The sequence below is a fragment of the Gossypium arboreum genome, chromosome 2 (assembly GCF_025698485.1).
Source record: "Gossypium arboreum isolate Shixiya-1 chromosome 2, ASM2569848v2, whole genome shotgun sequence".
NCBI classification, from domain to species: Eukaryota; Viridiplantae; Streptophyta; class Magnoliopsida; order Malvales; family Malvaceae; genus Gossypium; species Gossypium arboreum.
Window position 1 is genome coordinate 101,951,414 of NC_069071.1, and position 72,089 is coordinate 102,023,502.

The 72,089-nt window shown below is 34.3% G+C and overlaps 1 protein-coding gene and 1 pseudogene across 4 annotated transcripts; one reads left to right on the plus strand and one right to left on the minus strand.

The window, feature by feature from the left end:
- The first annotated feature begins 22,806 nt into the window (after positions 1–22,806).
- On the plus strand, positions 22,807–32,339 carry LOC108466926 (E3 ubiquitin-protein ligase UPL3-like). 4 transcript variants are annotated; one of them, XM_017767306.2, is made up of 19 exons: positions 22,807–24,053; positions 24,400–24,510; positions 24,612–24,728; positions 24,812–24,982; positions 25,067–25,228; positions 25,807–26,055; positions 26,184–26,305; positions 26,390–27,821; positions 28,028–28,123; positions 28,234–29,787; positions 29,936–30,160; positions 30,251–30,355; positions 30,499–30,579; positions 30,672–30,740; positions 30,825–30,953; positions 31,443–31,565; positions 31,657–31,722; positions 31,887–31,963; positions 32,037–32,339. In XM_017767306.2, exons 1-17 carry the CDS (start codon positions 23,142–23,144, stop codon positions 31,720–31,722), a joined length of 5,724 nt encoding a protein of 1,907 aa, XP_017622795.1. In that variant the 5' UTR covers positions 22,807–23,141; the 3' UTR covers positions 31,887–31,963; positions 32,037–32,339. The 4 variants fall into 4 exon arrangements, with proteins under 4 accessions (XP_017622795.1, XP_017622797.1, XP_017622794.1 ...); XM_017767308.2 differs by having other exon boundaries at positions 32,052–32,339; XM_017767305.2 differs by having other exon boundaries at positions 31,657–31,963.
- A 5,307-nt stretch (positions 32,340–37,646) lies between these two features.
- On the minus strand, positions 37,647–40,691 carry LOC108463968 (uncharacterized; annotated as a pseudogene).
- Positions 40,692–72,089: the final 31,398 nt, after the last annotated feature.

Sequence of the window (72,089 nt, forward strand, 5' to 3'; positions counted from 1 at the left end):
ATGGATGGGACTTTGGAGTAATGGATCGATTATCGCTAGCTGAATAAGTAGACCATCAAGACTAAGTATCTGCTACTGAGGGTTGATGATCAAGAAGTTGGATTTTTGGGACATATTGTTTCAGCTGAATGCATACGAGTTGATCCGAGTAAGATTTCAGCAGTTGTTGAATAGAAACCACCAAGAAACGTATCTGAGGTTAAAAGTTTTCTGGGATTAGCTGGCTACTATCGGCGTTTTGTAAAAGGGTTCTCGGATAATTGCTACACCGATAACTTGATTGCTACAAAAAGATATGAAGTTTGAATGGCCTGAGAAATGCCAACAGAGTTATGAAAAGTTGAAAACACTGTTAACTGAAGCATCAGTTTTAGTTCAACTTGAGTCGGGTAATGAGTTTGTCATTTTTTGTAATTACCCAAATTTTTAGGTCATTAGAAAAGTGAATTTTCGAGTCTTCGATTTTGAAAATTTGATTCGTAAATATTTATTAGAAATATTTACGAAGTTAAGTGAGAGATTAATTAGATTTTAGTTAAGTAAATCTAGTTTAATTAAGGTTAATTTAGTGAAAGGACTAAATTGAATAAAGTGTGAAGGTTTAATTATTAACTATAGAAAAGTCAAAGGACTAAATTAGCAAATAAACCTTATGTGACAAGTGTGTGGTAAGTATAAATACATTTGTATTATTATAATTGGTACAAATGTATGTAAATAAATGTACTTACTTATTATTTAAGAAATTAATAATTATAATTTAATAATATAATAATATAATAGTTAATAATATAATCAAAGAAATAATAAAAGAATAAAGAAATGAAATAGAAAAAGAAATAATGCACAAGGTGGAACGAAATAGAAAAGAAAGGAGAAAAGAAAAAGGGAAAAATTAGGGTTTTGGAGTTTCAAGCTTGATTGGTAAGTCAATTTGATCCCTTTCCTTGTAATTTTGATGTCTTTGGAATCCTAGAACAAAACTCTACTTGAATTATGTTGAAAATCAGAAAGTTAATGAATTTTTAGATATTGATTAAGTTTTATAAATTGATAAATTATGATATTAAGTGATAGAAATTCAAGTTAAAAGTGGGAGAATGATTGAATTATAAAGAGAGATATAAGTTTTGTTATAGTAGGGATTAAATTGTTTAAATTGTAGAATTGATGTTTTATATTGAATATTAAGAGTTGAAACTTGTTTAAAGTACGTATATAATGAAAATTTTAAGGTTTATTTGAAGAAAAGAATGACCTAATTGGAAATATAGTAAAAGTTATATGGAAATAAAAGAGTGTCTTATTAAATAACATATATTGATAATTTTAAATGTTAAATTTTATGTAGCCAACGTAGCACCGGAAACATCATCGAAAAAGGGAAAGGAGAAAGTGAACGAGGATATCGAATAAACCCAAGAATTTCAGTTTGTATTTCTATAAACTATGCTTAATGATTTAATATAACGTAATTGTTATTTTTAATAGTTAGAATGTATAATGAATGATATGATGGAAACTGTTACTACTTCTGTATTAAAATGAAATGATTTGAATACCCTATTAATAGTGTTGGGCTAGTCAGATACAATTGGCATGCCATAGGATTGGAAGTGTTCAGGGATATTCCGACTATGTGTCGTTGAGACACTATATGTGTCGACTACTGTGACTGTTCCGAATTCATTCCGAAGAGGTACTTTGTACCGATCGTGATTCTTATCGCTACGACTATGATCATTCTTATTCTTATACCCTACGGTGTATTTTGGTTTCGGCCGATGAAACACTGTATATTATCCCCAATGTGTGGGTTGGATTCGCATATCCGTTTAGGTCTGAGTTATATTAATAGGGGTAAATGAAAGTACTAAAGACTATCTGATGTCGATTAAGTGACTGTGACTGATTTACGAATGTTTAAGTTATCGAATGATATGAAATATAAATATATATGAATTGCTTAACGACAGGAAATAGATGTAAAATGAATGTAAAGGGTGAAGCTATTAAGATTATGAAAGTATAAAGTTTAAGTTATAATGTATATACATAGCTTATTATTGTTTGAAGTATTAGTTTATAGAAATACCACTGAGTGCATACTCAGCGTACGGTGTACGGTTTGTTTCCGTACGCAGGTTAGGTATAAAGTAAGTAATGACTCAGCATCCAAGTTAACTCCCGCACTAAAAAACTTAATGATGTATCTATCTTTGAAGAATGGCATGTACCTAGGTTATTTAAATGATATCATGTTGTAAGTGATGTTAGTGAAGAATGTTAATAGATAGTTAATGGATATAATGAGAATGTTATGATGTATAATCCTTCGAATTGAATATAATGGCATTTAGATGCAACTTTTGAAATAGTTTAGTTTAAGACGTTATTAAATATATGTATTAGATTATGATATGATGGTTTAATGAGTATTAAGTGTGTTTAATCATGTTTGGACTAGTTGAATGGAGAAATATTGAAATGCTTGTTGTCTACAATTTGCAGGGTTGGTAATTTTAAAAGATAAGGTTCATTTTGAGTCCACAAGGTCTGTCACACGGGTGTGTGACAAGACCGTGTGAGACATACGGCTTGCACATGAGCATGTTGCTAGGCTGTGTGTCCTTTGCACCTAAAATGCTACAAACAGGTTTACACACAGGCTAAGCATAGGACCTGTGCCTTGGCCGTGTGAAATTTGTGAATTTATAAGCTATAAGTCAAAATACTCCAAGGGGAGAAGACACGGATGTGTCCAAGCCGTATGAGCCATACGTTTGGCCTCCACGGGCGTGTAATAAAAATCACATGGGCGTGTCACATTAGCCACACGGGGGTGTGGTACTATTCAAAAGAAGAAGTTTTAAAGTTGCACGAAAAATTTTCTATGGTTTTGATTGAGCCCCGGTTTGATTTAATTATACTTAATAACTACTGTGGGCCCATTAAAGCTATATTTAGAAGTATAGCATTGCATTTGTTCTTGTTTTATGTGCAAATGTTCTGTAATGATCGGTGATGCTCTATAATCCTGTTCCGGCAATGGGACAGGGTTAGAGGGTGTTACATTTAGTTGTATTAGAGCTACTTAGGTTTAATCGATTCTAAGACTAAATAGAGTTTGGAATTGAGTCTAGAGGTACTTGCCATTTCTATATTAAACTTGAGTCGTGATTGGATGTTGATTTATATATACTGATAAATTGATTCTATTTTATAGTGTGTAAAAGATGTCTAACGATAGTATCGAAGGTACCGATCAAGAAATGTACAGTAGAGATGAATCAGATGATGTAAATGAATCTGAATCTACAACCCCAAGTGTAAATCTGATAGGTAACCAACCACTGAATACTGGAAGGGATAATATAGAAATATTTAGAATGATTGCTGAAGCTCTTCAAAGAGTAATAGGAAGTATGCCTGCTACTACTTCTACCCCCGCTACCCGAAGAGCCCCTATTAAGGAATTGTGAAAGTATGAAGCTACAGAATTTATGGGATCAAAGGGAACTGATTCAAAAACAGCTGAAAATTGGTTAGAGACTACCAAGAGAATTTTGAAGCAATTAGAATGCACGCCACAGGAAAGTTTAGTATGTTTTGTTTCTTTGCTACAAGAGGAGGCTTATATATGGTGGGAATCAGTGATTTAGAATATACCGAAAGAACAGGTAAACTGGGAATTCTTTCAACGAGAATTTCAAAAAAAATATTTGGGAGAGACATATATGGAAGACCAAAAGCAGGAGTTTTTAATGTTGAAGCAAAAGGATATGTCTGTAGTGGATTACGAGCGAGAATTTTTGAGACTGAGTAGATATGCAACTGAATTTGTGCTGACTGAAGCTGACAGTTCAAAAAGGACTGCGAGATGAATTTCAATTGCAATTGATGCCTCTACAGATTACAGAGTTTGCAGACTTAGTAGAAAGAGCTAAAATGATTGAGCAAGTACTGGGAAAGAGCAGAAAGTCTGAAACTACTCATTCAACTGGGAAACGTCTTAGAACTGCTAGTTCAAGTCCACAATTCAAACGATTAAGGGAATCTTAGGCAGTGGAAGACTCAGTACAAGATTAGAAAGAGGAGACAGAAGTCAAAAGAGACAAACCACTGTATCTACTGGTAGTATTAGAAGCCCAGCTCAAAACACTAAAATTCCAGAATGTGAGTATTGTGGAAATAGACATAAAGAAGAATGTAGAAAGTTAACTGGGGGTTGTTTCCGATGTGGATCCACTGATCATTTGGTTAAGGATTGTTTGAAGATTGGTAAGGCAACACCAATGGTATCACAAATATCTGAATCTGCTTCCAGAGGTCGAGGATCAGGCCGAAGTGGTTCAGTTGCTAGAGGAGGTACTAGAAGAACTAGTGAAAATGCTACCCAACAATCTGAAGTAAGAGCTCCGGCCCGTGCATATGTTGTAAGAACTCGAGAAGAGGGAGATGCCCATGATGTGGAAACAGGTATATTCTCATTATTTTCAAAAGCCGTATATACTTTAATAGATCCAGGATCATCACATTCCTATGTCAATACAAAACTCATTGAGACGAGAAACTTAAAACCTGAATTGTCTATAGTAACGATAGAAGTGTCTAGTCCATTAGGGCAAACTGTGTTAGTGAATCAAATATGTCGAAGATGTCCGTTAATGATTTAGGATATAATCTTTTCTGTTGATTTGTTGATTATGCCATTCGGTGATTTTGACATTATACTGGGTATGGACTGGTTGTCAGAACATGGAGTAATTTGGACTGTTATAAAAAGAAATTTACTGTCCAAAATGAAGATGGTAAACGGATTGAAGTAAATGGTATAAGGACTAGTGGTTCAGCTCGAATCATTTTTGCAGTTAAGCTAGTAAGCTTATTTACCAAGGATGTGTTACTTTCTTAGCATATGTTATTAACTCCGATTCAGCTGAGAGTCAGTGCAGTAAAATTCGAACTGTATGTGAGTTTCCTGATGTGTTTCCTAGAGAATTGCCTGGATTACCTCCTGATCAGGAAGTTAAATTTGCAATTGAAGTATTCCCTAGTACAGATCCAGTGTCAATACCCCCATATCGAATGTCACCCATTGAGTTGAAGGAGCTAAAAATACAACTGCAAGACTTATTGGATGAGGTTTATACGACCTAGGACGTTACCGTAGGGAGCTTCAATGTTATTCGTTAAAAAGAAAGATGGTTCAATGCGGTTGTGTATTGATTATTGACAATTGAATAAGGTGACTATCAAGAACAAATACCCGTTACCTTGTATTAATGATTTATTTGATCAACTAAAAGGAGCTTCCGTGTTTTCAAAAATTGATTTGAGGTCGGGATATTACCAGTTGAAGGTAAAGGAAAGTGATGTACCGAATACAGTATTCTGTACACGGTATGGGCACTATAAATTCTTAGTGATGCCATTTGGACTAACAAATGCTCTAGCTACTTTTATGGATCTTATGAATAGGATTTTCCAACCGTATTTGGATCAGTTTGTAGTGGTTTTTATTGATGACATCTTGGCATACTCGAAGTCTAAAACTGAGCATGAACAACATCTTTGAATGGTTTTGCAAATATTGCGATAGAAGCAATTGTATGGAAAATTGAACAAGCGTGAGTTTTGGTTATCGGAAGTTGTATTTTTTGGTCATGTAGTATCAGCAGAAGAGATTAGAGTAGATTCAAAGAAAATTGAAGCTATACTTTAGTGAAAAGTTCCTAAGAATGTGTCAGAGGTACGTAGTTTCCTTGGTTTAGCTGGATATTATCAAAGGTTCGTAAATGGATTTTTCAAATATAGCTTTACCGATGACAAAGTTACTGCAAAAGAATGTGCCATTTGTTTGGAATGAACAGTGTCAGAAAAGTTTTGAAATGTTAAAGCAAATGTTAACAAAAGCACTAGTACTGACTTTACCGGAATCGGGAAAAGATTTTGTTGTGTATAGTGATGGTTCCTTAAATGGTCTCGGATGTGTATTAATGCAAGGTGGAAAGGTAATTGATAATGCTTCACGGTAATTGAAGTCACATGAATGTAATTATCTGACACATGAATTGGAACTAGCGGCTGTAATATTTGCTTTGAAAATTTGGAGACACTACTTATATGGAGAAAAGTGTTATATTTACACTGGTCATAAAAGTCTCAAGTATCTTCTATCACAGAAAGAGTTGAATTTGAGACAACATCGGTGGATAGAACTTTTAAAGGACTATGATTGTGTTATTGATTATCATCCGGGTAAAGCTAATGTGGTAGCTGATGCATTAAGTAGAAAGGCTGCAATTGAATTGAGAGCAATGTTTGCACAGCTCAGTATTGTTGATGATGGAAGTCTCTTGGCTGAACTGAGAGTAAAACCGGTAATGTTTGACCAAATTAGATCAGAACAATTGAAAGATGACAAATTAGTGAAGAAAAGAGAGATGACACAGGATGGTACAGTAAGGAATTTTAGTATAGATGAAAATGATTGTCTGAGGTTTCAAAATCTACTTTGTATTCCGACTACTTCTGAAATAAAGGAGTTGATTCTTCAAAAAGCTCATAGTAGCCAATTTGTATTACATCCAAAAGGAACAAAAATGTATCGTGATTTACGGAAACTGTATTGGTGGCCGGGTATGAAGAAAGATATAGTGGAATATGTGGCTAAATGTTTAACATGTCAGTGAGTTACAGCTAAACATCAGGTTCCGACCGGATTACTTCAGCCTATTAGTATTCCTGAATGGAAATAGGACCGAATAACAATGGACTTTGTAACCGGGTTACTGTTATCAGCAAGCCAGAAAAATGCTATTTAGGTAATTATTGATCAGCTCACAAAGTCAGCTCATTTTATAACAGTCAGAACGGATTGATCACTTCAAAAGTTGGCAGAAATTTATATCTGGGAAATTGTGAGATTACATAGTATTCCTGTATCTGTAATTTCTGACCGAGATCCACGATTTACATCGAGGTTCTGGAAACAGTTACATGAGTCTCTCGGTACACGACTTCATTTTAGTACAACTTTTCATCCACAGACTGATGGACAGTCAGAACGAGTCATTCAGATTTTAGAAGATATGCTCCGAGCTTGTATCATTGATTTTGAATCAGGTTGGGAACGTTATCTACCATTGGCTGAGTTTGTGTATAACAATAGTTACCAATCCAGTATTCAAATGGCACCGTATGAAGCTTTATCTGGTCGGAGATGTCGATCACTAGTGTGTTGGATGGAGTTGAATGAAAGAAAAGTGGTTGGTCCAGAATTGATCCAAGAAACAGAAAGTACTGTTAAAAATATTCGAGAAAGATTAAGAACAGCTTTTGATAGGCAGAAATCATATGCAGATCTGAAACGACGGGATATTGAGTATTCAATTGGAGATAAAGTATTTCTTAAAGTTTCTCCTTGGAAGAAAATCTTGAGATTTGGTCGAAAAGATAAATTAATTCTGTGATATATTGGACCATATGAGGTTATAGAAAGAATTGGACTGGTGGCATATAGTTTAGCTTTACCTCCTGAATTACAAAAGATTCATGATGTTTTCCATGTTTCTATGTTAAGAAGATACCAATCAGATCCTTCTCATGTGATTCCAATTGAAGATATAGAGATTCGACCTGATTTGTCATATAAAGAAGAACCGGTTAAGATATTAGCACGTGAAGTAAAAGAATTACATAATAAATGAGTTCCCTTAGTAAAAGTGTTGTGAAGAAGTCAAAATATTGAAGAAGCAACATGGGAACCGGAAGAAACAATGAGATCACAGTACCCCTACCTCTTTTTAGGTAAATTTCGAGGACGAAATTTATTAAGAGGGGAGAAATGTAATGACCCAAATTTTTAGGTCATCAGAAAAGTGAATTTTCGGGTTTTCAATTTTGAAAATTTGATTTGTAAATATTTATTAGAAATATTTACGAAGTTAAGTGAGAGATTAATTAGATTTTAATTAAGTAAATCTAGTTTAAGTAAGGTTAATTTAAAATTGAATAAAGTGTGAAGGCTTAATTATTAACTATAGAAAAGTCAAAGGACTAAATTAGCAAATAAGCCTTATGTGACAAGTGTGTGGAAAGTATAAATACATTTGTATTATTATAATTGGTACAAATGTATGTAAATAAATGCATTTACTTATTATTTAAGAAATTAATAATTATAATATAATAATATAATAATATAATAGTTAATAATATTGCAAAAGAAATACTAAAAGAATAAAGAAATGAAAAGAAAAAGAAATAATGGACAAGTTGGAACGAAATAGAAAAGAAAAGAGAAGAGAAAAAGGGAAAAATTAGGGTTTTGGAGTTTCAAGCTTGATTGATAAGTCAATTTGATCACTTTTCTTATAATTTTGATGTCTTTGGAATCCTAGAACAAAACTCTACTTGAATTATGTTGAAAATTAGAAAGTTAATGAATTTTTGGATATTGATTAAGTTGTATAAATTGATAAATTATGATATTAAGTGATAGAAATTCAAGTTAAAAGTGGGAGAAGGATTGAATTATAAAGAGAGATATAAGTTTTGTTATAGTAGGGATTAAGTTGTTTAAATTGTAGAATTGATGTTTTATATTGAATATTAAGAGTTGAAACTTGTTTAAAGTACGTATATAATGAAAATTTTAAGGTTTATTTGAAGAAAAGAATGGCCTAATTGGAAATATAGTAAAAGTTATATGGAAATCAAAGACTGTCTTATTAAATAACATATATTGATAATTTTAAATGTTAAATTTTATGTAGCCAACGTAGCACTGGAAACGTCATCGAAAAAGGGAAAGGAGAAAGTGAACGAGGATATCGAATAAACCCGAGAATTTTAGTTTGTATTTCTATAAACTATGCTTAATGATTTAATATAATGTAATTGTTATTTTTAATAGTTAGAATGTATAATGAATGATATGATGGAAACTGTTACTACTTCTGTATTAAAATGAAATGATTTGAATACCCTATTAATAGTGTCGGGCTAGTCGAATACAATTGGCATGCCATAGGATTGGAAGTGTTCAGGGATATTCCTACTGTGTGTCGTTGAGACACTATATGTGTCGACTACTGTGACTGTTTTGAATTCATTCCGAAGAGGTACTTTGTACCTGACTATGACTGTTACTGTTACTGTTACCCTATGGTGTATTCCGGTTTCAGCCGATGAAACACTGTATATTATCCCTAGTGTGTGGGTTGGATCCGTATATCTGTTTAGGTCCGAGTTATGTTAATAGGGGTAAATGAAAGTACTAAAGACTGTCTGATGTCGATTAAGTGATTGTTACTGATTTACGAATGTTTAAGTTATCAAATGATATGAAATATAAATATATATGAATTGCTTAACTACAGGAAAGAGATGTAAAATAAATGTAAAGGGTGAAGCTATTAAGATTATGAAAGTAAAAAGTTTAAGTTACAATATATATACATAACTTATTATTGTTTTAAGCATTAGTTTATAGAAATACCACTGAGTGCATACTCAGCGTACGGTTTGTTTCCGTGCCCAGGTTAGGTATAAAGTAAGTAACGACTCAGCATCCAAGTCAACTCTCGCACTCAAAAACTTGGTGATGTATCTATCTTCGAAAAATGGCATGTACCTAGGTTATTTAAATGATATCATGTTGTAAGTGATGTTAGTGAATAATGTTAATAGATAGTTAATGATATAATGAGAATGTTATGATGTATAATCCTTTGAATTGAATATAATAGCATTTAGATGCATCTTTTGAAATGGTTTAGTTTAAGGCATTATTAAATATATGAATTAGATTATGATATAATGGTTTAATGAGTATTAAGTGTGTTTAATCATGTTTGGACTAGTTGAATAGAGAAATATTGAAATGATTATTGTCTACAATTTGCAGGGTTAGTAATTTTAAAATATAAGGTTCATTTTGAGTCCACAGGGTTTGTCACACGGGCGTGACACCAGACCGTGTGAGACACACGGCTTGCACACAAGCATGTTGCTAGGCCATGTGTCCCCTGCACCTAAAATGCTACAAACAGATTTGCACATAGACGTATGCCTTGGCCATGTGAAATTAGTGAATTTATAAGCTATAAGTCAAAATACTCCACGGGTAGAGGACAGGGCTTGTCCAAGCCGTGTGAGCCACACATTTGGCCTCTACAGGCGTGTCATAAAAATCACATGGGTGTGTCACATTAGCCACACGGGCGTGTGGTACTATTCAAAAAAAGAAATTTTAAAGTTGCATGAAAAATTTTCTATGGTTTTGATTGAACCCCGGTTTATTTAATTATACTTAATAACTACTATGGGCCCATTAAAGCTATGTTTAGAAGTATAGCATTGCATTTATTCTTGTTTTATGTGCAAATATTCTGTAATGATCGGTGATGCTTTATAATCCTGTTCCGGCAACGGGACGGGGTTAGAGGGTGTTACATTTTTAGTGATGCGTCATTGAACGGTTTAGGATGTGTTTTGATGCAAGAGGGCAAAGTGATAGCTTATGCTTCCAGATAGTTAAAACCACATGAAAAAAATTATCCGACGCATGATTTAGAGTTGGCTACTATTGTGTTCGCATTGAAAATTTGGCGACATCATTTATTCGGTGAGAAGTGTCATATCTTTACCGACCACAAGAGTTTAAAGTATATAATGACTAAAAAAGATTTGAATTTGCGAAAACAAAGATGGCTCAAGTTGTTGAATGACTATGAGTCAGTGATAGATTATCATCCGGGGAAAGCGAATGTAGTCACAAATGCTCTGAGCAGAAAATCTTTATTTGCTTTGCGAGTGATGAACACACGATTAACCTTGTCTGATGATGGTTCGATTTTAGCTATGTTAAAAGCTAAATCGTTATTTCTACAACAAATTTATGAGGCTAAAAAATGTGATAATGAATTGCAAGCTAAAAGAGTACAATGCAAATCGACTACTGATTTAGAGCATCAGATCGGATCCGATGATTGTTTAATGTTCTGAGGTAAAATTTGTGTATCGAGAAATTCTAAGCTTATTCAGAAAATTCTACATGAAGCATAAGATAGTTGTTTGTCTGTTCATCTGGGGAGTACTAAAATGTATAATGATCTGAAACAGTTGTATTGGTGGTTGAGCATGAAACGAGACATTTCAGGATTTGTATCGAAATGCTTGGTTTGTCAACAAGTCAAAGTCTAACATCAAGTGCCTTCGAGATTACTACAGCTAGTGATGATACTAGAGTGGAAATGGGATTGAATTACGATGGATTTCGTATCAGGGTTACCCCTATCTCCGAAAAATAAAGATACTATATGGGTTATAGTTGATCAATTAACTAAATCTACACATTTCATTACGGTACATACAGATTTTTCACTTGATAGATTAGCTGAATTGTACATATTTGAGATTTCAGATTGCACAAAGTGCCAGTTTCTATTATTTCGGATAGAAATCTAAGGTTTACGTCGCAATTTTGGAAGAAATTACAAGAAGCTTTGGGTACGCGGTTGAACTTTAGTACTACTTTTTATCCTCAGATATATGATCAATCCGAGAAAATTATACAAATTCTTGAGGATATGCTTCGTTGCTGTGTTTTTGAGTTTGAAGGCAAGTAAGAAAAATATTTATCATTGGTTGAATTCGCGTATAACAATAGTTTTCAATCAAGCATAAAGATGGCACCGTATGAAGCATTATATAGTCGTAAATGCCAAATTCCATTGTACTAAACCAAGCTTAGTGAGAAAAAGATTCACAGGGTTGATTTGATCAGAGAGACAGAAGAGAAAGTAAAAGTAATTCTTGACATTTTGAAAGCAGCTTCAGATTGACAAAAATCGTATACGGATTTGAAACGTAAAGACATTGAATTTCAAATCGGTGACAGGGTGTTTCTAAAAGTATCTCCGTGGAAAAATATTCTTTATTTTGGTCGTAAAGGAAAATTGAGTCCGCGGGTCGTATGAGATTATAGAGAGAATAGGGCTAATGGCATATCGGCTAGCTTTACAGTCAGAATTAGAAAAGATCCATAATCTGTTTCATCTGTCAATGTTAAGCCGATATAAATCAGATCCGCCACATGTAATTTCTCCGCTAGAGATTGAAATTCAGCTTGATATGACGTATAACGAAGAAGCGATCAGAATTCTGGCTCGAGAGATTAAAGAGTTGAGAAATAAAAGCATAGCTTTAGTGAAAGTACTTTGGCAACGTCATGGTGTTGAAGAAGCTATGTGGGAACTTAAAGAATCTATGAGAAAATAGTACCCCAACCTATTTTCTGGTAAGATTTTCGGGGACGAAAATTCCTAAGGGGGAGAGTTGTAACAGCCCGTTTTTAGTCAAATCGAAATAGTGGTTTTGGGACTATAAATCCGAGGTCAAAATATTTATTTTATTATTATTTTAATTTCTACATCATGATAGTATGATTGTGTAAAAATTTCATTAAGAAATTTTATCGTTTGAACGCTCAATTCGATAAAAAGGACTAAATCGCGTAAAGTATAAAAGTGGAGTTCTATTAGCTAAAAGTGTCTAATAGATATAGAACTTAAAAGAGGAGGTCCTTAAGTAGTAATTAGCCCATTTATAAAGTTATTGGACATTTTTGGACATGATTAAATGAATTTTAATGATTTATAACAAAGGTTAAATAAGTAAATGAATAAAGAAGTTTAGTAAATTAAAGTACCAAATTAGAAACACCATTAAAAGTGCTTCAAGGTTCGACCAACTATCCTTTATGCATGTAAGTGATTTTTGACTCACTTTTTAATGATTTCTATGTTTTTAGAGTTGTAGCTTAATCTAACTAGTCCAGGGACTAATTTGCAAAATTGTTAAAGGTGTAGGGTTTTATCATTGATGAATATGTGTGTATTTTGATGTTTGATGATAGAAAATAAATGGTTGTTATTAGATAAATAACATTTGTTAAGTGATTTTGGGTGAAATTGCAAATTAGGGATTTATTTGTGGAAAATGAAAATTATGTGGTAAATATGTGAAATAATGAAAAATATGGGCTTCTATGATAATAATGGAAATTTGGCTAGCATGGGTAAGGACTTAATTGCACAAATTTGTATTTTTATGAAGTAAGGACTAACTTGTAAAGATGTTAAACTATTAGGGGTAAAAGTTTAATTTTGCAATAATATGATTTTTGGGCTAAATTGAATAGAATGTTAATTAAATAAGTTAAATTTGATTACATATAGATCAAGAAAAGCTAAGTTCAGATCTAAATCGGGGAAAGAATAAAGTATTGGACTAGTTGATCCATTTTGTTGTTTTTGCGATCGAGGTAAGTTCGTATGTTAATAAGCATTAATTTAATTGTCTTTTAAATGTTTTGTTATTGAATTAGTTGTGAATATGACCTTACTGATATGTACGACAAAGATTTGGCAATATGAAATCCCAGTTGAACCTTAGGAATAGATTAGGATACAAATGACATGTCATTAGGGGTTATGTATTTTGGGTGCTGGTCCGTATGTTCTACCAGTGGTTGAGTTATCTGGCATGTGTTGCAGATTCTCGTCAGCTTGCGTGAGTAACATTGTGTAGTTACGTCTTGACCATCAGCTTGTGTGAGCAGACCCGTTGATAGTTCAAGAGTGAGCATTATATGAGATATGAGATTGAGATAGCTTCGGCTATGTATTTGGCACTTAGGGTGCGAGATTCCCGAGTATCCAATATTATTCCAAATGGTTCAACGGGTATATCAAATATATGAAATGGTGTGAGATAGTTACGTATCAGTACATGTATGTACGGAAATTTCATATGAGCATTGAATCCATGAAATCGTGAGTTCATGATCATTATGTGAATGAATATATATTAACCTTGTGATTAAATGGTTTTGTATATATTATGTTATATTACTTGAATGGTGAATGAATGGTGAGTTTTACTTATTAACTATACGAGCTTACTAAGCTTTATAGCTTACTTTGTTTATTTTTCCGTATTTTATAGTGAATATCGAAGCTTGCTCAAATTTGGGAGTCGTCGGAGATTTCATCACACTATCTGTTGTAATTTTGGTACTTTTGAACTATTGTATTTGATTATATGGCATGTATAGGAGTTTTGGTTGATATGGTATATATGTTGGTAATGGATTTAGCCATTTGATTTGGCATTGTAAATGATGAATGTTTGGTTATACGTATAGCCATGTGATTTGGCTTATTTTGGTTGGTATAATTAAATATGTATATATATATATATATATATATATATGTGCAAATGGCCTTTTGTTATGTGGTAGATAAATGCTATGTGATGCTTGTTGTGAAATGGCATTTTGAACACCAAATGTTTGAAATTTAGAGATGACATGCTTGTGATTTTAGACAAGATAATGTATATATAAAGTTAACCATTTAGGTGATTTGTGAATGTGAAATTGATATGTTTTGAATAGGTAAATTATGATGTTATGAACATTATAGTTCTTGGTATGGAATTAGTATGAATTAGGCTTGGTTGAGATTGGTTTGAATGCCTATTTATGCCATGTTATATGCCATTTGATTTGTGTATGTGAATGCAAATTTAGGTTTGGTACATAACCTATTTTTGTCCATACAGGCAGAGACACGGGTGTGTGTCTTAGCTGTGTGTGATACACGGTCAGGTGACACAACCGTGTGTCCCCTGGTACCTAATTAGAAATCAAGTCAGTATGCTCCATATAGCCCAGCACACGGGTGTGTGACTTGGCCATGTGGCATAAGTCAGTATACCCTACAGTTTTGGCACGGCCAAGCACATGGGCGTGTGGTTGACTTTGTGACCCAAGTCAGATAGTTACATGGGGTTGGACACGGGCTGGGACACGGCCATGATATCCCATTTCGAATGTCCACACGGCATGTAACACGGGCGTGCCTTTGGCCGTGTGAGACACACGGCCGGGCCACACGGGCGTATGCCCCCTGTATTTTGAAAAATTTTCTAAGTTTTCCAAAAAAAATTTCTTAAGTTATCAGTTTAGTCCCAAACCACTTTTAATGCATGATTTGAGCCTCGTAGGCTCATATTATGTACAATGTGATTGATTATGAATGATTTTTACTTGGAAATGAAAAATGTATGAGAAACATATGATTGTTTGATTGTTAAGTCCGGTAACGCTCTATAACCCTATTCCGGTGATGGATATGGGTTAGGGGTGTTACATACTTCGAGATTCTAGAAGGCGTTGTATGAGGCTTTGGGTTCGGAGCTTCATTTCAGTTCAGCTTATCATCCGCAGTCTGATGGTCAGTCGGAGAGGGTGATCCAGATTCATAAGGACATGCTTCGTAGTTGTGTTATCAACTTCAAAGGTAATTGGGATTGTCACTTGTCGTTAGCCGAGTTTACGTATAATAATAGCTATAAGAAGAGTATTCAGATGGCACCGTTCGATGCTTTGTATGGTCGGCGGTGTAGGACTCCTCTGTGTTGGTCTGATATGGAGGAGAAGAGGAACTTGGGTCCGGAGTTGGTTTAGGAGGTTAAGGATAAGGCTAGACTTGTTTACAAGCGGCTAAAAGTTGCTTCTGATTGACAGAAGTCTTACGTTGACCTGAGACATAGAGATATCTAGTATCAGGTTGGTGATAAGGTATTTTTGAAGGTTTAGCCGTGGAAGAAACTTCTGAGGTTCGAGCGAAAGGTTAAGCTCAGTCCAAGGTTCATTGGCCCTTATGAGGTTGTTGAGCTGATTTGACCAGTTGCTTATAGTTTATTGTTGCCGCCTAAGCTAGAGCGTGTTCATAACATCTTCCATGTCTCCATGTTACAGAAGTACAGATTTGATCCTTCTCACGTTGTTCTTGTTGAGGAGATCGAGGTTCGATCTAATCTTTTGTATGAGGAGGAATCGATTGTGATCCTAGATCGAGAGGTCAAGGTGCTACGCAATAAGATAATTCCATTGGTGAAAGTTTTGTAGCACAACCACAAGACCAAGGAAGCCACTTGGGAGTCGAAAGATGTGATGAAATGTCATAATCAGTATTTGTTTGATTCAGGTAAATTTCGAGGATGAAATTTCTTTTTAGAGAGGGAGAATTGTAATATCCCTAAATCGGGTCTAATAGTTTTAGGTATATTTTTAGGGTTCCATGTGTGAAACTAGGAATTTATAAGGTTTCTAGTAACTTTTAATTTAATTTAGGAGGTTAATTCATCTAAAATTGATTAAACAATAATTTTAGAATTTTAAAAATATTTTGAAAAATTAATTTTAAAGATTTTAAATAATTATTAGTGAAAATAATCAATTTGGGTTGAAAAAGAATTTTAAATAATTTTTATTGGGGGTAATTTGAGTAAAATTTAAATATTAATTAAATTAGATTTAATTGTAAAACAAGGGAAATTTTAGAGTATTTATATGGCAAATAAACCTTAAAATTTGGAATTTTGGAGGGAAAGGGTTAAACGGTAAAGTAAAGGAAATGTGGGAGTGACAATTAGGCAAATTTCTCAATTTTTAAATTTCTGGTGGGCGGTTTCAATTTTAAAACTAATGTATCTTGCCCACTTTTCACACATTTTACATCAAATTAGAGATTTTAAAATTCGTTTTCTTTGCATGATTTTAAATATCTATCATCAGAGAATAGATTCAACCAATTTCCTTCTCAAAATACTCTCTCAATTCACCCGAAATTATTCTCAAAAGTAGCAAAAAATATTCTGAAATTTCTCAAGTTTCTTGAATCAAGATTTTCAATCAACTAATTTAGAGCGAATTAAAGGTAATCTTCAATCCTAAACTTGTTTTTATGATTATTAGAAACATATTTACATGATTTGAGAGTCAATTAAAGGATTTTCACCAATGTTATCTTCTTCTAAGAACACATGGTTCTTTAATGGTGGATCTTGAATTTTGAGAGGAAATTCACAAGCCAATGGATGTTTCAACTCAAAATGGATCTATTAAAAGGTTTTTGAACTTATTTATCAAGATTAAACATGATTTGTGTGGTAATTTAAAGAAATCTGAATTTTATCATTTTCATGAACCTATTTTCTGAAATTTTGTGAAATTGATTTAAAGATGAAATTGATGCTTGGTATAAGTGTATTTGGTCTAGTATTGATTATTGAAAGTGTTTAGGAGGGTTGGAGATATCGATTTTGTGAGGAATCGAGTTTTTGACTTGATGTTACAAATTTGGCAAGGTATCTTTGTGAGAGGATTTCGATTAGTATAGTTAATTAAAATTTGTATTTATTAGCATTGGAAAGGTGGTAATGTCTACTTTATCTCTATTGAAGCTCTAAATCTTGAAGAGGACCGAGCTAACCGGAATTGAAGCTTGGATTTGCTTGGTTGATCACTTGTTTGTGGTAGAATAAATTGTGTGGTGAGTGTTTCTAAGGGTGATTTGGTAAATTGACCCTCATTTATGTTTAATTAGTAGCTTAATTGACGATTTCCATTGATTAATTATGGTTGAATGGCTGATTTTTGCAAGATTGATATTATATGTGCAAGAGTTAAATTTTTATTTAATAATGGTAAGTAAGCATTTAGGTGGTTTTGTGCAATTTAATTAGTTTAATTATATTGATGATTAAAGCATGTTTACAGGAGTTTTTGATCATGATATATTGGTGTTACAATTGGTAATTGAACATTGAAAAAAGGCAAATGAAATGCTTGATTTAATTGGATGTTAAATGCCTATGTTACATGTTACACATAAACAGTTTGTCACATTAAATTGAGCACAATAATGACTGATTTATTTGCTATGTTTGACTTATTATATTGGCAAACATGCATGGTGGATCCATTTGATATAGTTGGCATGCCATAGGATTTGTCAGTACTCACTTTTACTTGTAACATTGTGAGCACATGGCTATGTGTGAACTGATTTGTTTGGAGTAGATAAGGGAGTGTTGAGCATGAGTCTTCACTCATTGGGTTATTTGAGGTGTTATAAGGGAGCGTGTGCTTCGGCCCGCTCAACTCGATGGACTGTATTTGATATTTGTGGGAGTTCAAAGATCCGTTTATCTAATGTATAATCACCCGATTAAGCCATGAGAAGTGTATGCCAATATATATTTATGTGTGATTATTGTTATATCATTCGATGTTTGTAAGCCATGAATAATTGATTCTTGATATTGATAAAGCATATGAAAATTAAATTGACATGTTTCATTATTATAGTTGATAATTGGTGATTGATTGGATAAGATTTAAGCATGATTTGGATGTTGATTTACTAGTCGTTTTTATTAACATTCACTGGGCTTTTTAAAGCTCACACCCTTACAATTTGTGCAGATAATAGTCGGGATTGAGGAGACGAGCAAGAGAGTTCCAAGAGATTTAGGCTTGGTAGAGACTTTATTACATGTTTTAGAGGTTGTAATCGGACATTGTAGAACTCTCAAGAATTAGTTTAATTTTGGTTGTAATTGGACATTGGACATTTTTTTTTTGATGATTTTATAATAATTTTGAGGCATGTTTGAGTTTAATTATTGAATGATTTATGGTGTATTATTGCTTGATAACACGGTGTGTGAGGCATGAAATTTATACTAACGATTGTTTAAATGAAGCTTCCATGGAGTGGTTTACTAACGACTAAGGTACGCCACTTGATTGATTTATTCGGTGTTTGTTATGCATGAAATTGATTGTCTAATTCTATATAATTGAGGGTTAAGTGATGTCAATAAATTCAATTAAAGGTATATGCATATGTATGTTAATTAATCATAGTTAAATTAGGTTTAATTGACCATTAAAATATGCAAAATCAAGTTTTAAAATGAGTTTTTCGGAAAAGTAGGTGCAGTGGTTTTCACACGGGCATGTGCTTATCCATACTGGCATGTGAGGGGTTGCACACAAGCGTGTGGGTAAGTGACACGGGCGTGTGGAGATTGGAGCTATCACACACAAGCGTGTGCGATCAGCCTAAAATTTTTTCACAACTCGAGCGCTGTCTTTTAATGACACACAGTTTGGGGGACACGGCTGTATGGGTTTTGGGGGTTTGAATATTTGTCTTTTTAAATTAGAATTAGTATTCTAATTTGTTTAACTTACAATTTAGTCTTAAAATTTGATTAGTTTAATTAGAGCCTTAGATGACAAGGGAACTTGGTAAAATTTTAGAATTAGTCTCGTAATGGGTAAAGTTCAGTAGAAACGTACTTAATTTATAATTCGAAATAGGTCCTGATAGTTTGTATTTGTTACAATTTAGTCTCTAATAATAAAACTTGAATTTGACAAAATAAATGAACTCAAATTAAGTTGAAATTTTTAGGCTTGCATAATTTGACTAAAAGAAGATCGATTAACACTTAGATATAAAATCTGGTTAGTTTTACCATAGGTGGTAAAAAGATGAAAATACCTTTAGGTTAAATTACCTAGGAAAAGTTTAAAATTGGTTCATAATTTGCTTTCGCATTAATAAATAGCTAATAATTAGATAAGATTGAGGTGTTATAAGGTCGGGGTGTGTCTTGGGCGGTCGTTAGCCAGAAAGCCACTTAGGTGGTTAATGTAATGCTTCAAATTCGAGCTAGTCTGTTTCGGTCGGGTTTGGGGTGTCTCACATACGCAATTTAAGATCTTGATATCCTTGAGATCTAGAAGAGCCCAACTCAAATTAACAGCCTCAACCGCATAGGTCGTTTAAATTCGATCACTATCTCCCTTGACGAAATCCAACCGGCCTTTTCCCACCTAGACACACGAATTTTTTCATGGAACTCGAATGCAAAAGATGACCGTATTGTTTTCCAAACTATACGCCAAATACTCCAACCCAACATGCACTTGTTGTGTTGAAATAGAATTAACTTTAAGGAATGATTGTGGCTATCCCATATTCTGGAGAGATAATGAATACCGTGTTGTAAGGTTTTAGCGCATGTTCATATGTCACGATTCTCTATCAAAATAATGACTGACCTAAAGTTAAATGGAGATTAGTTGAACATGAAATTAATCATATTCAATGGGGTATAATAGTGGAAAGGCAATTGTACCAAAATATAAAAAGAAGGAAGAAATGGTAGAATGCCTGATGTAAAAATATGCAAATTGCTTTCTAAATTCAAGTGTTAATTCAAGTCACAATTACAAGCCTTTATATACACCACTCAAAGAGTTAATTTGTCATGATCTACTCATAAAATCATGCTCAACAACTAACCATAAAATCAAAATTTTTTCTAAATAGGATTTTGGTAAAGTAAAAAATATGAAATTTTTTTCAGCCCCAAAAAAAATCTTGCAATTCTTAATTCAACCCCTTGTCTTGTCTTTTGTTCCAATTTAGCCCGATTTTACTTGTTTTTGAACTTCGACATTCCAATTGCACCATTAATAAAATTTAAGTAAGAAATCACAAGCTTGTTAGCATTCTATTAAAAAATTGACCAAAAATAGGTACATTAAACACACAAAATTACTTTGCTATCATTAAACAACATGAAAAACACTATTAGTTGCTTTCCAACATTACAATAAATCATAAGTAGAAGACATTATATGATTCACATCTATACCTTGCAGCTTCCAGATATGTAAATTTCTACTAAATCACAAATACCACAAAATAATTAGGCCTTCCTTTATCAGCCTCATTGATATCTCTCTTGAAGAATAAACAATAAACTAATAATAAGAAGAGTAGCCGTGAAAAATACATCTTGCTTTCTAAACCTCTTGAGCTTTTGGACACAACAAAAGCACATTGTCTAAATCTTCAAAACCACTACATTAGTAGCACAAGGGAGACAACAAACCCCCTTATCAATCAATTAGGACTTAGTGGGAACAAAGTGGTGAAGGTAACACCAAATAAAATCTAATACTTTGGGAGGGTAGATCTTAAGATTCCAAATATGATAATATGGACCATCAGCAAAGAACTTTGTGTACAAGGTAAGCACGACTTATGATTTAACACTATACCGATCATTAATGCTATAATGCCATATAAGCAGATCCTTTTGAGAGTAAAAGTTTTTCGGTATCTATAGTATCTCTCAACACCACTTGGAGAAAGAATACCTTTTACAAAGTTCTTATCCCATGAATGCTCATCTGTGTGAAACAACTCAACAACTTTCATATTCTCTAGCCCCAACAAAAGGAACGAATTAACATAAAAATTATTATCATCAATAAGCCATGGGTCCTTAAAGACTTCAATATTTTGACCATCACTTACTTGCCATCGAGTCCCTCTACTAAATAGTTACTTTGTTGCATGAAGGCTTCGCCACACAAATGAAGGGCTATGCCCTCCATCGACACTAGAAAGTTATCATCTAGATAATATTTGGCCTTGAAGAAACAACTAATGAAATTATTTAGATGGGAAATAAGTCGGGCTTCTTGTTTACCCAAGATTTCCAAATTAAAGCAATAAAGGTTCCCAAACGCCATAACTCTAAACTTTTTAGGCACACATAATTTATCCCACGCTGCCATCAAATGCCTTTTAGATTGTTACCACTAGAACCCCATCAGAAAGAGTTCATCATCATCTATAGCTCATTACACATTCTCAAAGGTAACAAAAACACTCATACAATAAACATGAATCGACAGAGCTACAATTTTGAGAACTACCTCTTTATCTTGTTATGATCGTTACTTATTTTTCTACAGAGAGCTTTCTTGCTTAAGTGTTATATTATAAAAGAAAAGACTTGCCTTTTGTTGTGCCCAATCAGAGATGGAAGACTAAGATATGGCCCATGGTAAATTAGATTGCACACTCCTAAAGCTGACATAATAGAATTTTGAACTGAAAGCTTAGTGTTAGAGCTAAACATAATGCCCGACTTATAAAAATTAATGATCTGTCTCAACACCATTTCATAAGAATTCAAAATATTCTTTACAGTAAAACATTCAAAATCCGTAACGTGAAATAAAAGGAAATTATCATTTGAAAAGAGTAAAAGAGAAATATGAAATGTATTTTTAGTTTTAATAAAATATGATTTAATAGTTAAAATTCAATAATAAAATAAAAATATTTCTATAGATTTTTTCTATATATAATTGAGTATAGATATAAATTATATAAATAAATAAAAAGTGAAAAAAGGTTAAAAAGGGCATAATATACGCAATTCAAAATTAAAAAAAGGGATTTAAATGCTAATATAGAGTGAGCTTAAAAGAAAAAATAAAACAAATATCTAAAGTAACCCGATTGAGACGCTCCAAGCGGAGAAGAATTCACCTCGTGGAAGCTATTATATTCTTTATTTTTATCTAAAAAGAGTATACATCTCTTTTCTTTTTTTTTCAAAGATAAATTATAATTAATATCATTAAATTATTAATAAGTTTATATTTTAATTATTTAATTCTAAAAATTACAAAATATTCACTAAATTATTTAAAAATTTCATTTAAATTGCTAGATTTTTATTTTTAAAAAGTCTAACATTAAGCTTTCAATGATTATTTGATTATTGATATGGTAAATCAATACCCATTGATAAACGAACAATATATCTTAAATCTAAATCGATCTAACAATCAATATCGAGATTAAAAAAACTATTTAGATTCGAATGCAACAAAAAACTATATAATTGTAATTTTAATAATTTAACAATTTAAATAAAATTTTAAATAATTTAATAATTATTTTATTATTTTTAAAATTAAATAATTAAAATATAAATTTATTAATAATTTAATAATACGTTTACCCTAATTTTAATCCTAATGTTTCTTTACGAAAAGTCATTGCAAATGCATATTATAATATGTATAAATAAATAAAAATCTAAAAAGCCTCCTCTTTATTCCTTCTTCACTTGAGGGTTTCAGGTTTCTTTGCCTTTAACCTCCACCCCACTACCTCACAAATTCACCCCCAATTTATCATCCAAACTAAGATTAAGGCCTCATTTCCCTGATTGTTGATTATAGCTTTTCACTTTTATTTTAATTGTGAATTACTTCTAATTTTATTTCTAGGGTTTTCGATCAGGTGTTGAGATGCAACGAACAATTGGATCAGGAATCGTCTGATCTTTGTAGCGGTGGCTGTCTGATTACCAGGGGCGGTGGTCCCCTTTGTATGGAAACTCGGAGCCGGAAGCGGGCGGAGGCCTCCTCAGCTGCCCCTTCATCTTCCCCCTCTGGTCCTACCACTCGTTCTCACAAACGCGCTCGTCTCTCTTCTTCCCCATCCCCCACCGCTGTAACTACCACAACGCCTCGCTCTCGCACTTCCCGCGCTGCCGCTGCTTTAATGGACTCCACCACAACCGAATCTTCCTCTGGTTCCCGCCGCGATCGCCGTCCGAGCAAAGCTAATCAGACCACGACAAGTGACAGTCCAAATCTCGCCTCCGATAGGGGCAAAGAAAAGGAACGTGATCCAAGTGCTCGCGATAGAGATAGAGATAGGGATAGGGATAGGGATAGGGATAGGGCAAATAGAGACAACAATTCTAACAACCCTGAGAGGAATTTAGGGTTAATTATGGATACCTCTGGAGGCGATGACGATGATAATGATAGCGAAGGCGGTGTAGGGATTTTACACCAGAATCTGACGTCAGCAAGCAGCGCGTTACAAGGCTTGTTGAGGAAGCTTGGTGCCGGGCTTGATGATTTGCTGCCGTCATCGGCTATGGGTTCTGCATCTTCATCCCATCAGAGCGGGAGGTTGAAGAAGATTCTGTCTGGGTTGCGTGCTGATGGAGAGGAAGGGAAGCAAGTGGAGGCGTTGACGCAGCTCTGCGAGATGCTTTCAATTGGGACTGAGGAGTCCTTGAGCACGTTTTCTGTGGATTCATTTGTTCCCGTGCTCGTTGGATTGCTTAATCATGAGAGTAATCCTGATATTATGCTTCTTGCAGCAAGGGCGCTGACCCATTTGTGTGATGTTTTGCCTTCTTCATGTGCTGCTGTGGTGCATTATGGTGCTGTTTCGTGTTTTTGTGCCAGGTTGCTCACTATAGAGTATATGGACTTGGCTGAACAGGTTGGTTTTTATTTGGTTACTTTCAAAATAATTTATTATTAGAGTATCGCTCGCTATTTCTTGTATTTCATTATAAACTAGAGTGTGACAATCTCATTCTACTAGAAATTGGGTCCAGTTGACATAGATGGAGATAAATTTGAGATGTTTGAGCATTTCTCTGAAAGCTGTATCCTATAAAATTTGCTTGTTTCTAAGTAACCATTCAAAAAAAATTCAGATTTCTGGTCTAATAATGAAGAGTTTACTGCATTGTTCATAGCTGTAGACTTGAATTAGAAATTTGAATATTGTAGATTTGATCTAGTCGGCATTCTTATCTTTCTGTTTGAAATGCTGGAAACAGTCTCTCCAAGCTTTGAAGAAGATATCTCAGGAACACCCAACTGCCTGTTTGCGAGCTGGTGCTCTCATGGCAGTTCTTTCTTACTTGGATTTCTTCTCCACTGGGGTTCAGGTACTTAATATGGGAAAATTTTGACTGTTAATAATTTATAAGAAGATTTCTGGAAATTTAGAATCTTATGAAGGCGTTTCTTCTGTTTAATCCCTTGTTAGCGAGTGGCACTATCTACTGCTGCAAATATGTGCAAGAAACTCCCTTCAGATGCATCTGATTATGTCATGGAAGCTGTACCTCTATTAACAAATCTGTTGCAGTATCATGATTCAAAGGTAACTGTAACATACATTTTTGACTATTCTTTTGTTGTAAATTGTGTCTCTTCTTGATTTCCTATGCTTTGTTATGTTTATAGGTGCTGGAGCATGCTTCTGTTTGTTTGACTCTCATTGCCGATGCCTTTGCATCATCCCCGGATAAATTAGATGAGCTATGCAATCATGGACTGGTTACTCAAGCTGCATCTCTCATTTCTACAAGTAACTCTGGAGGTGGGCAGGCATCATTAAGCACACCGACATATACGGTGAACCCATGTTGCTCTTTTACTTATCTATATGCCAATGCATTTTTATGTGCAACATCATGACAATTGAGTTTTTGATTTCAGGGCTTAATTCGACTGCTTTCAACATGTGCAAGTGGGTCTCCTTTAGGAGCTAAAACTTTACTTCTGCTTGGGATAAATGGCATACTTAAAGATATACTATCAGGTTCTGGCATTTCTGCCAACTCATCGGTTTCACCGGCATTAAGCAGACCAGCAGAGCAGGTAATAGTTAATTAAAGCTGAAAACATTGTAGTTGTCATTGCAAGTTATTTACCAATACCTGTGAATATGTGATGTTTGTAACATGTGAATTGCCATATTAAAATAAGCAGTGGTAGAGGAATGGTATAATCCTTAGACACAAAATTCCAACTCTTAGTTTTTGAATCTGTTCATGTAAACCTTGCATGTAAGTGGTTTTTATATTGTGGTTTAAGGTTACTCGTTTGAACTGTTTTTAATTCAAGCTGAATTGCTGGTAGCTGTTATTTCCTGTTGTTTGTATATACCTTTGTACATATGATGTGTATAATTTTTCCTATGTTATATTAATACCAGCAATGCTGGGGAAATTGTTATAACCATTAAGACGCATGGTATCAAGTCACAGTTTTAGGTATGTTCATATAGATATCTGTGCTTTATTCTATTCATTTTGTTTGTATAAGTTACTTGTTTTGAATATATTGTTTATTTCGTGCACTTTATATTATTTACATGGACATAGTAAATTAGCAATAGCTTATGCATATTATGCCTATCTGTTTGGTGGTCCTGTAATTTTTATCTTCTTGTGTAGATTTTTGAAATTGTCAATCTGGCAAATGAACTTCTTCCTCCGTTGCCACAAGGAACAATTTCCCTCCCTGCCAGCTCTAATATGTTTGTCAAAGGATCTATTTTGATGAAGTCTCCTGCTAGCAGCTCTGACAAGCAAGAAAATTCTGATGAAAATGCTCCCAAAGTTTCAGCCCGAGAGAAATTATTGAATGATCAACCTGAACTTCTTCAGCAGTTTGGAGTTGATCTGCTTCCTGTTCTCATACAGGTAAGTTTTCATTGTCGAGGGCAGTTCCTTGGTTATCTGTTTATTTGTTGGTACATATATTCTCTTGTCTTTGCCGTGATTTTCTCTTGGTTTGTTGATATTTATGGTCCTATCATTTTATCGATCAGATCTATGGTTCCAGCGTCAATGGCCCAGTTCGCCATAAATGTCTCTCGGTTATTGGAAAACTAATGTACTTCAGCAGTGCAGAGATGATTCAGAATTTATTGAGTGTAACAAACATATCAAGGTGTCCACCTTAAGTAAAAGATAGCAATTTACATATTCTTGCAATGCTTGGTTATGGGAACTTACCGTTTGTTTGATTTTGTAGCTTCTTGGCTGGTGTTTTAGCATGGAAAGATCCACATGTCTTGGTTCCTTCCCTCCAAATTGCTGAGATCCTCATGGAAAAGCTTCCTGGAACCTTCTCCAAAATGTTTGTCAGAGAGGGTGTTGTTCATGCTGTAGATCAGCTTGTATTAATTGGTAACCAAAATGCCACTGCTGCCCAAGCATCTCCTCTTGAGAAGGATAATGATTCTGTATCTGGAACGTCATCACGTTCCAGGCGTTACAGACGACGCAGTGGTAACTCTAATCCTGAAGGAGGTTCTGTGGAGGAGTCCAAAAATCAGGCCTCTTTAAATATTGGCTCACCTCCTAATACTGTTGAAATTCCTACAGCCAATTCCAATATTCGTGCTGCAGTAAGTGCATGTGCTAAAGCATTTAAAGATAAGTATTTCCCCTCTGATCCTGGGGCTGTTGAAGTTGGAGTAACAGATGATCTTATACACTTAAAAAGTCTCTGCATGAAATTAAATGCTGGCATTGATGATCAAAAGACTAAGGCAAAAGGAAAATCTAAAGCTTCAGGGTCTCGGTTGGTTGATTTTTCTTCTAGCAAAGAAGAGTATTTGATTGGTGTGATTTCTGAGATGCTAGCAGAACTAAGCAAGGGGGATGGTGTATCCACGTTTGAGTTTATTGGTAGTGGTGTTGTGGCGGCCTTGTTAAGCTATTTTTCTTGTGGGTACTTCTCGCAGGAGAGAGTTTCTGATGTAAACCTGCCCAAGCTTCGCCACCAAGCCCTTAAACGATTAAAATTATTTATTAGTGTGGCACTTCCTTCAAGTGTTGATGAAGGAAGTATTGCTCCTATGACTGTCCTGGTTCAGAAGCTTCAAAATGCTTTATCATCTGTAGAGCGTTTCCCTGTAGTTCTTAGCCATTCATCTAGGTCTTCTGGTGGGAGTGCACGCCTCTCTTCTGGATTAAGTGCATTGTCTCAGCCTTTTAAGTTGCGGCTTTGTCGAGCCCAAGGAGAGAAGTCTCTTCGTGACTATTCTTCAAATATTGTGATGATTGATCCATTAGCAAGTCTAGCAGCTGTTGAAGAATTTCTTTGGCCACGAGTTCAACGTAGTGACAATGCTCAAAAACCCTCTGTCTCTGTAGGAAATTCTGACTCTGGGAACACGGCCAGTGGGGCTGTTGCTTCTTCTCCATCTACCTCAACTCCTGCTTCGACCACTCGTCGTCATTCTTCAAGGTCCAGATCATCTGTTAATATCGGAGATGTTGCCAGAAAGGAATCATCACAGGAGAAAAGCACAAGTTCGTCAAAGGGAAAAGGTAAGGCTGTTTTGAAACCTGCTCAAGAGGAGTCAAGAGGGCCTCAAACAAGAAATGCTGCTCGTAGAAGAGCTGTTCTGGATAAAGATACTCCAATGAGACCTGAAAATGGTGACTCTACGTCTGAGGTATGTGTTTTGATTATTAGATATGAAGTCTGGTGTGTTTTGAGTTTTTGTATCGTTTAGTCTTCCATGCTGAAGTTAGTTTAAATTCATAATCATTTGTTAACAACCCTATTTTTATTTTGTACTTGTCTCTTGTTTGCATGTAAATGAGCATTCTCTTTTTCCCCCTATTTCCTGTGTGATGATGATCTGCCCCTTATTGGTAGGATGAAGAATTGGATTTGTCTCCTGTGGAGATTGATGATGCTTTGGTGATTGAAGATGATGATATTTCTGATGATGAAGATGATGATCATGAAGACGTAAGTTATATTGTGCCTGTAGAAATGGGCAGCACTTTCATGTTTATCATAATTTATAAACTTCATTTGATCTTTACTATTGCTTGAAAGAACCATTGTTTTCTTTACAGGTGCTTAGAGATGATTCTCTTCCTGTTTGCATGCCAGATAAAGTACACGATGTTAAATTGGGCGATTCAGCTGAAGATGGCACAACCATGCCAGCAGCAAGTGATAACCAAACTAATGCTGCTTCTGGATCAAGCAGCAGAGCTGCTGCTGTTAGTGGTTCAGACTCTGCTGATTTTAGGAGTAGTTATGGCTCAAGGGGTGCAATGTCGTTTGCTGCTGCTGCCATGGCTGGGTTTGGATCTGCCAATGGTAGAGGTATTAGAGGAGGTAGAGATCGGCAAGGACGTCCTCAGTTTGGGAATTCTAATGAGCCTCCAAAGTTGGTTTTTACTGTTGGTAGTAAGCAGCTCAACCGGCAGTTGACCATCTATCAGGCCATTCAAAGACAGCTTGTGTTGGATGAGGACGATGATGAGAGATATGGCGGTAGTGATTTCACATCTACCGACGGAAGAGGAATGTGGAGTGGTATCTACACAATAACTTATCAGAGGGCAGACACCCAAGCTGACCGAACATCAGTAGGGGGTTCAGGTTCTGCCCCAGCATCTAAATCCACTAAATCGTGTTCTCCCAGTTCCAACTCTGATTCCCAAACTCATAGAATGTCACTATTAGATGGCATCTTGCAAGGGGAACTTCCTTGTGATCTAGAAAGATCTAATCCTACTTACACTATCTTGACACTTTTGTATGTGTTAGAGGGGTTGAATCAGCTGGCACCTCGTTTGAGAGCTCAGATAGTTTCTGACGATTTTGCTGAAGGAAAAAATTTAAATCTGGATGAGTTGAGTACCCCTGGTTCTAGAGTTCCTTATGAGGAATTTATTAATGGTAAACTCACTCCAAAACTGGCTCGGCAAATACAGGATGCCCTTGCTCTTTGCAGTGGAAGTCTCCCTTCCTGGTGTTACCAGTTGACAAAGGCATGCCCCTTTTTATTTCCTTTTGAGACACGAAGGCAGTACTTCTATTCAACTGCCTTTGGGTTGTCTCGTGCGTTATATCGTCTGCAGCAGCAGCAGGGTGCTGATGGCCATGGATCAACTAACGAGAGAGAGGTGAGGGTTGGGAGACTACAGCGTCAAAAAGTTCGTGTCTCCCGGAACCACATTTTGGATTCTGCTGCGAAGGTAATGGAAATGTATTCTAGCCAAAAAGCTGTGCTTGAAGTTGAATATTTTGGAGAAGTTGGCACTGGATTGGGTCCAACGTTGGAGTTCTATACACTACTAAGTCATGATTTGCAAAAGGTTGGACTTGGAATGTGGAGGTCTAATTCTACATGGGATAAGTCAATAATGGAAATTGATGGAGATGAAGAGAAAAATGAGAAAACTGCTGGTAGTGTTGGGGGAGATATAGTCCAAGCTCCTTTGGGGTTGTTCCCTCGACCTTGGCGACCAAATGCTGATGCTTCTGAAGGCAGCCAGTTTTTTAAAGTCATCGAATATTTCCGGCTACTTGGACGTGTGATGGCGAAAGCTCTTCAAGATGGACGACTTTTAGACCTGCCACTATCAACACCATTTTACAAACTTGTGCTTGGTCAAGTAAGCTGTTTGCAGTTTTTTGACTTGCAGAACTATTTGAATATTCTTTTAGCTTAGATTGCTTATTTGTATACCTATTACATTTCTACTATTGCGACAACTATCTCTTAACTTTTGGGCTGAAGATGCATTTTATAAAACATTGCAGGAGCTTGATTTGTATGATATTCTGTCTTTTGATGGTGAGTTTGGGAAAATTTTGCAAGAACTGCATTTCCTTGTTTGTCGAAAGCAATATTTGGAATCGACTGGTGGTGAAAGTAGTGCTGCTGTTGATGAATTGCGCTTCCGCGGTACCCCAATAGAAGATCTCTGTTTGGATTTTACGCTTCCAGGCTATCCAGAATACATACTGAAACCAGGGGATGGCACTGTATATATTCAACTTTTCATTCTATTCCCTCTATTTTATTTTGTTGTCAGTAGGCTATTCTAACTGCTAACATCCTATTAAATGCATCAGGTGGATATCAATAACTTAGAGGAATACATATCCTTTGTCGTTGATGCAACTGTCAAGGCTGGAATTATTCGGCAAATGGAGGCATTTCGAGCTGGATTTAATCAGGTCCAGTTGCTTTCTTTGGTCTGAGTTTTCTTGACTAGTCATAATTCATGTTCAACCTGGGTTTCCTTGCTAATTATTCGCATGTAAGGAGCCGTTTTTGAGATTCATCGTAATGTTAATATATCCATTATTATAACAAGCAGGTTTTTGATGTTGCATCATTACAAATATTTACTCCCCAAGAGTTGGACTATTTGCTATGTGGTCGCAGAGAGTTGTGGGAGGTAATTTGACACTTACTGAGATAATATTGCTAACTTCTTTGATTAGAACTATTTTTCACTTGGATCTTGATATATAACTTAAAATAATGCAGGCCGAGACACTTGCTGATCATATAAAATTCGATCATGGATATACTGCAAAGAGCCCTGCAGTTGTTAATGTATGTTTGTTTCATAACCCTATTATTCAAATAATTCGGATCTTTGTTCTTTCCATAATGATGTTTGGTTTTGTAATTTTGCAGTTACTTGAAATTATGGGAGAATTTACACCAGAGCAACAGCGGGCCTTCTGCCAATTTGTTACTGGTGCGCCTAGACTTCCACCTGGTGGTCTGGCAGTGCTGAATCCAAAGCTTACAATTGTTAGAAAGGTAATGAGAGCTGGATTGAGAAAGTTGATATCAATGTTTCTTTTCTTTTACGTTGTTAATTGTTCTATCTGCTCGTCATTGAATTTTTTTAAGATGAAAGTCTGATTGAAATAAGATTTACATATGTATTTATTAATGTCAGTTTTTAAGTAGTCTCTTTACGTGAAACTGGCTTCAATATTTTTAAGGTTGCACCTTAAGAGAGTTATGTACTATGAATACTATGTTATCTGGAATTTTCATTTTGGCTATAGTACCCATGGACACCTGTGCTTGACGCATCGGAATTTGGATAGTATTATATTATATATATAAAATAACTTCAAAAACTGAGTCACACCTTTTGACACACTGGTACCTCCGAGTTTGGGGTAATGTAGTCATCATCAGTATTATTATTAGCTTAACAGTAAATTTTTCATTCAGCTGTATATAAAGCTGAGTTCTTGTTTGGCATGTATTGACGGTTTGTCTGAAATCTGATTGCAGCATTCGTCGTCTGCAATTGCTGCTACTTCCAATGGAAGTGGACCCTCAGAATCAGCAGATGATGACTTGCCCAGTGTCATGACTTGTGCTAATTACTTGAAGCTTCCTCCATATTCTTCCAAGGTATTATTAATCAGTCTAGATTGATTTTTGTATGATTATCCCTGGTAACATTTTTATATGAACTTATTTCCAAGTGGTGGTGTGTGAACAGGAAATTATGTATAAGAAATTGCTATATGCAATCAACGAAGGGCAAGGATCTTTTGATTTATCATGAGTGAGTGTTCGCAACCAAAACATACAATTGTGTAGTATAGTTCTGAACAACACAATGTGGGGTCAACTTATCTCACCTGCTGCGATCATTTTTGATATTTCCAAGTGGCGTATTAATTTTGCTCAAATAATGGTTTCTCTTCACTGATGTTTACATACAATTAGTGGCATTGGCAAAGCTTCGTTTCTACTTTAATGGTGGATCATCCAAAATTTGCGTCCATAGGCCCTCCAAATTCTGGGTAATTGAATTACTTCAATTTTTATATATATATATATTTTCCAGATGTGTACGTAATGAATGTTTTTGATCAGATGACTTACAAGCAGAAGCAGAAAAGAAATTGGAAGGCGGATTTTGTGGAGAATTGATTCAGGCAGGCGGCTGCTTAAAACTTTTGTATATAAATAGGAAGTTTATGTGTATGTTATCTTTTTTCTTTTGGTTTGACAATTTATTGGCTGGCAAGATATAATATATTTACATATATATCGTTACATGGGCGTAAATTGTTGAAGGAAGTAAATAAATGATGAAATTTTATTTTTATTTTATATTGGCTTGGGAGGGAAGGAAATCGAAAGAAATAAATGTCTAGAAGGCACTTCTTTTTTAAAGGTTTAACACTTAACTTTTATATGGAGATTCAATTCCTATTAAATAGATGGGGTGTTAACCATTCACATTTTATTCGGGGGGAAGAAATCTAATATTCAAATAATTATTAAAAAATTTGAAAGATTATTTCAGATATTTTGAATATTATATAATTTGCTGATGTTAGTGTTTCAACAAGGAGGTGGTGGTGATGACGTTGTTCACTTGTGAAGGGTCGTAGGGATCATAAATTACAAGCGAGTGAAAGGTTTTAAGTTACAAGAGGAGAGAGATCATAAATTCTGTGTTGGGGGTATATATAAGGGATTTTTCTCTTATTTGACAGTGTCATGTCATCGACAATATAGATGGCGGTTTGTTCATGTGGTTGGCCAGATGACAAGTTTGTTATATATCAATTGTTGTCAATCAGAGCATTATGTGATCTTTCTTTGACATTCTTTTAATGAGATAATATGAGGTAGTTATGTTCAGAGGTCTTTATGGACAATTCATAGTTGGGGTTCAGGAGCTGGTGGTTGAAAGCGGATGGTCTGTTAGAGGGCAAAAGTAAGCGGATGGTTTGCTAGAGGGCAAAAATAAGTAGTGTGAGGTATTCAAGTAACTCGTCATGAATAACCAATCAGATGATTTAAGATGAAAGGTTGTTCACGAGTGCCTTTTAAGATATGCTTCTTGTGTTGCTACATGTCGAAGTTGGAGTAAAAGTCTTTAAGTCAATAAAAAAGCACAAGTGTCATACCTAAGGAATAGTAGTAGGCATTCGACGATTCACTTAGAATGTGAATCCTAAAAGGGGTTTTAGATATGGTGTCAGATTGATCATTCAGAATGGATGTTCTGGCACAACACTAAATGAGGCTTTGGACTGCCCTTCACTCGTCACTATGGAAACTTCAACAGCACTTGATGGAGGAGTAGTATGCTCCCAGATGTATAATTCCTGAGGCTTTGGTTGGCCTCGCCCTTTAGTACTGCAATATTTTTGGATGGTTTGTTGGACAGTTTCCTCAATCTTTTCCTGCTAGTGGTGTCTGTGGCACTAGCATAAACATAAACATCTAAGAGACTAGAATCAATTTGTCCCCTTGTAGGGGTTGAAGTAGTTGCGCAAAGGAATAACATAATCAAATTCAGCAAAAATCAAACAATGCTAACACTAACAAGATTTATAAAGGATAAGGAAGGATAAAACAAAGATTTAGGGGCACGATCATAGTGTCCCTCATCCAACTCTCTATATTTAACCACTCCTTCTATCATTGAAAGTAGGCGTGGATAGCCTCCATATCCATAACGACGCTTAGCAGGAGGACATTTATAGGGGGCTTCTTCCTCCCCACCCCTTTCATCTGAAGAAATATCAGTCGCGACTTGAGCCTAGGAAGATGTTTCCTCATCTGGAGCCAGGGCTCGGCTACGAGAAGCAGTAGATTGACTGGATCTTCCACTGGCAACAGTTGTGTTGCCCCCACAATGACATATGGTTCCCTATCATTCGCAGGGATGATGGGTAAGGAATGGTGTATAAACTCTGGGATCCTCAACTTATGTTTTGAACACCTTGCAAATGTTACAATATAATCTCACAGTTCCTCCATTAGTCCGCGGAGAATTAGAGCCATCATTTCCTCAGCGTTAAAGTCATGACTGGTCATGAGATTTTCATGACTCGTCGTTCATGAAGCCCCGTCCGAAATCGCATTCTAGTACCCATTCACGTCATTGTCGAACATACAATACTTAAAAGACCTTTTGGAGGGTGATGTTTTAGGGGACAACGAGGATATTCTTTTTATTTATCATTATGAATTGCTCCTCGAAAGTCAAAACCCTTTCGTAACCCTTCAATGGGGACTTGTAGTTGCACAAGTTCATAAAGAGGTAGGCTCCATTTGATGGGTAATTCGGACTCATTGTCGAACTCAAGTTCCATAAGAATGTATTTGTGACGGCTTAAACTCATATTATTGATCCTCCCATACAAAATTTCCTCTATCTGGGGTATGCCTTGGCGTCAGGAGAAATACATCAACCTCGGCTCGTTAGCAGCTGTTCACCCCACCAAATGGAACATGTTTTGGAATACCCTTAGCATGGACCACATTCCCCACTTGCGGCAAAGAATGATGAACCCAATGATGATCCACCAAGAAGCCCCAACTAACTGCCCAGAAGAAACTTTATAGCAAGAGAGAACTTCAATGATGAACGAGTGGGAGGCAAGTGAAACCCAACTTCTAGCACTGGCCTCCCTCCGCTATACTTAGGCCCATAGATTTCACTAAAGGAATAGGACCCCTTCAAGAGGTTAAAATCCTAACGATGATGCTTTTTCAACCACCTACAACGGAGCAACCTTCTGGCCTATATTTTAGTAGTGGAGCACTCGAAGGACCCCCACCACTAATTCCTTCACCTCCATTGGTGACTTTCTCTACATTTCCCTATTATCTCTGAAGTTTTGGCCTCCCTCCCGCGGTTGTTTTCGGTCATGATTAACAAGAAAATACGAAATAGAAGAGGGAAACAACCGTAGAAAAGGCGAAGTCTTATCTTGAAAATATTAAGCCCAAAGCAGAAAAACAAGCAAAAATAAGAATTAGGGACAAGAACAAGAAGAACAGAGAGGAAAAGGCTCAGAAAAAGGCTAAAATCATAACGATGGCGCTTCTGCAACAACAACCTACAGCGGAGCAACCTTTTGGCCTCTTTTTTGGTAGTGGAACACTGGAAGGACCCCCTACCACTAATTCATTCACCTTTCTTGGTGACTTTCTCTACCTTTTCCCTGTTGCTTTCAAAGTTTTGGCCTCCCTTCCACGATTGTTTTCAGTCATGATTAACAGGAAAATACGAAATAGAAGAGGGAAACAAACGTAGAAAAGGTGAAGTCTTATCTTGAAAATATGAAGTTTAACAAGAATTAGGGACAAGAATGAGAAGAAGAGAGAAGAAAGAGCCCGAAAGAAGGTTGGGCACTTGAAGAATTTGAAGAACAGTTGCTGAGAAGACACAAAAACACTAGGGAAATTTTGAAGCCGCCAAATTACTTGATTGTTGGAGACGAGGCCTATTTATAGAACCCTCCCCAAAATAATACGTTTTATGACCTAAACACTCCGACATCTCACAACCAATATCGTTCGAACACGTGTGCCATTGAACGACACAACCATCATTAGCCCTGTTCCCCAAAAACTGCTGTTCAACTTTGTGTTTAATATGGATGTTCTAAAACCTTTAGGTATCATTTGGTCGACCTCAATCCAATAGAATTGTAATAGAATAAAATTATAATAGATTAAAATTTTTATCAGTAATTTTATTATTTGATTAAATGAAATGAAATAGATCTATAATAATATTTTTGTATTTAGTTGAATGTAATAGATGTTATAATAGTATAAGAAAAAATGCTTAAATGATTAAAATACTCTTGATAAAAATTTTTAGGTGAATAGTTATTGTTATTGTTATTAAATTTTAATAAAATTATTTTTAAATAGATTTTAATAAAAATATAAATAAATTTAATCATATTTTAATATAATTTTATTAAATACAATTTAATAAAATAATATATAATTTAATAACATTCTAATATAATTATTATATGAATTAAAAATCATAATATATAATATTATAAAAATAATATATAACCTACTTTATTATTTTAAATTGCAATACATATTTAATTTACTAAAATATCATTAGTGAAACAAATAATTTAATTATTTTACAATAAAAATAAAATATTAGAAGTAATAAATAGCTTGTTAATGTGATTAAAAAATTTAGACACTGAAATAGAAATAATGACATAATTTAAATGTTAGTTTACGAGTTAAGTAATAATTTTGATCGATACTTTGTTACATATAACAAACATTATAATGTTACATTTCACATTCTCATTTCATTTAAATTGTGACAGAAAAAATGTTAAAAACCACATATGTATAAACTATTCTACTTTAATTCATCAAATCAATGGGAATATGTGTGATCATTTAGATTAATAAGACAAAACATAAATTTAGAATGGAAGTAATTGTTATTATTTTAATAAAATATTACATTTAAATTTAATTATATAAAAATTATAAATATCAATATAGAAAGAAGATAAATGAATGATTAACAACAATCTAATAAATGAATGATTAACAACAATCTAACTTTAGGAAAGCCCCTAGAGAACCCTTATCTATGTACTGGCCCCAAAAGAAAGAAATAGGAACTATCGTCAAATGTTCAGCTCACATGCCGTATTCTCAATACATAAGATTGTACCTGAGACCAATATAAATGAACAACCTTAATATTTAAAGTCAATGACAAAACATAATGAACAGCCATGTTTTGATACCCTTTTACATGTTAATAACACAAAATACCATCATCTTTCATTGTTACAAAGAGCTAAATAGTGGGAAAGAATCAACAAAGAAATGTTTTACTTGTCATATCATATCCATGTTAGTGATAGTCTCTAATGTAGGATTAAGCCTTGAATTCTACAACTCACGGTTGCTGCACATTTACTTCGAATCAAATTCCATGACTTTTATAGCTAATCTAAATAATTTCCTTTCAATTTCTTTTCTTGAAAGCTAGGCTGTTAAGCTATAAGCTTTTCATATCTAATCTATAAAGCAATTAACTTTTCACCAACATAACTAAGTTCGTTAGAGTTAGAATAAAAAACATGGAAGCTAGACTATTAGAATACTAGCTTTTCACACACAGCAATACCAACTAAATCTAGTAAAGACGTCTGATAACATTAGCATTTTTGCTTTCATTGACCATACCATATATAAGATGGTCTAAAAATTCATCCACCTTAGATATTCGAACATGTGACATTAATTAAATGATGAAACATGATCGTCCAATATAGCACCACATGAAATATGAAGCAGTGGGTCCTAATGAACACATTCTCCTTGAATATCATTCATTGATATCTCAAACACACAGTGCGTGTGAACCCTTCTAAAGCAATCTTGGTACCTTGAGTAACAATAAGCTCCAAAGAAACAAACTATCGAGCAGATAGAGAGCAATAGAAAATAATTCAAGAGCTACTCTGATCCAAGACAGTAGATTCCATAGCAGATTGAATCCATTTACCAAACTGAATTTACTCAAGAGAATCAATAATTAACAAATCAAGCTAATCCACGAGCAGCAAAGAAATAACTAACTATATTCACATCACCTCAAACTAAGATTAACAGAGTTAATGTATTGAAACTAGAAGTAGCAAAAATGAACAGACTGAAACTCATTCATCAGACTAGATCATCAAGCAGCTGGCAGCAGATATCTAAGTAAGTCTTCAGTTGCACTTAACAAAGACATAAAGCATTAAGGTTCTTTTACATTTCTCCAAGCTGAAGCACATTGAATACTAAACTACAACAAAAATTAATAAACATGAAATGACAAAAAGGAAAGAACATCACCATTGTCAATGGAGATTCCCATTATAATTGTAGTTTCTAAAGGTCACTTTCTCAACAGGAAAATTCTCAGGACATGTATCGTTCTTGTGATTTCATGCCAACCCAGCTCCACCAAATCTCTAAATTTGTATCTACAATAGGTATGCTGGAGAAGTACTCACATGCATCTCTGATTATGCACTTATTAGCTATCAAGTTGAATTTTTAGTAGTATTGCTTTCTTACTATGCTTTAGAAGAATATTCCTTTTTCTCCATGATCTGCTGGATACTTTCTTGATATAGAGCATCTCTATATGTAGAAGCCCTTGTCATGTATAACCTCTGTAAAGCAGGCCTCAAAGTCTCCATCCCTCACCTTGTAACAATCACTATTAAATCATTTCCATAGACAACATCAAAATACTGTAAAATTTAACAAGATAAACTATAATACAGGGAAAATAAGAGAGAGAAAAGGGTGAGATGAGAGAAATTTGGCCTAAAAAATTTTAGTTGAAAAAGAGAAGCTGTACCAACAAGGTAAATGATAACATAATAAGTAGAAAATTATTATGAGTTAAAAAATTTCTTTCTAAAATCAATTAAAGAAATATATTAAGATGTTCAGAAAATAGAATGCAGGTAGATGGCACATCATGCAATCATTCTTCAGAGTGATACTAAAAAGAAGAAAAAAAAGGTATCTAGGTAGCATAAGATAACAGTATGATCGTCATGGTAATGGCTCTAGATAATGAAACCCAGATAACTAAGACTGATAGGAGATAAACAGTTATTTAATATCTTCCTTAACAACTGAACCTTAGCCTGGTGAAGAAGGGATTCACCAAAAATATGCCAATGGAAGTGTAAAATATAAGACTTGAACACAGTGCCAACAACATAATAAAACAAAATGCAGTCATAGATGACTTTGAGCAGCAAGGGGAAAAAGAAATCAATGAATAAATTCCATGCTACCTCCAGACAAGTTCTACTAAAGAAGGAAATTGAAATGAAAACCTAACTGAACTCAAGCATTATGGGACCTTGTTCCTTGACCTCTAGAAGATGTCTCAAGCGAGAATCTAACAGTTTATTACACATATAATATGCCGTATAATTTGCAAGTCATGCTATATACGTCTTGATTCATTACAGACAACTTATACATCTGAACATTTCAAGATAAGAAACCACAAAGTAAAGTTCCTCACCAATATCTTCCAAGGTCGAAGGTTCTATCTCTGTATTCCTATTATTATCTCCATTGGATTTACCTTTAATCCCATCATCCTTCTTATAACCGTTTGGTCTAAGATCAGGACCAATATCCCTTACGCAAATTGCAGTATAAAGCCTAGAGGCTTCCTTCAAGGCCTAAAAAAGGATTACAGGTTTTTACTAATTATATACTAAAAATAAATGCCTCTTATATCCTAATGCATATGCAAATAATGGGCTTTTGAGCATTATTTGACATTTAAGTGGTTAAGTTAACCATCAAGTAAGTAGAACAGTACATAAAACTCATTTGATCATTTCAATATCCCAATGATCTAATTTCCACCCTGATCACCAGCTAGCATCTGTGAGATTTCAAATTTCCATTATGCTTTTTTAAAATTTGTTAAATGGAACAAAAGCAATATATATATATATATATATATATATATATATATATATATATATATAGAAAAGAAATGGAAAAATCATCATATTTGAGTAGAATTGCTAATAGTTTAAACGTAAAGTACTTCCAAACAAACATTCTTGATTTAAAGTAAAAAAAAAAAAACCATGTTTTTTTTCTTCCAAAAAAAGGCTTTAGAATTCTAAAATGTTTTGTTTAGAGTAATAGCAACGACGCAAAATAAAATAAAATACAAGCCAAGCTCACTATAATGTTTTACTATGATGGAGAAATGAAAGAGCCGTGCTCTTTAAACTGGAGGTAATATCTAAACTACAATCCAGTACTAATATCGTTTCTCCATCACATAAATCATCAAAAAATACAATTATATAAAGGAAGAGGGGAAACCTAAAATCTAACATCATTCATCATTAAAACCCAGAAATCAATAAGCAAACAAAACTCTTACTGCGGAAGAGAAATTGGAAAAGAAAAGTACCAAGAAGCACTCGTGCCAAGTCAATTTGCGGCACTTTTTTATGTAGGGAGGATCAGGCAATGAAGAAGGGAAAGCTATTTCTTTGAGATCATATCGAACGTAGTCATACAGCTTCCTGCATACAACTTTTACCTTCATTTTAGGTTGATATAAGAGATACCCAATTTGATTAAGCTAATGAATTGTCTTTGTTGTTCCACGGTCTAAATATTTAGGGGAAGCAGGCTACTAACAAGGTTCGGCGGTACTGAGGCCTGAGGGCTTTTAATTTATTTGATTTTCTTTTTTTAACCTTTTCAAGGTTTTTAGGCGCTAGCTCGGATTTGGGAAGGTAAGCTGTTTGGTCTTGCTTAGATTGAAGATAAAGAAACCAAAATTAAAGCATGGAAAATAAACAAAATTCAAACAAAGAAGAAAAAGAGGTAATGCTTTCTTCAATGTCAAAAGATGATCATAAAATAAATAGATGAGGATTTTGATTCATCACAGCCAGAAAAACTTGAGTTACTAAACTAAACTTTAAGAACAAAGAAAATGAAAAAACAAAGTAAAAGAACTGCAGACAGTTGGTAAGGGGAAATGGTGTTTAGGGCTTTGTAAATAGAGAAGGTAGTGAACATGGAGGCTGTAGTTGAAACTACAGAAAGGAGACGATGATGAAACAATAAGGGCAAAAATGAAAAAAATAATCTTTTCAGAAAAAAAAAAAAAATCTTTTCAGCATTCCTACCATGCTCTGAATGACAATTAAGAAACATCAATAATAGATATTTCATTGAACCAAACAAGGGTTTATGGCGGGCCCTATGCCATTACATTGAACCAAACTGAGCGTTAGTATAACCTCTCATTTTCAAGAAGTATCCTTAAAACACGAAAGGAAACTTTTAGCAGTCTGAACCACCCGTCACTTCATCCACAACTAGTGCCACCCACTAAGACTATATCTGGATAGCCTCGAGATAAGTCACTTTGTAACTTATCTCTTGACTAGGGACAATTGTTATACCCTTACCATAGCTTGGGTACGTGTTTCCCCTGTAGGTTTTAAAGGTTACAAGTCAGGTAGTTATACGTCTTAGCACACGGCCTGGTATATGGGCGTGTGAGACCATTTCAAGTGTTACACGGCTTGGTACACGGGCATGTGGCTTGGCCGTATGGTCCAACTCATAGAGTTACATGGGCACAGACATGGGCTAGGACACGACCGTGTGTTCCTCCTTCGATTGTTACATGGCCTGAGACATGGGCGTGTGTCTTAGCCGTGTGAGTTACACGGCCTGGCCACACGGCCGCGTGACCCTACATTTTTAACTTTTCTATCTTTTTCCTCAATGTTCCAAATGTTTTTGATTTAGTCCCGAATTGTTTCTAAAGTGTTCCTAAGGCCTTGAGGGCTCGATTAAGGGACGGTATGTATGTATATGAATGGAATTTGCTATGCTTAATGAAATGTTTAGAAATGAATGTTTTTATGTTAATGCTCCGTAACCTTATTCTGGCTACGGATACGGGTTAGGGGTGTTACATTTAATGGTATCAAAGCTACGGTTTAGTTGATTTTTGGGCTGAACGTAGCATGTATGAAGTCTAGAAATACATGCCATTATAACATGTGATAGTGTGATGCCTCCTGACTCTGATGAGATTTGTTTCACTTTTAGACAGAGATATTTTCCAACTGAGCTAATTGTGATAATACTGAAAGCGATACTCAAGTATCTGAATTAAAGGTTGCTTTTGATGAGTAGAAACTCATAAAGGTTAGAGTATAGATTTATAGTGTTTATGTTAATAATGAATGTTATGTTATGCGTATTCTTGAGAGTTAAATTTTGTGGCATTACGATTTCTACCCATTTGTTCTTAAAATTTTATACTTCGGCATAAGCGAGAAGCTGAAGAGTTCAATGATTGAATGAGTGATAATATGGTTAGAGTCGAGAACTGGTTAACAAGTAAAGAAGAAGTTATTCACTAGTAATCGACTTCATCAAGGATGGTATTAAAAAAAATGGGTTAATCGGGATTTCTTCTGAATTGATTTCTTTAGTGGAATGGAATAATGTGGGATCATCGATGACTTTAGTAGTTAGTGGGATAGTTTTCAAATTGAAAACATATTTGAATGCAGCTGTAATGGCGGAGTGTCTTACAACGATCTCATCTGGGTATTCTATATGTTCTTTTATCTGCAGAGACATATGTAATTGTTTATCTTCAGATGTGATTTTTATCATATGAAAATGCTGACTAACCATAACGTTAGGTAGAGGTATTGTTAGTCTATTGATTAATGATCGGCATTGCTCTATTTCTCTTTGGCATTCTATACCATTATGTTCGATAGAAGATTCAACGATAAGTGTAATAGGCCATTTCTCTGAAGTGTCGGAACAGTAGTTTCGGGGTCACAAATACGACGTGTGAGTCCATAAATATTATTATTTAATATTTACGAATATTATATGGTCTATCGATAAAATTTTGATTTAATGATTTGTGCTAAATGGAAGAACAATTAGGTTTAAGTGATAAGACCCTAAAGTCAAGTGGTTTTAAAAAATGAGGTATTGGGACCTTGTTTCTATAAACTGAGCCATAAATATTTTTATAAATATTTACAGAATGTTATTAAGGTTGTATTAAAGTTTCATTAAGAAATTTTAATGTTTAGATGGTTAATTAATTGAAAAGGATTGAATTGTAAAAGCTGCAAAAGTTGAATTTTATTTGCTAAATGAGTTAAATAGAATTATTGAAGGGATTTAAATGACAATATTTCCATATTCAATTATGATTGACGGTGAATAAGTGGTTTTAGTTGTTTAAATTAATGTAACATTAAATTAATAAATAAAACATAAAAATAAGAAAAGAAAAATTTCCATTCTTTTTCATTCTTCTCTCCCACCGAATGAGCCACCATGGAAGGAAATATTGGCAGCTTCAAATGCTTTAAACATTTCGCCTTATTGTATGGTAGGAAATCTAAACCCGTTTTTAGTAATTTTTATATTTTTGAGATCATTGCAATTAGGTTAAGCTAGCTCGTACCTTTATTTTTGAAATTGTTAAAGATTTTGAATGTTTCCATTGATGAATCTTTGTGATTTTAAATGTTAAATGATGAAATTGGAGTAGTTGTGATTTATAAGTATTTTGTTAAGTGATTTTAATGAATTTAACGATTAGAGATTAAATTGTTGAAATAGTAAAAATACAAGGACTTGGTGTGAAATTGTTGCAAAAATAGGCTGAAATAGAAGCTATCATCAATATTCAGCAGATATAAATTTGCAATAAAAATGGTTAAATTGCATGTTTTAGGCTCAGAGACTAAATTGAATAAAAGTAAAATGTTAGGGGCAATTTTATAAAAATGTCAAAATGACTAAATTGTATAAAATAAATTGTTTCACTATCTAAATTAATAAATTGAATGAAATTATTAATTTAGATCAAGATTGAGTGGAAAATTGAGGAGAATGGAAAATTACCAAAAAGCCTCTGTACTTTGACATTTCTGAAATTTAACTAGGTAAGTTCGTAACTTGATTAAATCAATTAATTGTGGTTTTGATTGTTTTATATCTAATTGTTTATATATGAATTGAGTTTATTAGCTTGAAGGAAAATGATTAAGACCATTGTTGAAAAACACTATGGCACTATACCAGAGAATAAATAAGACCATAGTTGAAAGATACTATGGCACCATACCAGCAACGAGTAAGACCATGACTGAAAAATGTTATGGTATCACGATTCTATTGAATAAGACCATACTAAAAGACATTATGGAATCATGATTATATCGAGTAAGACCATAGCTGAAAGATGCTATGGCATCACGAATCAAACGAATAAGACCATAGTTGAAAGACACTATGGCAACACGACGGAAAATGAATAAGACCATGGCTTAAAGGCACTATGGCATCAAGACGAGAATAAATAAGACCATTGTTGAAAGACACCATGGCACACTCTGATCAATTGATATTTAGGTAACACGTTTCAAGTGAGGTATGTATCGTAAGTATGAATACAAGTTGAATGTTTGACTAGTATAATATGATAATATATGTTAATGCCTTGGTGTAATTATATATTCCTATTATGTCTATAAATACATTAAATCGTGATGTTGTAGTATGTTTAGAGAATTAAATGGTTACTTGAGTATTTGCCTAATATTCGATGTTATTTCATTTGATTCAACGAGCATGAAAAGAAAAAGAGCGGTAGGTATTCAAATGACTTATATCATGAAAACTATGTAAATGAATGAAAAGGTTATATTAAATGAAAGTATCTCTATATTCATGAAATTGATGGTTTCAAGTAAGGTTATTCATGTTTAATGACTTATGTTAATTCAAGTGAATTATGAACTGATGCATTAACATGGTTTCAAGTGAGGTTATTCATATGTATGTTCAAATGCAAGCATGACTTCTGATTTTATCTAGGCTATTCGTATGTTATCTTGAGTGATGGAATGCTTGTATGACCTTTAGTCTTATGTAGTATTTGCCATGAAAATTTGATTTCTTTAGAAATAGACATGTATGAAGGTTTAAGCATTTAGAATTTACTTAGTAACTTTCTTGAGACAAAATTTTAGGAGGTATAAGAATCTAATATGATATAGGCAAACTTTCTTTGGATCATTTGAGCCTTTCAAGCTTGCCTTATTAATTTAACCCTGAAACTTAATTTTTAAGCTTAATGATCTGTTTATTGCAAAGTACCTATATTATAAGCCACATTACCATCCTTTTAATTTTATCCTATGTTTTTGTACTTATATTAATTGAATTTGTCTTAGTGATCAAAGTTTGAGGAAAAATACAAAAGATGTACATGCTCTTTACATAGTTAAAAAAAAAGTATGAAAGAACAAAGGTAAGTTAGTTCAAAAGAATAAAAAGCAAAGAAAAGTTTGCCCAAAATGTGAAAAGTAAAGGTTGAGCATGAGCTCGAAATAAGTTTGGGGGTGTTCCAAAGACCTAATTGTACGAAGTTGTGATACAGAAAGATCCAAGACAAGTTAGGGTTAAGATGATTGAACCTAAAAATTCACTTCTCTTTATCCCTACCTTTAGCCTAGCCCTATTACAACTTAAAAAAGGACCTATTGATTGGATGATTATACAGACTACATTAGTTGAGAGGAATTATGAAGCTCAACTTATGAAAACAACTAACTAAACCTTGGGATTGCTATGTTTAGTTGATAAAGAAAGCATATTGATTGGTGAATGTTATGTATGACTTTGAAAAATGCATGCAAACTATGATTCAAGTTAATATTATGATGTACTTAGTATAAAGTTTGGAAACAATATTTGTATTCGAGCTACTTATCAATTCATGTGGATGGTAAGACCATGCAAACTGGGTCATAAGGTTGATAATTTGACCCAGTAAAAGATGTACTAAAAGATGGTCATGTCTGCTAAATTATTGGACTGAGAAACCATCCAACAAGGGGGAATTAAAGCCTAGTTTTAGCACAAGTAGATGGCTGCCCAAAAACAAGCTTTAGGGTATTTAATTAAAGGTCATTACAGTTGGAAAATAATCAGAAATTAGCCCAACAACTTTGATGTTGAAATCGTCTACCCTATGACTGTTAATAGCCTTGGTTTGAATTCTAAATGAGGAGACTAAGTCATTCCCTTTTCCATGAATTGTGGCCGGCCATATGTGAGAGAAAATGAAGGAATTTAAATTCTATTTTTAGTAAACTCTACCCCTTACCTTCACCTATAAATATCATCCCTCATCCCTTCATCCATCATCCCTCATAGCTTATTTCTCTTCTCTCATTAGCATTTTCTCTACATTCCATTTCCCTTTTCCTTCCCCTTGCATAGCCACCATCTCCCTTCCATACTTTAGCTACAAAAGCTTTGTCAAAAGCATTATTTGGTCGGCCACCTTGGAACCCTTAGCAAAGAAGCATCGATCAGAACAGAGGAGCGCATCAGTCAAAATAGATCTGAAAGGTTGTTGAACTGAATAGAGTTTACTCTTTCCTCTTGTTATTTATTTTAATTATGTTTGCTTTGAGTTTATTGTTTTTGACATTAACTACGGTATTTTAAATCCTATTTGCTAGGATGATTATGTTAATTTAATAAGATTTATTTTATTCATGTTTAATATATTTGGGCTCAGTTGATCATGTTTTCAATTAATATCATGATGCATTTCATTCGTACGTGATTGGGTGCATTCAGATTAGCTGAGTGATTCTAACCAGACAACGACTAGTAGACACATAATTGAAAAGTACAATGCTCAATTTAGATCATTAAACCCAACTAAGTTGAGGTTCATAATATCTTTAGTTAGCTCTATTATCTTGCATAGTTTTTAGGTTTATGTGATTAAACTGTTGCAAATGTAAATGTCCCTGTGACCTTGCATAAATGCTAAGAAACCCTCAGTCTAATATGATCAGTAAAATGCATATTTCACTAAGTAAAAGATTCGAGAGGATTTAATTTGGTTTCTAAACTCATGAAAGATCGAGTTGCCATGGAATGCTTTCCGAACATTGTTAAGCATGATGAAAATGAATTGAGTTGATTAATATTATTATCTTAGCCTATTTTATGTTGATTACTTTTGTTGCTAAAACCGTTCATTCATACATTTAGATTGAAAATTACATTAGGGATCAATCTTTGCATGTAGTTAATTTCACTTAGTCTAAACATCACCATTCAAATTATTGTGTTTTTATACCAAATTGTGAATTTATAATTTTACAAATAATCGATTAACATACATAATCCGTGTAACGCCCCAATTTTCAGGAATCCTGTGAATGTTGGCATAGGTTTAATTATGTTAGTGGGCCTCTAGAAAGCCCAAGCTTAAGATAGAACCTGGTAATTTTAGTTAATTTTTGTTCCATAAGAAAAATGGAGTGAAATTATGAAATAGGACCTATGTGAAAATGTTTGGAAATGCTATAGGCTAAATTAAAGTGGCCAAATAAATAGGAGTGCAAAATAGGAGGATTTGCATGACAAACCTCCCATTTTACATGAAGTGGCCAACCATCATGTTGTTGTAGACAAAATGTACACTTGATATCCATAATTTATGGTACAAATTGATACAAATTGATAATAGGTTAGGTAAATGTTCCATGATAATGGGTTAGGTAAATGTTTCATGATAATGGTTAGGTAAATGTTTCATGATAAGAATATCATGTCTTTTGTATTAAAGAATTAAATGGATGAAATATGAAGTTTTATTAAAAGAAAAAGGGGTGAAAAGAACAAAGTTTTGTCCATCTTTGTTCATCATAGCTGAAAGTTAGAGAAGAGAAAGGAGAGGAGAAAGCTCTTGAGTATTCGGTCATTAGGAGGAGGAAAATTGAAGGTAAGTTCTTGGTACCTTGCTTCTATTTTGAGGTTCATGAGTTCTTCTTGATTCTACCTTAACTCTTGAAGTATATTTTGATTTTTAGTTGTGTTGTGAGCATTTGGTCATGAATTAAAATGAAGGAAATGGTTGTTGTTTCATGTTCTTTTGATGAAAATGGAAGATATGTGAAGTTGAGCCAAACAAATGAGCATGCATGTGCCTTAGATGCTAAAGGGAAAAATCGGCTAACATGTTGTGCTTTGAAATGATAAAATGGAGATTATGCTTAAGTAAAATCATAGATATGTGATGATTGATTGGTGATATACATGTTTAAATAACAAGCATGCAAGTTAGGTGTGAAAGAGTGATTTGGTAATAAATCTGCTTGAGACAGCAGCAGTAACGTGACTTTGGAAAATCACCATAAATTGTGGGAGATGAATTAGAAGCTGCATAAATTATGTAATTAAAGCTTATTGAGTCTAGTTTCTAATGAAATAAATAAGAACATATTTTGAATTCTGTACAATGAGAAATTTGATTCGTAATGAAGAGTGGTCAGATTAGTCAAACAGTGAAACATGGGAAACTTTGAGAAAAATCTGGTATTGATTGGCTAAACCAAAAATTCTGAAAATTTTATGGATAGAAGATATATGAGTCTATTTTCAAGGAAAATTAACGGCACTTGATTTGGAGTTTCGTAGCTCCAGTTATAAATAATTTAGTGACTGTTGCTCAGGAAGACAGCTTGCAGTGAAATTATGATTATGTGGTAAACATTGACAAAAATTTGTTAATGAGTTGCTTATTGATTTCTTATAAGCTTACTATGATCTGTAGGTGTGGTTGGCCGAATATTGTAAGGGGTTAATACATAGTTTGTATTTGAATAGTTAGATTAACGTGTTAGTAATCCAATTGTAGGCGGTTCGTGTGTGGATCTCGTCGACATATAAATGCAAAGCAATTGTGTAATGACACCCTCTCATAGACTAGATTGGCAAAAGCCGAAAAGCCGAAATGTCGAAAAGTCGGTATTTTGGGAATTTGCGAGTGTGCGAATGCTCATAAGATAGTTGGGTTTGTATATTTGGTAATCTAAAGTAATAAACTGCATTACGCGCGATTGGGCTTAATGGGCCAAAGATCGGGTTCATGGGCTAACGGGCCCAATTCGGTAAGTATGCGCGGTAAGTGTTCTGATAGTACGTAAATAGTTAGGATATGCATAAAAACGCTAAAAGTAGCTAAATTACTATAATACCCCTATGTATGAAAAATTACTGTTATACCCCTAAGTGTAAAATTACCGTTATACCCCTAGGGTTAATTTTGACTGAAAAGCATGACGATCTGATTCTGTATGATGTATGCCATGATTATATATCTGTTGCATGGGGACATGGGTTATATTATGGAGGAAGCGTTCTGGTGGCTATGCCACAAATATCTGATCTGGTGGCTCTGCCACAAATATCTGATCTGGTGGCTCTGCCACATATATCTGATACGTGGCTCGCCACGATTATCATATCTGGTGACTCATCACATTATACTTCAGCAGCCATGCTGCAAATTACGTGGTGTGTAGCGGTTGGGTGGGTCGAGTTGTCTCCCCACACGGTATAAGGTTGGTACGGGGTGTATACGGTTGGATATGGTTGGGTTTCGCATAAACATGTAATATCATTACGTTACATTATGGGCCTATGGGCTTTATTTTGAATTCTGCTCAGGCTAAGGCCAACTTATTCTATTTCGTGGTTTAAGTGATATAGGCTATGGTTGGGTTAATTTACACATTTGAGTTTCCCAAACTCACCCTTTTATTTTCATCCACGCAGTAATCCCCAACCATAGTGGGCTTGGAGCTGTGAGGGAATTCGAGTGGCCACCTATTCTGAAAGTTTGATTTTCTTCTGGTGAACTGGACATCCTTTTATTTACGTTTGAAGTTTTGGGTTTTTAAATGTAATAAGGCCGCTTATTTATTTTTGATGGTTTTTTTTATATGTATTACTAAGATAAGTAATACTTATTTTAACTATTGAAATTGGATAGCTTTAGGGCGCGTTTTCAAAAACAACAGTTGATTTCAAAATAACACGACAACAAGCAAAGCTTCCATAATGAAAGTATTTTCCAAAAATTAATCACTTTTCCTAAAATGACTTAATCAAATCGGTTTCCTAGAAATATCCATGACGTTAAGGTGTGGCAATGGCGGTATGCATGTCTAGGATTGGATCCGAAGGAGCTTGGTATTAGCGATCGATGGACTCACCACCTCTTTTCCGGTTTCCTACGGTGCCTGACTTCCATTCACTTTAACCCTTAATGAATTAATCTTTTGAACATCAAGTACGATTTTCGGACTTAGAATGGAATTTTTTTAACGTTTTGATGTGGCATGCCGGATCCGGCCATAACTTCTGGGCCGGGTTTGGGGTGCTGCAATCCGCGTAGAGACGATAACTCATTTTACTTACTTATTACTTGAATGACTGTGTACACTTGCATAAACAACGTTACAGTCAATCATAGTCACTCAACAGGTGAGATTATACACGTGTATATACAAGTTGCAAAATATATTCAATCACATGATATCATTCAATACCATGTCACAATATACATTCAGAAGACCATGTAGACACTTATAAGATTTAATAACACGTCATATAACCATTGGAAGCCTGTCCGATGAACGGTATAAACATATTTGGATACACAGTTAACACACCAGAATGCTCAAATGAGCCAAGCCAACCGAAAACACACCTGGGCACCAAGTGTCAAGCCTGTAAGCTTTATATCCATCTCTAGAAACACAACAGAATCACTGTAAATATAACACAATAGTCTGCAACAAATGCTAGACATTGGTATATTCAGTGGAAAGTAACAAATCAAAAGTCATCATCTAACCACAAGTCAACCCTGTACCATGAACAATATAGCCTATTGGCATGTCAATTGTATCTTATTATATGTTCATCTGGGCTTGATATATCATCAGATTAATAATATTTAAATCATTTACTTTCTTGACTCACATCACATTATAATAATTCAATTGTGTCTAACTATCCAACAACCACAACACAATATCAAAATAACATTTCAATTTATATTAATTAAACTGTACGAACTTACCGGGCTTAATCTATAGAGACAGCGAAAGCTTAATGACTGTTCATCAACTTTCCCTTTTCCTTGGTTATCTACTTGTTATTGATCTATAAATAGTTTGTTTCAATTTATTAGCTTCAATTTCATTTAATACTCAATTTAGTACATATTTCATCCTATTTACAAATTTTCACTTTTGTCCCAAACTTTTACTCTTTATTTAAGTTAATCTCTAAGACTAAAACAAGATTATTTTCACAATTAAAAATTTATTCCTATTAAACCGAATTTATAGCAATTCCAAACCAGTCCTTACATGCTAAAATTTCATGAGAAAAATATGTCATACTTTCATTATTTTCAATTAAATCCCTAAACATAAAAATTATACCAAATTACTTTACAAACTAACTCAATATCACCATTAAGCTTCCAACCCAAGCATGCACATTAAGAAAACTTCAAGAACATCAATGGTAATTTTTCTAAACTTTGATAGTTCCACAAAATAATCCTTATACTAGCTAAATTAAGTTACAACTATCTCAAAAATATAAAAATCACTAAAATTAAATCTAAATTTCATACCATGTTATTGAAAATGCTTTGGCAGAAAGTTTGCTTCTCCTTAACTATGGTGTTTCAGTTCCAAGGTGAAAAGAAAGATGAGGATCATGATTATTTCATCTTTTGTTTCTTTTAATTTGTTTATTAACTAAATTACAAGTTTGCCCTTTTATATAAAAATAAAACTAATTAAATTTCATGTCAATATCCACTAAACCGTTCACCAAAAATGATAAAGGTAAATTTATCACCTAAGGCCCTCAAGTCAAATTTCTAAAACCATTTATTAACTTTAGCTAATAGAACTAACTTTTGTACCTTTTACAATTTAACTCTTTTTCTTTAATGAACCAATCAAATATTAAAATATCTAAACCAAATTTTTATATGACACTAATAACCTCATAAATATTAAATAATTAATATTTACATACTCACATCGTCGTAATTGTGGTCTTGAAACCACTATTTCCGACACTATTGGAAAACGAACTGTTACAACTTGGGAAAAAAAATTTGGCCCGTTTAGAATATGGGATGGGCTTGGGCTTGAACATTCAAGGCCCGAGCCTGGCCCGCTTTTAAGTATATAATAATTTATATTATGTTATTTTTAATATTATGTAATTTGTAACACATTAAAAAATAATTCTATACTAAATACATAATACCACTCTAATGTAAACATTAAAATAATGTTAAGATGACTAAATATATAATACTACTCTAATCTATACAATAGTTTCAATGTACATCATTGGTGGTTAAATTAACATTCAAAACCATTTGAGAAATTCTGTTCGCATAATCTTCACTAAAGCTGTCATAACTTAAGTTCCCAAACTTGGAATCAAGTGATTCAAAGTGCGTTTCGAAGATAAGAGATAGATCTTCAAACACTATTAAGACATCTTAATCTAGAAATGTCTGGATCCCATCCAAAAATTTGTCACAATTTGACTAATCTTTTCAACTTGAAAATTGACAATTTGGTTGAATTGACTTTAATACATTTCACCCATTCCATGCATGTATTGTTCCTCGTTTCCTCAAAAAGATTCATCCTCACATATTGGATTTGATCGAATCTTGGTTTGATTTTCCTTTGACATGGTTGTTGGACCTTGAGGTAATGTAAGCCCATCACATCAATTGGACTAAAATTAGGCCTTGAGGCTCGTATAACTATTTACGTACTTGAACTAGTTTAGTATGTTAGGCCAATTTTCTGACTTTTGTTGCAACAAACAAACTTTTTTGAGCAAATGAATAAAACCACTTAAGATTTTTAAGAACCTTCTCCTTAAAAAACCATATATTTCTCCTTGAAATTAAACTCTGAATACCCTCATCCATATCATCTTCATTTTAGAGGAAAACTCTGTTACCGGATATGAAACATTTTTCAAAATATTGGAAAAGATTGGACATGACTAAAAAATATATAAAAAATGCTTCTAAATTTATTTAGTTTTTAAAAATTCTTCCCAATTCCCGAATTTCATTTTACATGATTCTGACATGAAAAAGTTAAGATGAACTGAAATATTATCTTAAGATTTTTGGGATAATCATTAAAACTGTATCAAAATTTTCAATTTTTAATTTGTAGATGATATTTTTTCCTTATGGTGTATCGTTGAAAGCACCAAAAATAACCTATCCCTAAGAAATAACGAAAAGAATAATATAAGGGAAGTAGGGTCAAATCCTCAGGGATGGATCGCTACAACTTTTTGTTCCTCAAAATCCTAGACACGTTTGTGCCCAAGAAGAACGTCTGACCTTGGAAAAAAATAAAGAAAACAGAATTAGAAATATGGACGAGTTGAAATTGAATAAATTGAAATTGCAATTGTAAAAAGAAATAGAGTTAAGGGAATGGGGTTTTCGATTTGAGGGATTTCAGTCTCCGGCTATCTCGATCCTCCTCGGATTCAATCATAGGCTTTTAGGTGATCTTTCTCATAACCGAATAAGCCAGTTATAGTGGAAGAGGATGCCTACAACCACTAGCTCCACTTAGGTCTTAGCCTTACGATTTAGAGGAACCTGACTCTAGCCATGAAACACCCCTATACCCGATCCAAATGTACGGATTCGATATAAGACTATTACGTTTGGTGCCAGAACGGTTATGGTTGGATACCATTTAATTTAAACATTTAAACATATTATTTTCAACTTAGATCAACCACATTTAGTCTACCTATGTACATGCCATTTTAATTCAAAATATGGTACCTATTTTTGAAGCTCTTGAGGATCTGATGAGATGAGAGATCTCCTAACCCGACTTTACCTCTTAGAGTCTAACTGTACTTATGCGTTAAAAATAAATGCGTTAAGCTGGTGAAGGGATAGTAAGCACTACAAGAATAAATATGAAAATAAATCATAAAAAAATGTTTTAAAACTCATTCAATTAATTCATATTTGCAAACATATAAGTTTCTTCAGTTATGCCTTATTTAAAAAAAAATTAACTTATCTTTTTGTAAGTTATCAAACTTACCTTAACACATTGGTATTTCACTTTCGTTCACATCTCATATTCTTAGCCCAAAGTAGACTTTATAGAACACACCGGATATAAAGAACAAATACAGAGGTGCATTATTATGCACTAATGAACAGAGAGCACTAAAGTGCTATACAGAGAGCACAGATGTGCTAATCAGAGAGCACTAACAAACTAGTAATCAGAGAGCATTGACGTGTTAATAATCAAAGAGCATGCCAAGGTTCTTTAATGGCATGCCACTAATGTCCTAGTAGTTCTAATCTCGTCTACTTGGGCAAATTATATCATGCACACTTATCACTTTTACACTTTTCGTATAATGCTATTACATACTTTACAATTTAATCCTTGTAACAATAATCCATATACTTATATCTTCACTATATTTAATACATTTAATATATTTTCTAAATTCAGTATTCACCCATAATTCACTAATAATCCTTATAATGTATTTCACATATCACTTCTATATATTTTGTAATTTAGTCCGTAGCATAAAATTTCATATAGCAATATATTTTACTTTTAATAACACATATAACATAATTCAATACTTATTAATATTCCGAATACACTATAACATCAATGTTTCTCATTCTAAGTGTTATACACTTCACTTTTTATCTCTAATATAAAATTTCCCAAATTTACGATTTAACACTTAATTTTCCACAACTTAGGAAATAATTGTAGTTTGGATTACAAAATTCATATATATTCTTTTATTTTCCATTTATAATTTTCTTAAATAAATTTCATAATTCCATATTCTAATTTTTAATTCTAAGTAATTCTATCTTGCAATAAGATAATTTGAAAATCTTGTAGTACTTACAGAAAAAGGTTGAGATGATGTATTTTATTCTTCCTTCACTCCTTAGCCTTCTCTTTTCCTTTTTCTTTAATTAGGTCCTTTCCTTTCTTAACCGAGATCTCTGACTCAACATTAGCTATGGAAATTGAAACAATTAAAATTCATCAATACACTACAATTTTCATATTAAATATTTCAATTTATACTCAACCTTTGCTCACATTTCAATTTAGTCCATTAATCAAAACTAACTTTATTTTATTTAAAACTAATTTCATGTTTTCATTTAAATCCCACTTTAGACTAATTTCCACTTTCAAATTTCACCATAATCCCTAATTTTGAAATTCTCTCAATTTAGTCCCTATTATTTCAAAACATATAATGTATTTTACAATTTAATCCTTTTTCACTTCTAACTTGAAATTATATCAATTTAACCCTTAACACTTCAATTTATTCAACATGAGCAACATCTAATAATCTACTAACTTTCAAATTTTCAACATAAATCAAGTAGTATTTATCTCTAGGATTCCAAAACTCAAAAATTACAAGAAAAGAACTTAATTTAACTTACCAATTAAACTTCAAGCTTGAAATCTCTAATTTTCCTTTATCCTTCTTTTCCTTTTCTTTCCTTCCTATTTTCATTTGCTCTCTATTTCTTTTTGTTTTGTTTCTTTCTTTTTTCATTTCCTTTATCTTATTTACCTATTTATAATTATACATTATAATATATTTTAACAAATATCTATTACTTAAATAAATATTTGTATTACAAATGTATACATATATATTATTACATTTGTATACTATCATCACCATACACTTGTCTTTCTTTAATTTATAATTATAATAATAATAATAATAATAATAATAATAATAATATCAATGTCATAATATAAATAATAATATAATATATAAATATCTTTTACTTATTATTTAAGAAAATATATAAATAAATTATAAGTATATTAATATGTATTTTACACATATACATTATCATCACCATACATTTGCCATAAATTTATTTATTTCATAATATAATGTCTTATTTATAATTAATATAAATTACAATATTATAATATAATAATAATATACATTAAATAATATTTAATTACAAAAATCTAAGATTTTATAAGTGTTTGCCGCCTCATTTAATGGAATAGGCTTAATTTCCTATTTAGTCCCTCTTATTTTTTAATCTATAATTAGACTTTCACACCTTATTCAATTTAGTCTGTTTTTCTAATTTCTCTTAATTAAACTAAATTCACTTAATCAAAACATAATTAAACACACCAATAGACTCATAATTACTTCTAATAAATATTTACGAATTCGGCTTACTAAGACAGAGGCCCGCTAATATACTTTTTTCGATGCCCGTAAATTTTGGGTCATTACAAGCCAACCATTACTTTTGTGGGTTCGTCTTCCACTAGATCATCATTTCTCAATGGAAAATGCCAGACCATTTCATCTCTTAGGCTTGACAACCACTGATGCAGTAAGTTAGCGAATCGACTGTGCAACCTTCCCAAAACATACAAAGCGGCCGTCTTTGCATAAGATGAAAAGACTACTTTTGGAAGGGCATGGACTGAAGCGTTAGTCCCGTAACGAGGAAAAATGATGAATACCTATTAAGGAGAGTTAAGTGTGGATTCTAAGCCTCATGAATTTTTTTGGAGGAGTCTCAATAACCTTTGACTAAATGAATTTAGTGGCTCATGCTTTTTGGGAAAAAAAAAACAAGTTTAATGGAATGGAATTTTATTGGAAAATAAAATGAACAAAAGGCTAAGAGCCTTAGGGGGAAGGAGTTTTTTTTTATAGAAGTGATGAGTGAATATTCATGTCACTCCATCCCCTATTTATAGTATATAAAAAAAAACCTAGTTTGTTCTTATTTAAACTTTAGAAGATAATAAAAGATATAATTTGAAATTAAATCTAAACAATATCATAATAATCCTAACAATAATCTTAAAAATAAAATTCAAACTTAAATAAAGTCTTATATTCATAAATCTCTTTTTTGAATTTTTACCCTAAGTCTTTTGCACTCTGTATTTTCGGCACCACTTCTTCCCTATTTTGCATGCTAACCTGTTTTGTCTTTAAATTCAAGCTTTATGGCACCAATTTTCGTTTGCTGTTAATTTAGTCCCTATAAGATAAAAAAACCATAAACAACCCAAATTAGTAGGATCGTACTCAAAATATATATGTAATTAACACATGAAAGTATGTCATTCTAGAGTATTATCGTATTCCCCCTACTTAGGCCATGCTTGCCTTCAAGTATGGTTCCTATCTCATGTGTAATTTAGATTTTACCATGAAAGAAATATCACTTCAAAGTTTTATAAAAATTAGGCATAATGCATATGAAAATAAAGAGAACCTTTAGCTTGTTTTAAGAAAAACCGAAAAGTACTCCAACTTAAACACAAAAATTAAATCGACTTGAATTATTTCATTAAAGTTAGATAATTTATTAAACTTCCCAAGACACCCTATTTGTTCCACCCTTAGTCCCCAAATGTAACTCTCTTTTTTTCTTTATTTATTTTTATTTTATTATTATTTTTTAATGCTTAAAAATGCATTGGCCCTTTTGACGTAAAGTGGAATGACAACCAAGCACCCCACCCCGGTTACTTAGCCCAACATATTCCTAATTTATTATATTATATAAATTTTTTGGTTTAAAAATGTATTGGCCCTTTTAACGCGAAGTGGAATGACAACTCAAGCACCCTACCCCGGTTACTCAACCCAACACACTCTTAAATATTTTTTCCCAGTTAGCAGAGTTTTACTTAACACGTCATACAACCTTTTTATGCGAAATAAGATGACAACCCAAGCACCCTACCCTGGTTACTCAGTCAGTCACATTTTAAACTGTGCTCGTAACCACGGAATCATCAGATTTCATATTATTTTATTCTTTTAATGAAACAGAACTTTAATTTTGGAGGACTAGGAAAAACAATCAAGTGTCAAAAATAAGTTTTGGCAATTACTTACTAGTCTTGAAAATAAATTTAGCATACATTTGTATTAAATGCCCTTTTTGCATTTAGACTTAATCGATTTTATTATAAGTAACATAAGATTAACTTCATTAATCATAATTATTTTAGCCTAATAGAAATAAAACAGTGGAGATGAAATCAATATAGTAAAATCACAACTAACTCAGTAGACAAGAATCATGCTCGCAGGTCAAAAAAGGAGTAATTCTTAGTCAAAATCTTAGGCATGAAAACGGGTAGGATATACTAAAAAAAATAAATGTGGGCAAAAACAAACACAAGACAATAACAACAGTAGCACAACAGAAGAAACAACAAATAAAATAGCAGAAATAATGAGGAATGTCTCTCCTTACTTAAATCACATTGCCCTTAATGTGAAAAATAATATTAACAAATATGATGAACTAGAAAAGGTTTAGAACACACTCCTTGTTGTTTTCGTTATTATTTTCGCCACCCGTTTCTAAATTTAATTTTTCGTTTCCTTGATTCTCTTGGACATAAAAAAAGAGAAAAAAATCTATTAACATGCAAGAAAATAAAAAAAATAAAATAGAAAATAAAAAAAATAAATAACAAAATACAAATAAAAATAAAAATAAAACTGGGTTGCCTCCCAACAAGCACTTGTTTAACATTGCTAGCTTGACACCAAACTAGTATTGGGGTTGTTCTAGCTGAATTCTTTCAATCGTATGGGCTTGGAAATTCTCTTTTTTTTTTACGACATCTAACATATTTGGGTTTAATCGTCTTTGCACCTCTTACTTTGGTTTCGTATTTTCCTCCAAGAAAATCTTATATGTGCATGTCAAGGGGCTAATCCTTTTTAAGTCGGTAATGGTCTCATCATTCTCCAAAAATGCGCACTTGAAATGCTCAGGAAGTGATTTTAATTTCAGATCTGGTGCCTGCACAATAGAAGGTAGAAGTTTAATGTTCATAGGAGCCGATAATTCATTAATAGATTCGAAAATAGATCCTGAATCGAAATTATCATCAAACATAGTTTCAAGTTTATCTTCATAAGGTGACTCAAAAGTTTCTTCTACTAATGAGTCAATTATGTCGACACGATTTATGTTTAAGATTTCACTTGGGTGACTAATAACGTCGTAAACGTTAAATTTCATGATCTCCCCTTCAAACTCCATCGTTAGGGTTCCGCTATGCACGTAGATCTCAGTACTTGTGGTACTAAAGAAAGGTCGCCCCAACAAGATATCCAAAGACCCAATAGTGTTATCCTATTCCATTTTTACCATATAAAAATCCATAAGAAAGATTAGTCTGTTGACTTTCACTAATACGTCATCAAAGACTCCTTCGGGGTGTACAATATGTAACACCCTGAACCCGAGCCCGTTGCCGGTGTCGGACACGAGGGGTTAACAAGCCAAACCCACTTATAGCACCGACCAATTTGACATTTCCAGGCAAGCTGGAAAACTGCGTCACTGTCGCCTTAAAAGGCATATCTCGAGTTACAAAACTCGGAAACTGATTCCGTAAATTTTCCCTGAATTTAGACTCATATATACATCCCTGGATTTATTTCTAGAATTTTTGGTAGGGCCAATTGGTACAGTTTATTAGTTAAATTCACCCATGTTACAGGGGTCGACTACACTGACCTTCGCGCGTTACAACTGGAATATCTCCCTGTACAAGGCTTCAATGCTGATGCCGTTTGTTTCTAATGAAACTAGACTCAAAAAGGAATCTGTACATATAAGACATGACTTCTAATTCCTTCTGGATAATTTGTGGTAAATTTTAAAAGTCAAGACAGGAGATCCAGAAACCGTTCTGGCCCTGTCTCACGAGAACTTTAATATCTCTTAGTAAACTGATCATATGATCGTTTCGTTACTTTCATATGAAAATAGATCCATCAAGGTTCGTTTACATAATTTATTCACTATTTAATACCATTCCTACTATTTTTAGTGATTTTTCACATTCACGTCACTGCAGCTGGCAGCATCTGTTTTTAAGGTAGGCCTTACCTAAATTGTAGTCTCTATGGACCAACTATAGTCTTGTCATACATAGGTCCACTTATGATCATATTTAGCCATTCAATGGCTGATCATGTGACTAACACCCCATTCCAATCCATAATCACATCATGAAACCATATATAATTACAAACCACAAATTCGAATGGTCTAATGCCATACTCCACCTTTACGAGCCATTTTCGCATGGCCGTACACATATACATCACAAAGATACTTGAAAACAACCAAGGGTAGTCCTATACATGCCAAAATTAAACTAAAGGAGTACCAAAAGGGCTTTGATAGTGTGGTTGACTTCAACTTCGATGATCCCGAATCCGATCGCTAACGAGCAAAATCTATAAGACAGAGAGCCAAAGCAACGGGTAAGCATTTTTATGCTTAGTAAGTCTCAAGTAATGAAATCGCCTTTGACTAAAGCATTACATTCACATAGCCAAATGAATCACTTTATTAATACACATTCACATAATCGTACCTACTTCACACTTCATCAATATATACATTCACAAGATATCAACCCATTTCAAGAGCTGAAAATTCGTTAGTCGATTGAGCGAATATTATTTCAAACGTATCGACTTTTCCATTGCACATGTAAACATACCTTATCCTTTGGGCTTTTCGAGCGTACTAATTGGATTTATTACAGCAACCAACGCTCACCTTTAACCCAAGCTTCTTGAATACAACCGGATATAACCACACGCACGAATGCCCTCGGGTCTTAGCCGGATATAACGAATTGCACAAATGCCTTGGTATTAGCCGGATATAACAACTTGCACAAATGCCTTGGTATTAGCCGGATATAGTCACTAGCACAATTGCCTTGGTCTTAACCGGATATAATTACTAGCATAAATGTCTTGGGACTTAGCCGGGTATCATTCAATTGCTCATGCACACATAAATCAATAATCATTACACATCCATATTTCATTTTCAAGTACTAAGGCTCGAACACAAACATATCACTAGCATAATTGCCTTGGGACTTAGCCGGTACCATTCAAATACTCATACACACATATATCAATAATCATTACACATCCATATTTCATTTTCAGTTACTAAGGCTCAAACACAAACATATCACTAGCATAATTGCCTTGGGACTTAGCCCGGTACCATTCAAATACTCATACACACATATGTCAATAATCATTACACATCCATATTTCATTTCACATAATTCAAGTAGGGTCATTACTCGAAGACTTACCTCGGATGTTGTCGAACGGCTTCAACGGCTATTCGATCACTTTTTCCTTTCCTTTATCCAATTGTGGCCCTCTAAGCTCTTGAGCTAATTCAAACAATTTCAACTTATTAAAGTATCACTTGCTAGCCTTGGCCGAATACACATATCATTGACCCAACATCACATAACTAAGCACTTTAGTCAATTTTCTTTAATTTCACACACATTCGGCCTTAGCTCACATCAAGGTAGCCGATTACCTAATTCAAGAATAGGCATCATTATGCTTGCCTCTAACCGAATGCATGCACAACAATTCCCCTATTGAGGCCGAATATGCATGTCCATGTTGGGGCCAATTTTATACTTCAAAACCGAAACATCATCACATATAAACATATATCAAAACACAAATTTTTACCTATCATGCAACAAGCAAAAATCGCACTTATGAGCATACCATGGCGAATACATCACACACCATCCCCTTCGGTTTTCGGTCATGGTTAAACATAGAACTCCATGTCTTACTCAAGAATGCTAAGAGAAAATTCAAGAGTAGTCAATCCATCATTACATGCATCATCAACAAGCTTCATATTTAGCATGCAATGGCTTTAACACAATATCAACCTTGGCCAAATACCATTTCCATGGCATAACAAGGATTTGAACCATGGCTAACATGAACATCAAGTTAGCAACTAAAACATGCATGAATCTCATGACACAACCTCATACATACCTTAATCTTGATGCAAGTATAGCCAACTCTCCTTCTAGATCTCTTCTAAACCAAAAATGGAGCAAAAATCCTCCCTTTTTCCCTTAGTATTTTCAGCCAAAGAATTGAGAATGGATGAACAAATTTTTCTCCTTTCTTTTCCTCTACTCACGGCAACAAGGGGCATCCATCCATTTTTTTGTCAACCTTTTCTTTAATGCTAACACATTATTTAATTGCTCCCAACATGCCTCACTAACCCAACATGTTGGAAACATGTTTTCCTTTGCCCATCACATCCATCTTGGCCGGCCACTATAGAATAATTTGGGCAATTTTGACATGCAAGTCCACCTTTGTGTCAACATGCACAAATAAGCCATCACAAATTAGCCTATCATTTTTTTACCATGTTTCACCTTGATCCCTATTTAATAATTTCTCATACATTTGGTAAAATTAGAGAATGAAACTTCCACATATTCATGCACACACATAGTAAGCATAAAATATAACAATTAATTATTTTTATGCCTCGGTTTTGTGGTCCCGAAACCACATTCCGACTAGGGTCGTTTTAGGGCTGTCACACAATAGACCTGTCTACTAACTAAATGGTAAGACCTGTTTTCATAAAAAACCCAATGTTAAGTGATTCATAAATGGAAAATACATTACATTTATGGAGGCACCTAAATCACACATAGTTTTTTTAATTCCTAAGTGGCCTATTTTGCATGGTATTGCAAACATGCCTCTGTCTTTACATTTTACTGGCATCCTCCGTTGCAACATCGCAGATACATTTTCACCAACACTTACTCTTTCATTTCTAGTTAATTTTCACTTGTTGGTGCAAAACTCCTTAAGGAACTTGGCATATTACGGAATTTTTTTTATGGTATCCAACAATGGTATGTTGATCTTGATGTTTCTGAATGTTTCGAGGATCTCTTTTTCCTCCTTACCTCTCTGATGTTTGTTCAATTGTCTTGAAAATGGAGGTTGAATTTTAGCTAATGGAGGTTTCGTTCGGACCTATTCATCGTTCTCATGCTTTTCCTGGGCAGAATCTTGATCAAGATTCCAACCAAGATTTGGTTCCAGTTCTTTTCCACTTCGCAACGTCATTGTATTTACGTGTTGTCTGGGTTAGGTTCCGTTTGTAGCAACATCTATCCCTGTGAGTTGATTTTCTCAATTGACGTGGTCAATTCTTTTATAGATGCCAGTGTTCTCTGTTGAAAATCCTTTATTTTCTTTTGAAAATCAACAGTTTGTCGTTGTATTTTCTGTTGGAAATCAAGCACATTAGCTGCTATTTACCATGGTTTCTAGGAAGGTACCTGAATCTTGCGTTTGTTGTGGAAACTGGTTTTTTTATGGCTAGTTATAATGCAGGATTGCTCCATAACTCAAGTTAGGATAGTCTTTCCATCCTGGGTTTGCCTAAGTTTGATGGTTTTGTGAGTATTCTTGTTGTGGTGGATAGGTTTTCCAAGTATGGAACGTTTATTCCAACAACCAAGGAGTTCCCTGCTGAGGAGGTGGCTCATTTGTTCCTTAGACATGTGGTGAAGTATTGGGGAGTGTAACACCCCTTACCCACGTCCGTCGCCAGAATAGGGTACGAGGCGTTACCAGACTCAAACGCATGCATACAAATATTTTCAGGTCATAAAATTTCGTTCAAATTTAAAAATTTTCAATTTCTATCTTAAAGTCCCTTATATGGGCCTACGAGGCCCAAAACATACATTGGAGGTGGTTAGGGACTAAACCGAGAACTTTTGAAACTTTTGAGACACTAAGAAAATTTTCATATTTTGGATAGTCACACGTCCCGTGTGGGCAGGAGGTGCGGTCACACACGCCCATGTGGCTCAGGACAGGCCCGTGTCCTCCACCCGTGTAACTCTCTATTTATGACTTCATCACCCATTTAGGGTCACACGATCATGTCACACGCCCGTGTGCTAGGCCGTGTGGCCATCCGTGTGGATGATAGTTAGGCTATTTACCAAGCCTTTTTCCATCCAAAAACACTTGCACACCCATACTAAGTTTTTCAACACATAACATGGCATTTTTAGGCATCCCAATGACCATACCATGGCATTTACACACTATTTATAAATCACATTCAACATGCAGAACCACACCCACACTTAACTAATTATAACATGTAACTTACTCAACCATTCACATTTAGTATTTGCCACACATAATTATCACACATTCACTCATCCAACCCAAACAAGCATGCACATCCATGTAATGTTTCATTATAGACTTATAACATAGCAAATATTGTCCACACTAAATGGCCTTATACAACAATGACCTTCAATTAGCATAGGCCAATATTCTAGGCCAACTCATAATATTATGTACACAATAACCAAATCCATATAAATGCCATACACTTAAAATGCTAGAAAATCCTTGTTACCCATCAATAGCTTGTTATTGTGATAGGATCTTCGATGACCTCCAACTCGAGCTAGCATCTGTGACACTATAGGAAAAAAGAAAGGAAGAGAGAGTAAGCATATAGCTTAGTAAGTAGGCATGTAAATAATAAAAAATTATTAACATGCTTTTAACAATCCTTATAATATGTTCTCAAGATAATGCAATCATAATTGCACAAAGTTCTACTATTCACTTATGTTCATATCAAGCTATTTACGCGAGTTATAGTCACTAAATTATTTATATCTTGAGCTACGGAACTTCAAATTAAGTTTTTCTAATTTTCCATAAAACTAGACTCACATATCTCCTTACCATAAAATTTCCAGAATTTTTGGTTTAGCCAATAAGTACAGTTTATTCTTTAAAGTCATCCCTATTCTACTGTCTAACATTTTCGACCCTTCTTCACTAAAAATTATTTATCTACTCGTACGAGACTCGAATGATGTTCTCATTTGATTATATTGAAAAAAATGCATTAATAATTTAAAAAATATAAATTATAACTCGTAATTATACTATTTTTAATGATTTTTCAAACTCAGAATAGGGGATTCTGAATTCATCCTGACCCTGTCCCACAAAAATTCAAACAACTCATAATATGAAATTCTTTTGCTTATGTTGTTTCTTCTATAAGAAACTAGACTCAATAAGATTTAATTTGATATCTTATTTAACCTCTAATTCACTTTCCAAATTTTTTTGTGATTTTTCAAAGTTATACAATTGCTCTTATCCAGAACTATTTTACTGCTAACTTTACTCTTTCATGATTTCTTTGTATGAACATCCATTTAATCATACATAACACCAAAGCATATCCTTAACTAGCCATTCCAATAGCTAGTCATTATCAAATATTTACATGCCATTCATTGGCCAATTTAACATATACATCAACAAAAAAACTTAAACTTATCATGTCTCAATTTAATTTGGCCTAAAAGTCTTACACATGATCATCAATCAAATTTACCACCTATTTATACATCATAAGTATAGACTTATAATCACAAGGTCATCACAAGATCATTTTCATAGGTAGGATTTACTCATTTACATTCTTACCAAATGTCACATATACATTGAATTCATTACTCATGAATTTTGCGTACATACCCTGTACCATTTCAACATGATCATACCTTCTCATTTCTTTGACAAAATATTTGGATTTACCCGTTGAACCTTTTGGGATACCAAGGATACTTAAGAAAACTCGTACATGATGTATCATACCAATGTCATGTCCTAGACATGGTCTTACATGGAAATCTCATATCGATGCCAATAGCCCAGCTATGGTCTTACACGATGCCTCATACAGATGCCATGTCCCAGACATGGTCTTACACTGGCTCACACTGGCTCACATAACGATGTCGATGCCATGTCTCAGACATGGTCTTACACTGGCTCACATAAAAATGCCGATGCCATGTCTCAAACATAGTCTTACAATGGCTCACATAACGATGTCGATGCCATGTCCCAAACATGGTCTTACACTGGCTCACATAACAATGCTGATGCCATGTCCCAGACATGGTCTTATATGGGATCACATGCCGATGATATATCCCAGATATGGTCTTACATGGTTACACATATTGTCATGGTCCAACCATGGTCTTTACCGTCAATTCATAACATGTCGTAATTCGATCATGCTCAACCCTGTATTTCTCTTAATTTGATCTTTCAATACGATCTCGTATTTTCATATTATTCATGATCCAATAATAACATACGAAATAATAGATGATATCAATTAAGCATTTAAACATATCAAATTTAATGCTTATTAACATACAAACTTACCTCGATATGAAACGACGAAATAAGTCAATTACTCGATTATCTTGCTTTTCTGCCAAACTAATTTTGAATTTCATCTTCCTTGATCTAAAACAACATATTTAATTTATTTATTCATCATGCTACTAAAGTTAGCCCAAGTTCACATTTTTGGTAAAATTACAATTTTACCCCTATACTTTTTCATATTTACACTTTTGTCCCTAGGCTCGTAAAATGAAATGTGATCAATTTACTTAATACCTATGCATAGCCAAACCTTTTTCATGCTTAGGGCAGCCCAAATTTTCCATTTTTTCACACATTTACCACATATTTTACAACTTTTACAAAATGGCCCATTTTAGGTGTTTTCATGAAAATTATTTAACAAAAGTTGTTTATTTAACAACCAATATTCATTTTATTCCATAAAAATGCAGCAAACAACATGAATATTATCATGGAAGAACTATAGAATTTCAACCATTTTGCAAAATAGTCCCTTCATTAGCTAGATTAAGCTACAAGGGTTCCAAAAATACAAAAATCATCAAAAATGACCATCAAAATCACTTACTTGTGAGGGTTAGAAGTTGCTGAAATTTTCAAGCTTCCATGGCCATTTCCTTGGGTAAGAATCAGTGGAGAAGAAAGAGAAGTAAAAAGATGATAGCATTTCTTTTTATTTTACTATTATTCTACCTATTAAGTCACCTAAAGCCACCAACTTTGACCATTTTAATTTTTTTTTGTCTCCATATACATCCACCACTCATTATTAGTGGTCTATTTACTCAATAAGGACCTCCAAATCTAATTTTTTTAGCTACATAACACTTTTGACTAGTAGAACATAATTTTCACTCTTTATGCGATTTAGTCAATTTTTTGAAATTAAGCATGCAATTGCTAAAATTAATTCACCAAAATTTTCAAATATCTATAAAATCATGCTATAATACATAAAATAATATCAAAAATAATTTCTCTGACCTTGGATTTGTGGTTCCGAAACCACTATTTCGACTAGACCCAAAATCGTGATGTTACAGGGAGTGCCACAATCTATCATTAGTGATCAAGAAGGGAGGTTCACGGGTTGGATTTAGACGAAGCTATTCAAGTCAATGGGTTCAGACTTGAACTTTTCAACTAGTATGTATCTGCAAACTGAATGAGTGAATGCATTATTGGAGACATATCTTCAACACTATGTGAGTGCCACACAAAGGGACCAACCAAAGTTGTTAGACATAGCCCAATTCTCATGCTACTAGCAACGAATCAAAGTCCATTTGAGATAGTGACGGCAGTAACCACTCACACCCAATACTATTGTGATCTATTATACATGACTGAATCTAGCAACTTATCGATTTGCAAAGGATTGGCAAAAGAAGAATGACTTAGCCAAAGCTTGTCTACATAAAGTGGGCAATCAGACTTTTCCTATTCATCATTTTCATTTTTCTTGAAAACAGAGGTTGAATTTTGGGTAACGAAGGTTTCGTTCGGACCTGTTCATCGTTCTCATGCTTTTCCTGGGTGGAATCTTGATCAAGATTCCAGCTAGGATTTGGTTCCAATTCTTTTCCACTTCGCAAAGTCACTGCATTTGCGTGTTGTCTTGGGTTAAGTTCCATTTGTAACAGTATTTATCCCTGTGAGTTGATTTTCTCAATTGACGTGGTCAACTCTTTTATAGATGCCACTGTTCTCTGTTAAAAATCCTCTATTTTCTTTTGAAAATCAACAGTTTTTCATTGTATTTTCTATTGGAAATCAAACACATTAGCTGCTATTTACCGTGGTTTTTAGGGAGGTATCTGAATCTTGTATTTGTTGTGGAAGCTAGTTTTGGTATAGCTGGTTATAATGCAGGATTACCCCATAACTCAAGTTAGGATAGTCTTTCCATCCTGGGTTATATGTACTTGCGTAAGGTCATATTGCCTTTGGGGCAGTCCAAGAAAGTTCCCCATATCAGCCATAGTACCATCACACAAACTAGGGTATGCATCAGTTGTATGTTCAGGTGTTGTACAAATTCTACATAGTCGGGCTGGTCCTATTTTTACTGCAAAAATAGAATTCATGATATTAGTAAGTTTTTTGACATTATCTTTTAAAGTTGAAATACTTAGCTAGTGAACCCTTCTAGTGGGTTTAGGATTGACTTGGAATTGCTGAGTATTTGTAACCATCATATATATCAAGTCCCTTGTCTGTTGGGGGTCATGATGCCCCTCAATTGGTGGCATATATCATGTTCATTTCCATGGGCTTTAAGCCCTCATAGAAGTATTGGAGAAGATATTGTTCTGTTATCCCATGTTGTGGTGGTCCACATATGATTAAGGATTGTCCATAAAAGGCTGCTCTTTCTACCATTGAAGCAAATGACAAGGAAGACTAGAAGGCCAAAAATCTCAATTCGATACTAGGAGGTGTCGAAGACAAGACGAGTTGTGGGCTGATATTTACAGACATCATTGTGGTGGGCGGAAGATTGAATGCACTTGTTGACACAGATGTGTCAGATTTATTCCTGTTGAAATAGACTACTCGTGATCTCGAGCTCAAAACAGAGAAGGAATCAGGTTGGTCAATACCGTAATTTTAAAAAGTGTTGAAATAGAGGGCGTGACCAAAAGAGTTGAGATCCATCTCGGCGAATGGACTGGTAAAGACCCCATTAAGGTAATACCACTAGATGGATTAGAATTTGTGGTTGGATTAAGCTTTCTTAATCAGATTAACGTGAATATTTTTCCTTCTAGCAATTATATGGTGATATAGGGCCCAAACCATCGATGTATGGTACAAATGAAAAGGAAAAAAGGTATGGAAAAAAAATATTATGGTGGTCCAATTTTCCAAAGGAGTCCATAGAGATAAAGTTTTTAACATAGCCACATTGAAGGCCGATGAAGTCTTTAAGCTCATTGGTGAGGTTTCAAAAGAAGTGAGCTAGTTATTGTAGTCTTTTAGAGATGTGATGCCTGCCAAGTTGCCCAAAGAATTACCAACAAAGAGAGGTGGATCACAGAGTTGAGTTAGTGCCTAATTCGGAGCTGCTAGTGAGGGCTGCATATCATATGTCCTTCCCAAAATAAGAATAACTGCGAAAGCAATTATAGGAATTATTAGATATGAGATTCATTAGACTATCTAAATCACCATTTGGTGTACCAGTGTTGTTCCAAAAGAAGCACAATGGGACATTGAGGATGTGCATCGATTATCGGGCCTTAAAAAATCACTATAAAGAACAGGTACCCAATTTCGCTTATTGCATATTTGTTTGATCAATTTGGTAGTGCGAGATGGTTCACTAAATTAGACTTAAAATTGGGGTACCATCAAATTCAAATAACTAAAGTGGACGAGCCAAAGACAGCCTGTGTGATGTGCTATGGTTCGTATGAGTTTCTTGTAATGCCCTTTGGGCTAATGAGTGCTCTATCCATATTTTAAACCCTTATGACTAAGGCACTTCAACCTTTTCTAGATTGTTTTGTGGTTGTTTATCCTGACGACATTGTGGTGTACGGTAAATCTCTTGAAGAGCATGTGGGGCATTTGAGAGAGGTATTCCAAACCTTGTAGAAGAATGAGCTATATGTCAAAGAGGAGAAGTGCTCATTTTCCCAACGAAAGGTGTCATTCATAGGCCACATTATGGGAGGTGGCAAGATCTGAATGGACAAAAGTAAAATTCAGGCCATTGTTGATTGGGAACCACCAACCAAGGTGACAGAATTGAGATCTTTCCTTGAGTTGATGAACTATTACCGACGCTTCATTGATGGCTACTTGAAAATCACAGCACCTTTGACAGACTTGTTGAATAAGGGTGAGGTGTGAAATTGGGATCCCCAATTTGAGAAGGCCTTTAATCAAGTGAAACAAGTAATGACGAGGGACCTTGTACTTACTTTACCAGATTATTCAAAATCATACGAGCTACTCATGGATGTATCAGACTATATAATTAGGGGAGTATTGATGCAAGATGAACATCTAGTTGCTTTTGAGAGTCGAAAACTTAATGAGATAGAGCGACGATACATGGTTTAAGAGAAAGAGATGGCTACTACGGTACATTACTTGCACACATGGAGACACTATTTGTTAGGATCCAGGTTCATGGTATTTACTAATAATGTTGCAAAAAGTTATCTCTCAAACAGGCTTGTTGGGAAATTTTCCTTGCAAAATTTAATTTTATTATGGAGTATAAACCGGGTAGTTCTGACATTATGGCTGATGCACTTAGCCGAAAGATGGATTTGTGACAATCAGCTAACCTAATGGTTCCTTATTGGAGTGAAATTGAGAGGGATTGTCCCAGGATCCTACAGCCAAAAACTTGATCGAGCTTGCAAATGAGGGGAAAACGAGGAGATTTTGGCTTGAAGGGGAATTGCTATACACTTATGGGACCGTCTTTATGTACCTCATTATGGGAAATTATATAAGGAAGTCATGAAGGAGTGTCATGACTTGAAATGGGCTAGTCATCAGGGGATGCATCGCACTTTGGCCCTTTTGGAGGATCGTTACTATTGTCTCACATGGGTGAAGATGTTGAGACTTATGTAAAAACTTGTCTAATATGCCAACATGATAAGGTTGAGTTGAAGAGTCCAGCTTGTTTGCTACAACCCTTCCCTATTCCGAAACGACCATGGGAGAGTGTATCCATGGAATTTATTGTTAGTTTGCCTAAGTTTGATGGTTTTACGAGTATTCCTGTTGTGGTGGGGTTTTTCAAGTATGGAACATTCATTCCAGTAACCAAAAACTGCCCTGCTAAGGAGGCAGCTTGTTTGTTCCTTAGACATGTGGTGAGGTATTGGGGAGTGCTACAATTTATCATCAGTAATTGAGACGGATGGTTTACTGGCGATTCTGGATGAAGCTATTCAAGCCAATGGGTTTAGACTTGAACTTTTCAACTAGTATGCATCCGCAAACCGAATGAGTGAATGCATTATTAGAGACATATCTTCGACACTATGTGAGTGCCACACAAAGGGACTGGCCAAAGTTGTTGGACGTAGCCCAATTCTCATACATCTTGCAAAGAATCAAAGTCTATTCGAGATAGTGATGAGGCAGCAACCACTCACACCCAATTCTGTTGTGACCCGTTATATAGGATCGAATCCAGCTGCTTATCGATTTACAAAGGATTGGCAAGAAAAGAATGACGTAGCCAAAGTTTATCTACATAAAGTGAGCAAGCACAACAAGAAGTGGGCCGATCAAAATTGAAAGGATGTGCAATTTGAGGTTGGTGATTCAGTCCTTGCTAAACTACATTTAATTTTGGGATATAATGGCTTGCACAAAGGGTTTGTGAGTTAGTATGAGAGGCATTTTCGAGTCTTTAAAAGAGTAGGCAAGGTGGCCTACAAACTGAAGTTACTGGAAAAGCATAAAGTCCACCCAATATTTTATGTGAGTATGCTTAAGCCATTCTATGAGGATCAAGATGATCTAAATTGAGGCAAGTCAAAAGAGCACCAAAGGGGGTGAAGGTCACCTACGATTGCAAAGTCAAAAGTATTGAGGCAGACCGCGTGATCAGATGAAAGTACTATAGGCCGAGGTATGAGTACTTTGTACGATGGAAGAGACTTCCTAATAGTGAAGTAGGTTGAGAGCCTATTGAGGCCTTATGGCAGTTCCAAGGTAGGATAGACCAATTCCATGTGGAGGACACAATGAGGGTGTCGCTAGAATAGATAGGGGAGAATGTCATGGATTGCGCATGGGAGCCCGTAACCATGACACAATTATATGATCCATCATGATCAAGAGAGGTTATTGGCCCAATTAAACTGGCCCGTTGCTTGGGAAGAATGAAGGCCCATCTACAAAGTATGACCAAATCAAAGATATGCAATCTTAGAGATAACTTGTAAGTTTAGAAAATATAATAAATGTAATTTTAGAGATATGATAGCTTTTAATCCTAGCCATTAATGTACTTTAATTCGTACCTTTGATTTTAGGGACGCTCAACTATAAATAGAGGCCTCTCCCCCTTATTGTAAATAATTCGTCGAGTAATAAAATTCTTGAGAGTATTCTCTCAAAACTCTCTTTTGTGTTCTTAGCTTTTTTGTCGCTTTGTTCTTATATTTCAAATTCGTTCATCTTTATTCTTCTTTGGTGCCTTAGAAGAATTACGTTTGATATTCAATTACTGAGAGTTAGGCTAACTTAGATGTTTTTGGAGGAAGAAAACCCCTAAGGCTGCACGGATTGTAAGGCGGAAATCTAAGTCCATGACACTAGTGCCTTGCTACTAGCTACAAAAGTGTTTCTTTGATCTAGCTATGTTTTGGATTGAGGGTGAATACAATTGTGTATACTATGCTAGTGTGATTTATGAATACGGACTTTACCACTATGGTA

Bases quoted from the DNA above. Each gene is read 5' to 3' on its own strand.
- LOC108466926 (XM_017767305.2), top strand. From the start codon at position 23,142: ATGGAAACTCGGAGCCGGAAGCGGGCGGAGGCCTCCTCAGCTGCCCCT. The intron at 24,983-25,066 runs GTGAACCCATGT...TTTTGATTTCAG, and splicing joins TAAGCACACCGACATATACG to GGCTTAATTCGACTGCTTTC. The intron at 25,229-25,806 runs GTAATAGTTAAT...CTTCTTGTGTAG, and splicing joins TAAGCAGACCAGCAGAGCAG to ATTTTTGAAATTGTCAATCT.